Source organism: Carex rostrata, chromosome 10, assembly GCF_964058835.1.
Source record: "Carex rostrata chromosome 10, lpCarRost1.2, whole genome shotgun sequence".
Lineage (NCBI taxonomy): Eukaryota > Viridiplantae > Streptophyta > Magnoliopsida > Poales > Cyperaceae > Carex > Carex rostrata.
The window spans coordinates 4,758,909-4,830,997 of NC_135927.1; the positions used below are offsets into that span (position 1 = coordinate 4,758,909).

The following is a 72,089-nucleotide window of genomic DNA, read 5'->3' on the forward strand; positions in this document are numbered from 1 at the left end:
CACAACATAATATTAGATAATATACAAAATATTTTTAACAAATAATTTTAACTATCATTATAAAATATATATAAGTCTAAATATTTGTGATAGTCAAACATATTTTTGAATTAATTTAATTGAAGTCAAATTTTCAAATCAATAAACGAAATATCCATCCTCCTAAATATTTAAAAAGAACTAAAACAAATTGTACGGAATTATTAGAGAAAGAACTAAAAAAATTAGGAAAGCACAAACTGAAGGTATAATGGAATGGAAAATAAAACAATGAACTGAATGTGAAGTATCAAGTTTTTTTTTTCACTGTCATTTCTGGTAATGTATAGAGTTTTTGGGTAGCAATATGAGCTGTTGATTAATGATCCTTTTATGAGTAGAACTAGGGTGTTCTTAAGCTCACCAAAGTGTTTGGTGAGCTTAACTCCAAAATTCATCAAATCGGTTTCAAATGACGAATTCGAATGGTTCGAACGCCTATCTTACGTGTGATGTGTCAATATGTGAAATTTTTAAATATTTGAATTAGTTTAGTATAAAATCAATCGGTCAAAATTAGAAGGTCAATAAATTAATTTTAGTGCATTCGTTTTTTGAACATTTTTTGACCGCTTGACTTTATACTAAACTAATTCGAATGTTTAAAATTTTCACATGTAGGCTCATCACCCGTAAGGTAGGCGGGTTAATTCCAACCGTTCAGATTCGTCATTTGAAACCGATTTGATGAGTTTTGGAGTTGAGCTCGCCAAACACTTTGGTGAGCTTAAGAACACCCTAGTTCTACTCTCCTTTTATAACTTAAATTTTTAACTTTGATTAATTAAGTACAAACTTAAAATTTTGGATAATTAAAATCATATTCTAAACTAAAATATAATATATACTTGAAAATTCAATATATGAAGAGTTGAGAACTTATTTATCATTTCACAAAACACAAGTCTCTTGTGTCTATTACAAATTGAGATTGAATTGAGTGAAAATCTTTATTGATTACTTTCTCATATCTTTACAATATAGGTTTATATGAGAACAAAAGAATGACAAATAAACGTAATTATATTTCCATTGTTGGAGAACTAATTAAGCAATATATACAAGGATTTCTAGTCTTGTCAGAGCGTGGGGAATTTAGCATTTATTTTCTTTTTATTTGTCTTCCTAAGAGATGAATCCATATCCTTTTTTACGGGATGGCTTACTTTTGGTGAAGTGGAGTCGGAACCAAATCTTCTGCCTCCATGTGGGCAAAAAATTCTTGTCTCTAAATTCACTGACATGTGAGTTTGGGATGGATTTTAAGGCAAAACTATATACAATATTTAAATATCAAAACTCACCCGAGACTCACGCATCAGTTACTTTAGAGGCAGAAATTTTCTGTCCACAGGGGAGCAAGTGATCCGGTTCCAGTGGAGTCATTATGAGTATATTTCAAATAATTGTTCGAGTAGTATAGGTCCGTTTCTAGGTCTTTCTCAAGCTAAATAGATTATACTCAGTCTTACACAATTTTCCTACTTTGCCTATGATCTCTATTTAAGATTTTTAAGTTGAATAGTACATAGTCCAAGAGAGAGAATAAGTTGAATAGTACATGGTCCAAGAGAATCTTCGTTTATGGATGCTGCAATTACTATGAAAAGACAGAGGCCAAGAGATTTTAGAAAGCAAAGGCCAAGGACTTGACTTGAGAGTTGATTTGTACGAGTCTTGTTATAATTTTCAGTATAAAATAATTTTCATTGTAGTTGCTGGTAGTGTGTAGAGTTTTTGGGTAGCAATATGAGGAGTTTATTAATGATCCTTTTATAACCTAAATTTTTAACTTTGATTAATTAAGTACAAACTTAAAATTTTGGATAATTAAAATCATATTAATAGCTAAACTAAAATATAATATATACTTGAAAATTCAATATACGAACTGTTGAGAACTTATTTATCATTTCACAAAACACAAGTCTTTTGTGTCTATTACAAATTGTGATTGAATTGAGTAAAAATCTTTATTGATTACTTTCTCATATCTTTTGCAATATACATGACAAAGAATATACATACTAAATAGCCGTAGTTAAAAAAACCATTGACACCTAACAATTTTTTTTTTTTTTTTTTATTGAAAGGCCCGGCAGAAGACCTAACAAATATTAAATAAGTTTTTACTTCAATGACCACAAAATGTACTTATTTATCATTTCACAAAACACAAGTTTCTTGTGCGTATTACAAATAGTGATTGGATTTAGTGAAAATCTTTATTGATTTTTATGGATATGAAAAATTGAAGAGTAACGAAATTATCTTGGAAATAAAATGATTAGAGAGATGTCATATCACATGCCAAGGAGAGCATCTTTAAAAAAGTAACTGTATTATGGTAAGAAATTGTCTTAATTTGGTCTAGTGACAAAAACACATGACTCCTACGTGAGAGGTAATGGGTTTGAAACTCACAAAATAGAGAAATCCTCTGTATTAATATATAGGGTTTGAAATGTACTGGGGGACTTGATCTCCAACTCATATTTCAAAAGTAACTGTATTATGGTAATTGGTAAACAAAGAATATTATGAGCAAATTAGGTTCACACTTTCTTATCGTAAATTTTGATATTTTGAATACATATTCATATATATGTTGAGAGAAGATGCTAATAACAATCATATCTGACCAAAGCATCTCTCTCTCTCTCTCGCTAATGGAGATGGAAATTAAGCTCATGTCAATTCGCACGTGTTGCTCTCATCGTCTGAAATGGGGAATCAGGAACGGTTGTAATAAATTCCAGCAAATAAATTATCAATTAGTTGGACAATGACTTGTTGCATTTTCCGGTTTGTAGTCATGAATGTTGTAATTGCTTCCAATAAATGGATGGCAACTTGACAAGGAATTGTACAGACAGATATTTGCTTCCAATAAATGAAAGATTTCTTACCATTATTGTCTATCAGTTTCAATTATTTAATTCAATGGCTGTGGAATATTTTTATTGTATTTTGTCAAGTATATTTAATTAGAATCAAACAGCGCCATACAGCTAGCGGTAATCAAAATCAACTTCAATTATCTTTTTCCAGTTTCAAAGTAAAAAAATTCAAAATAAAAGAACGATGGTATGATTGGATATTTTTATTCGGGGGACTTTCATATATATCCCTCAAAAGCATCAAAATTACGTATTCCCCTCTAAAATTCATCATAAAATATATAATATATACCATCTAAGTTTAAACTGACAAATTTACCTATTTTATTGGTTTTTATATTAAAACTGATTTTCAATTTAAAAAGTATCCGTTTTACCCTTCATTACAAAAAAAAATGTAGTTTGTTAAAAAAAGTCTTCTAATTGATCAATTTTCAAGGAAAAATAGATGATTTTCTACTTCTAACGCATAAACAATGACATTAGATATACACGTGTAAACATCAAAAGTATAGAATTGAACCATTTGTCTTCGGAAACCGACCAATTAAGACTTACATTTTCCTTCAACATGCTACATATTTTTTTAAATAATGGATAAATTGGGTGCTTTACACATTCAAAATTGAGTTTTACTAGAAAATGCAATAAAATGACTAAATTTGTAAATTTTTTTAAATTTAGAAGGATAAATGATATTATGAATTTAGATAGAACAATAAATAGTTTTGAATTTTTTAAGGGGTATATACCTGAAATTGCCCTTTTATGTGAAAAAGTCCATCGACAACACAACCACACAAAATTAGTGGTAGATAGGCCTGCTAAAGGATCCGGGCCGGCTCATGGGCTTTGAGCTGGGCTCTTGAATGAGCCGAATTGAGTTGAGCTCAATTTGAGTTGAGTCCAAACTCAGCTCGAACTCATAATTGAAGAGCGTTTCCCTAACCGAGTCGATCTGATCCGAGCCGGGCCGCCCATTGGGTCTTTCTTCTCTTCTCTGTTGAGCTCGCCGATCTCCTCCCTGTCGAGTTTGCCGATCTCGCCACATCTTCTCCCTGTCGCGGCGTCACACGCACCGTCTCCCACCGCTTCGTTCCCAAGTTTCTAGCCTCCTCATCGTCTCCCTCTCGCGCACAGGCCTCGCTCTCTCTCACAACTGGTATCTCACTAAGTTGCGCTCGATTTTCTTATTTTAGTTTTTTCTACTTGATTTGAATGCAACCCATTAAGCACAGTGGCCTATATTCGTGATTTATTCCTACTTGAGTTGATTTGAAGCAACCCATTAAACACAGTGGTCTATATTCGTGATTTATTCGTAATTTGAATGCAACCCATCAAGTAGGTATTCCTACTGGTATTCCTACTTGAGTTGAAACTTGAAACTTTAACAGTAAATGATGACCAGAACCATAGTTATATATGAGGAAAGCAAAACTCATATTTTCTGGCTTGCTTATACTCTATTTAATTTGCACTATAGTGTCCATCTTCTTATTCAAGAATGAGCAAAGAAAAGATAGTAATTCCTGGCACAAAGAAGAAAGGAGCCGATCATTGCATTCTAGCCGCACTAATGCAATGCAGGTAACATACAACAACAAACCTTTACACTTTTATTCAATTTTCAGAGGACTTCTTTATCAAGTATATTGAAGTTTGTGTTTCTATTTGGAATAGCTGAAAGTTTAGGATTCCGAGGACATCAAGACAGCTGCTGATTCAGCAAAATAGATTCTTTCTTGCTTGCATTTAGATTGAGAGTTAATCTCAATCCGTAAACTGAAGGGAATTTTTACAGTAATGGAGAGGATCATTGTCCCTATTCCTATAACCACATGATTGGATTATGACGGACAGAGGTTTTGAAAATATGCATTTGAGATTTTGTGTGGCATAACTTAAATAATGAGGATGCAATGGGTCAATAAACAAAGCCATTAAGCGAGTCATATATATAACCAAATTTTATTTAGAAAATAAAATTTTAAATATTTCATAATTCATAATATTATTATAATGAAAGCAGGATAGGACATTCGACCCTCCTAATTAAATAATAAGAAACAAAAATTCAATGTTATTTTTGAGATAAAGTGTTAAATATTTTCACAATTCATTATTTTCAATGTCTAAATAAATATTTATTTTCACAATTCATTATTATAATTTGAATTAGGACATGGTAATTCACCTATTATATAATTACTAAATTAGGACATGGTAATTCACCTATTACATAATTACTAAATTAGGACATGGTAAATTAGACAAAGCATCAATTGCAAAATGAATTAAATTTATTTTTTCAAATAGACATAGCATCAGTTTGCTTTCCAGTAGCTCGCCTATATAAACACATTATCTTTGCCTAGCATAGTCATCTGCATTAGCTAATAACATCCCCTTACACTAGTGCACATTATTTCCAAAGAGAGAGAGAAATGGCTCAGGCGGTTATTGTGAATATTGTGGTCGGCAAGCTTGCTAATATCATCGCGAAAGAAATTCAATTCTTGGGTAGCGTTGGGGAGAAAGTCAAAAGGGCGCAACGTGAGCTAACCCGAATCCAGTCTTGCCTGAAAGATGCGGATTCAAAAGGAAAACTAGATGAGAGGGTGCACAACTGGCTCAATGAGCTCCGCGATGTGGCATATCGCATCGAGGACACAATCGACACGTTCTTTCTCGAAGTTGATTATAACCAAAATCATAGCTTTTTGCAGAAACTCAAGAAGCAGCCGAACATGCTTCTTATCCACGAACTTGGCACGAAGCTCGATAGCATCCAAAATGAACTCGAAGAGATCTCGAACAGCAGGGAGAACTATGGAATCATAGCCCTGCAAGACATACCGGTGGGAGAGGCAGTCATCTTGCCTTCTCGGAGAGCTACTTATTCTGAAGTAGACGAAACTGAAGTCGTAGGCCTGCATGCCGACAGGGACAACATTCTGAAGTTGCTGCGCTGTGAGGAAACTCCAAGGCGGGCCGTCATAACCATTGTGGGTACCGGCGGTCTAGGAAAGACTACCCTAGCACATATGATATACAAAAGGCAAGTGAGATATTTCTTTTTCAACTATGTTATGATGAGATAAATAATTGCAAGACTAGCTAGGTTGCAATGTCATTATTATTAACAGTGTTTCCAAAATTCCCAATTTAAATAATAATCATAATAATCATAATAATAACAACAACAATAATATCATTTTATCAGTATTTATTAGCGGCTAACTTATTTGTTAATCATAATTATCAATATGTTTCGCTATTGACATTCATATATTTAAGTGGTTCGGAAAAACTTAATTAGATAGTTATTAATTTCTAAGAAATAATTGCTCATATCTTAGAATACATAGTTGCCGTGATGACTATTGTTAAAAATTGTGCTAGAAATCAATCTAATAGTATATTTCTGTTTGTTTGTATATCCAGTGCGATGGCAGAGTTCGAGTATCATATGATGCTGTCAGTTTCTCAACAGTTCAGTCTAACTGAACTCCTGAAAAGGATGCTACGTCAAATCATAGATTCTGTACCGAAGGAGCTAGATGTGGAATATTTAATGAGGGAGCTCAAGAAAAAATTAAGTAGCAGAAGATATCTAATTATTCTTGATGATGTATGGCAGGTTGATGTATGGAATCATCTGAAGAATGCATTGCCAGATGACAAGAATGGAAGTCGTGTTCTGATTACCAGCCGGTCTATCAATGTTGCAATATCAGCAGACCCCAATATGGAATACAAACTAAACTTGTTAGATGATCAGAAAAGCCTAGATCTCCTCCTCAAAAAAGCCCTCCCTAATCAAAAACCTAGCGAAGAACTCCTGAAGCTTGCTAATGAACTATCAAAGAAATGTAAGGGGTTACCTCTAGCTTTGGTAGTAGTAGGTGGTATACTTTTAACTAAAGATCGAAACTATCATGCGTGGGGGAGAGTGTTGCGAACAATGGATTGGCACTCAGAGGGTAGAGATTGCATGGACGTCCTCGCCATGAGCTACGAAGATATGCCTTATTATCTCAAGGCGTGCTTCCTTTATCTTGCTTTATTTCCTGAGGACTGTCAGATCTCTGCAAGGCGTCTGATAAGAATGTGGGTAGCAGAGGGGTTCATACCACAAGAAAGAACGAAAACGATAGAGGAAACAGCCGAGGATTACCTCTACGAACTTTTTCAAAGGTTATATGTTTTATTTTTTCTTTTATCCTTTCACTTTTTTCAGCCTTCTATACAATATTATTACAATTTTTTTAATGGCAAATTAAATATCATAGAACACATTTCATGTATACATGATATATACTCAGAGAACACTTTTTGTAATTAATTTAGGGCTATCATAGAAATAAACATCTAGAATCATTTAATATACACATTTTTATTTTTAAAAATTCAAATTTAAGTTTTAATATATTATTTTATTTTATGATTATTTTTCACGAAGACTCTAGAAGTTTATTCTCCGATAGTCCTAAATTAATTTTTATTACAAAGAAGTCCAATTACATATATATTATTTTATTTTATGGTTATTTTTCACTAAAGACTCTAGAAGTTTATTCACCGATAGTCCTAAATTATTTGTTATTACAAAGAAGTCCAATAACATATATATTATTTTATTTTATTTTGTGATTATTTTTGACCGCAGACCCTGAAATTTATTTGTCAATATCTCTAAATTTACTTTTATTACAAAGAAGTCTAATAATATATATATTATTTTATTTTATTTAGTGATTTTTTTTTATCCTGATGAAGGTTATATATTTATTTTTTATTTTATCCTTTGATTTATTTCAGCCTTCCTTTACAATATTATTGCAAAAAATTTTGTCACAAATAAATTTCCTCATAGGACACAATTCAGGTACACATGATATATACTCCAATTTTGTTCTCATAATAGAGTAGAAGAAGTAGAAAAATACCATATTAAATTTATATAAAAGTGAAATGAAATACCTGACTAACAAAATAAGCTACAACGCCTTTAATTAATACTCATTACTACAAAATAATCATGTATACCTGACGAACAAAATAATCAATACTCTTTACTACAAAATCGATATGTGCTGCATGCAATATGATATAGTTTCCTTCATCTATTATTATTTATTACAAGTATCATATATACCACCCCTTCATGTTTTATGATTTCATCTCTAATAAATAGCTTCTTCCTGGTAAACCTTCTACCAAGCGTGCTCTCATTTTTTTTTTTTTTTTTACAGAGTGCCAGCAAAAGCTTTTTCTATATTAGATATCTTTCACTTCCGTTGCAAAAGAAACAATCGATACGGTTTGATACTAAAACACGATTCCAAGGATAAAATCAAAATTTGATATTTCGGAGACTAGGGGTGTGCAAAAGTATTATTTTGTGTAAGGAATAAGAATTTCAAAATTAAAAATCAATTTTTTTAATATTATTAATTCCAACACTTGTTAACCGAAATTTTTAAAAAATACCATTTCTCCAAAAAAAAAAAAAAACACTAAAAAAACCATGATTTCTCTACAATTATAAATCTACCACGGTCGCATCTAAGAGATGCGGACTCAATTACTAGAGACCGCATCTAGGGGATGCGTCCCTATTTTTTTTTTCAAAGTCTGAGAGATTCTCAAAGGATACTAATTCAAATTTAAGTTATAATATATTATTTTATTTTATGGCTATTTTTCACCGAAGACCTTAGAAGTTTATTCGCTGATAGCCCTAAATTAATTCTTCTTACAAAGAAGTCCAATTACATATATATTATTTTATTTTATGGTTATTTTTCACAGAAGACCCTAGAAGTTTATTCGCCGATAGCCCTGAAATTATTTTTTATTACAAAGAAGTCCAATAACATATATATTATTTTATTTTATTTTGGGATTATTTTTCATCGAAGACCCTGAAGTTTATTTGCTGATATCTCTAAATTTATTTTTATTACAAATAAGTCCAATAACATATATATTATTTTATTTTATTTAGTGATTATTTTTCACCGAAAATCTTAGAAGTTTAATCACCGATAGCCCTAAATTAAACTTTTTAGGGTTATCGATGAATAAAATTTTAGGGTGTTCAGTGAAAAATAATTATAAACAAAATAATATATATGTTATTGGACTACTTTGTAATAAAAATTAATTTAGGACTATCGGAGAATAAACTTTTAGGGTTATCGGTGAAAATAATAAAAAATATATAAAATAATATATATTATTGGATTTTTTGTAATAAAAATAAGTTTACAGATATTAGCGAATAAACTTCTAGAGTTTTCGGTGAAAAATAACCATAAAATAAAATAATATATTATAACTTAAATTTGAATTCGTATCCTCTGAGAATCTCTCATACTTAGAAAAAAACAAAAAAAAATATAGGGTCGTATCTAATGGATGTGGACTGGGGCTGCATCCCATAGATGCGGTCCCCAGTAATTGGGTCCACATCCCATAGATGCGGCCATGGTAGATTTATAATTGTATAGAAACCATGGTTATTTGGGTTTTTTTTTTTTTTTTTGAGAAAATGGTACATTGAAAAATTTCAGAGTTTTTAACCAACATATATATATATTCATTCAAATATTTCTCTTCAAATTTAAAGTTCTTATTTATAGTATCATACAGATTGCATTTATTGTTTATTTTAATTTCAGTCATCCTAATGATCAACATATATAACTTAATTTTAACATTCAATGTAGGAAGTAATTAACTAATCTATTATTATTACAATATTTTTTGTATTCCTGACTTGCTTATGAACCAAAATTATTTCAGGAGTATGATTCAAGTATCAAGCCGACACGTGAATGGTTCGATCAAGCGCTGTCATGTGCATGATCTTCTCCGTGACTTAGCAATGCACGAAGCCAGGGAAGAAAACTTTGTTATGGGTTTCTCAAAAGAATCAGATTCCAAAAAGCCGAACAGAGAAATCCGACGTGCTTCGTTTCATTCCTTGAAATCCCATAATGATAATTCCCATCTGCGCAATAACCTTTTGCACTTAGAATATTCCCGTTGTTTATTATTGGCTGGGGGACATGGCTGGAGCCAAATACCTAATTTCCGTAAGTTTAGGCTACTGAAAGTTCTAGTACTTGACGGAGTCATTAACCATGATGTTGACCTGGTCAGGGGATTAGAAAACTTGGTTCACCTTAAATACTTGGGGTTAAGAAGATGCCAAATTCCCATCTCGAAATGTTCCTTTCATCGTATGAAGGTTCTTGAAACCCTGGATATGCAAGGAATCGGAACTGGTGTTGAAGTACCGAATGGTTTATGGTCAATTGATACATTGAGGCATGTGATGTGTTCTAAGCCTTTCGAGCTACCAAAAACAACAGCTGGGCTCAAAAATATCCAGACCTTGCAATGGGTGTATTTTAATAAGAAGATGCCCCTTTTAAGCAACCTTTGTAAATTAGGTATTGTTATTGTAGATGATTGTACTGATCCGATTGGATTCACCAGTAATCTATTTGTCACGCTACCTTCTCTGGTCTCCCTAAGTATTGATTCAGGGTTACGTCATGATAATTTCACTCTTCTCAGAATGGAGGTTGTTTACCCAAAAGCACTCCCAAATTATCAAGATTTACAATCTCTCTACTTAAATGGAGTTTGGTCAGCGAATGTCCCCTTAGATGCTAGATTGTTTCCACCACACCTCCTTAAATTGACACTTGAAATATCCGGCTTTTACCAAAATCCAATGCCAGAGCTTGGAAAGTTGAAGAGCTTGAAGAAACTTTGCTTAGGAGAGAAGGTGGTAAATTGGATGGTTTACAGATCTGGTCGAATATTCTGTCCAGCAGGATTCCCTGTCCTACAATACTTGAAATTGGGATATCATTCTATGAAGAGTTTAACGGTGGCAGAGGGGGCCATGCCAAATCTTAAATACGTCAATGTAAATGACCGCAGCATTAAGTTTCATCTGCCCCCTGAACTACAGCACGTGAGCATTACATATAAATATAATTATTAGATATAGGGTGCACTGTAGGTTGCTTTTCTTATGAAATTTCTAGTTGTACACATGGTTGATGTTACATAATTGGCCTCCTACTAAATTTGCTTTTTTGTTTTCTGTAATTTTATTCTTTTGACAGATGAATTATATGAAAATTTGATTGTTGTTTTTCTACTTACGGGTTGATCTTCATCCTACAATTTTTGTATAGTTTTAAATTGTACCGATCACTTTATGTTCTCATGCCGGGAATATAAAAGAAACCGAGCACAAGATTGTTCAATTGCGAATAATTTATTCCACTTGTGGGCCGGGAATGGAATAAAGCAGCTAAAGTTAATTTGGAAAAGAATGACGGATCAAGAAATTAAAAAAGAACAAGGGTTAGTTTGAATAAAAATATTAAAAGGTTAATGTTTGTCAAGTGACACAAAATCGGTTTTACAAAATAGTTAATATTTTAGGAATGAAATTTGTTCTTCTAAAGATTTTTGGTACCATAAAAGAAATTACGTACTGAGATTGAGAATTAGATCTTGAGAAATTAAGATTAATTTAACTTTTCGTGCAAATATTAATTATTAGTTAACTACAAAGAACTTTTCCTGAATCAACTGCTTCACTATGATAATTTTTAATTTTTTATACTTTGAATTATTACATTATAAAGTCAAAGGCATAGTACGTAGTTATAAAATTTTATATATGCATGAATAATTCTTTCATAATTAGAAGTAATACATACATATATACAATACCATTTAATTATACTTTTTGAAATTTCATGCTATCAATTTGAACTGCTGTAATGATGCTAATTTTTAATGTCATTGGAACAAAATAATCAAGAAAATATTGTTTATGAGGTCAAATGTAACTCACAATCTAATAATTTAATTATGTTAGAAAGATTCACATTTCTTTCATTGAACAATCGTTTCATTTAATTTTAAAATTAGTTTCCTCCATTGCTCTATAAAACAATTAACTAAAAACAACTATCATAAATTTCTTTTATGAATTTTGAGACAGGAAAACCTTTAAGTGACGTCATTCAACTAATTTTTTACTTTTATAATTATAAATCAAATAAATTTTATGATCCATCATTGTTAGTTTAGCCTGCTTAATTGTTTATCATAAGAAAATTACCTTATTTTTGCTTGGCAATCAAAAAGTGTTGAACATGCCAAACTCACCTCAAGTTCCTGTTTCCCAATAAAAATAATCATATTACTTTTTTTTTAAGATGAAGGAATACTGACATAATTATCAAAACACAATAAATATTTATTATTGTGTAATGCACAAATTCCATAAACATTCAATGCCATAAATGCTTACAAGGTGTACCATGATATTTTATGATTTCTATAAAAGTCTAGTACTTCTGGTGCCCAGGTTTTATTATATGTTGTGCCAATTTGTACTGTAACATTAATTATTGTATATTGTAATAATAACTAAGGTATATTTTTTTTGTTAACATAACTGGTATGACATATGAGTACGGGTAAAAAAAAAAAAAAATAGTTTTTGAATAAGGGTACAAGTAAAAACTATTTCGTATTCATTACCCTATATAATGATTAATAAATATTAGATGATATACGATATTTTTATTTGTTCTCATATAATTGTATCGTGTTAATCATTATGATTCAATTGATTTATAAAATATTTTATATCATTTTATTTAATTGAAAATTCATATTTTTAAAATAGTGAAATAAAAAATAATAATTCTTAAATTTTATGAAATTACGTACATCTGTGTTTAATATATTTGATTATTTCTTATATTTTTATAAATTATCAATTTATTTTATAATTACACATTATTCGTTTATTTATTTGTTATCTTAGTGAGTACGGGTAAGATATGAACAAGGATATTTTATACAAATAGTAAAATATTTCCAAAAAAATATAAAATTTGGTCTCCAAACACATATTAATATGGAAAACAAGATAAACGATTTGGATCAGTCATTTGGACTTTGAATCCGGTGATTTATGATCCAATGCACCATAGCCCATCTCTCTCTCTCTCTCTATATATATATATATATATACATATTAATATAAAAATACTTCCACGCGATCCATACTATACGCATACTGTTTGAAAAGTTTATTTTCATACAAGATAGGTCTTTAAAACCTACCGAAAGTCATTTAAGAGCATCTATCATTTTACTATTTGCAGTATTATTTGCAAAATGCAGATTTAACACTGATTTTATATAAAAATAAATTTACACATACCTAAGATGAATCGAACTAATTGAGATTTTTGTTTGCAAATTTTATTTAATACATCAGACACTAAATCAGTGAGGAATGAGGACAATAGATCACCATGTCTAAATCATCTTTTACATTAAAATTATTCTCTACCTCTTTCCAATATTTTATGAATTAATCCATTCGAATACAGGTTTTTTATTCTTATATTTTATTAATATTTTATGAATACACATTTTAGTGCCCTACACAAAACAACAACTAGAAATGTGGCTATTTTATAACGAAGAACATAGAGATGATCATCAGATGTTTTTCACGTTCTTCTTCAAAAGTTTGTCAATCACCTGTTTCTATTATGTATGATTTTAGATTAATTTTTATATATGTTATTAATATGTTTGAAGTTCATTCATACAGTATCGTCTGAGCAAAAACCCGTACAAGAAAAGAGATCTGCATGAAATCTGTAATAAATGGTGTAAGTACTTCTTAAGAAAATGTTTTGCCTTAGCTAATTATGAAACAAACAAATGGTGCAAGTACATCTGCATATTTCACACTGAGTCTAAGGCTCTTTCAGCGCAATAAAGATAAAGCCTTGAAACAAACCCAATAAAGATGGAAAATAGATTTCAAGAAAATGAGTTTTTTTTTTTTCTGGGCTAACGACAAATTTTTTTCTCTTTTTTTTTTTACCCCACAATACTGATATGCTGGTTACTATTTTTTCTATTGAAAGAAAAAACAATCCAAGTGAGATTTAAAATTACTATCAGTATCCATTAACTATTAATGCCCTCCTGAAAGAAAATTGTTTCTCATCACGGAGTGTTTTATTTACAATTCTGAAAGAAACAAATTTTTCATATAAATTGTCTTACTTTGAAAAAATAAATTATTTCTTCAATTGTATTATTTTTTTTAAATCTTCACAGAAGAAGTGAAGTCGTGAGGAGAGATCGAAAATCTTGACTGTTTGACAAGAACAAATGTCCTATCTAGCCGACCAGCTTCTTTCAGCCATCAGTGATAGATCTGGACTCACTTCGAGCAGTCAGTCAGTCAGTCAGGAGTCTAATTCAACCTAGTGGTGGATGCTACAGGGAACAATGAGGCGCCGTCCAATCGGCTCATTCCATGGTCTTTACGGTAATTAATAGAAAGCGATAGGGGTGATTAATGAGCGAGCATGAGCGAGTTAGGGTATGCTCATGCTCGCTCATTAAGTAAATGAGCGAGTTGTTAATGAGCGAGTTTAAATGAGCGGATAAATGAGCGAGTTGTAAATGAGCGAGCTTTTAATGAGCGAGTTATGAGCGGCTCACGAGTTATGACTTATGACTCATAACAAAATTATATAGTGTGTCCACGCATAACAAAATTTGTTAAAAGTCATCATAACAAAATCCAACAAATTGTCATAATTCATTTAAATGAGCGAGTTATTATGACTATTACTTGTTTTGGGCTTTAGGCGGAGGTTTTGGTTCTGCCGATTGACTAAAAAAAAATGAATATGAAACTATGAATATTAGTATATTATACACGATTAAATGTTACATTGTGCTCACTATATTACACAGGATCAAATATGAAACTATGCTTACTATCTATCAATCTTAATGAGGCAAGGTTGATGTTACACAGAATTACATATGATTAAATGTGGCAAGGATTAGATGTGGCAAATGCTTAATGAGCGAGTTATGAGCGAGTTGGGTCATGCTCATGCTCGCTCATTAAGTAAATGAGCGAGTTGTTAATGAGCGAGTTTAAATGAGCGGATAAATGAGCGAGTTTAGGCGAGCTTTTAATGAGCGAGTTATGAGCGATTTACTCACCCCTAGAAAGCGACATCTTTAAATATTAAGGAAAAAGACCAACGACTAGGTAAATTGGGGAAAATTGGGTCTGGTCTATGACAACAACAATATCGTTTGTTTGTGTGGGAGGTCAGATTTATTAGATAGAAAATTTGGGAAGTCATATTAGATAAAAAAGAATTTATTGTGAATATTTAATAGTTGAAAACAACGGTTTTCAAACCAGCTTAATAAATAGTAAAAAATTCCAAAAAATGTAAAATTTGGTCTTCAAGCAAATTTTAATATAAATTGAACATCTAACAGTTTGGATTTGTTGTTTGAACATCAAATACTAAAATATGACCCTGTAAGCACCTCGGTCGAAGTGCTACCGGTAGCAATTTAGCCATACTATATATATATATATATATATATATATATACATATATATATAGGCTGTGGCTAATTTGCTGCCGGCAGCATTTCTGCCGGCGGTGCTGCCACTGTTTTTTCTATTTTTTGATGTTCAAACGACAAATGTAAACCGTTAGATGTTTAATCTATATTATAATCTACTTGGAGACCAAATTTTACATTTTTTGGAATTTTTTTACTATATATTAAGCTGGTTTGAAAACCGCTGATTTCAATGCTGCAGAAATTTACTGAAATCAGCGGTTTTCAAACCAGCTTAATATATAGTAAAAAAATTCCAAAAAATGTAAAATTTGGTCTCCAAGTAGATTATAATATAGATTAAACATCTAACGGTTTGGATTTGTTGTTTGGACATCACACGGCTAAATATAGCCCCGGCAGCACCTCTGCCGAAATGCTGCCAGCAGCAATTTAGACAGACCCTATATATATAAATAGATACAACAAGCATTTTCTATATATATTTAGCCATCACTCATTAAGTTACAACAAGTTACAACAAGCATTTTCTACATTTTCAAAGTCCAAATCGTCGATCCAAACCGTTATATGTGATCTCTACAATAAAACGTGCCTGGAGACCAAATTTTACATTTTTTAGAATTTTTTTACTGATTATTAAGATGGGTACAAAATTCAATGATTTGAATTTGACTAGTTTTTTTACTCATCTTAATAAATAGTAAAAAAATTTCAAAAAATGTAAAATTTGGTCTCTAGGCACATTTTATTGTAGAGATCACATCTAACGGTTTAGATCGACGATTTCAACTTTGAAAATATAGAAAATGCTTGTTGTAACTTGTTTTAACTCAAAAATTATTGTAACTTGATCCCTCCTCTATATATATATACATAAATATAGAAAATATAGAAAATTGTTTCTCATCACCACTACTAGAATTCACTCTTTTTTCATGCTCCCGAAAATGGCTATTTTCAACGGATTACCCTTGAAAAAAGCCCAAAAATCGCTATTTTCAAGCGCTACCCTTGAAAATACTACCGTTGATAATACCCTCCTTGCAAATAGTCAGTATTTCCAAGAGGACCGTTGGAAATACTCTTTTGTAACTTTTTTCAAGAGACTACCCTTGAAAAAAGGGCCGTTGGAAATACTTTCAAACTTGGCCACTGTCTACATTATTTTCAAGGGGAGCATCGTGGGGCCCACCAGATTATTTTCAAGGGGAGCATTGTGGAGCCCACCAGATTATTTTCAAGGGGAGCATTGTGGAGCCCACCAGATTATTTTCAAGGGGAGGGAACATGGGTCCCACTTGAACATTTCCAAGGGTGACACCCCTGGGACCCACTACAGTATTTTCAAGGGTAGTTTACGGGGGACCCACCCCAGCATATCCATGACCAGCAAATGTGGGCCCCACCTGGTCAGAAATTGGCGCTTTTATTTGAGTGGGTCCGTGCATTTTTTCCAGGATATACCCTTGGAATTACTAGACTCCTATTTTTGGTACCAGAACGCTTTCATTAGACAATCCTCCCGGTACCAACCCAGTATTCCTTTACAATACCCAATTCCCATTCAAACTGAGAACACATCTTACAAATCGATAGAAAACACATTGAGAAAAGAGATTGCAAAGCATTTAATAAGCATAATCATTAACATAGCATAATCAACACATTGTATCAAAATAAGGTGGAAAACCCTTTACAACACAGTATTGTGTGCTTGAACATTGCTAATATAAACAAAATATACACACTATGACCAAAATATTCACAAAAATTCACATAATACGCTACCCAAAATATACCCACTATACCATGAGTTAACAAAAATTCACATAATAAGTTACGCAAGACCCATTCACTTGCTGATATGCTAACTTGTAAATTCACAAAAATCTAAACCTTCTGACACACTATAAGGCATGGTTCAGTTTGAAGGTAAATTGGCCCACCATTCGTCACCCCTTGCAATTTCTCCATTTCCAAGTGGAGCTTGATTCAATAGTGCTTGAAACGAGTCTCTCTGATTTGGTTGCATTGGAAAAGAAAGACCCTATGTATTACCAATTACCACATATATAGAGACAGCATGTTATATTTATGAGGGATTTTGCATGTACACCCTCAAAATAATTAATTTTGCAATTTAAGCATTGGGATCATTAATTGTACCTGAAAAGTAGGCAAACTCCTAGTTACACCTTGCTCAGTTCCAGAAATGTTCGGTTGAGCCTAAGTTTAACAATGCACAATGCATAATGTTATTGTACCTTTATTACCAATGCTTTACTAGAAAACCACAACAGTGTCAGAATACGCCATATGATAATTGCAGAAATACCAAATGAGTTCATAGGTTAATGGTGGTACCCGAGTAGTAGGCAAATTCCCAATGACACCTTGCTCAATTCCAGAACTGTTAACTTGAGCCTATGTTTCACAATTCGAAAGGTTTAATGTTAGTATACATCCACAACAGTAGCAAATAAGCCTTACACAGCTTGCAACACTAATACATGAGTTGTAAATAATGCATATGATAGTTGCATAAATACAAAAATGAGTCCATAGGTTAATAGTGGTACCTGAATAGGAGGCAAATTGCCAAGTACACCTAGCTCATTTCCAGAACTGTTAGCTTGAGCCTAAGTTTCACAATTCGAAAGGTTTAATGTTAGTATACATCCACAACAAGGTTTATGTGTATTTGATTTTATTTTGAAGTAGAATTATGGAACTATAAGTTGTGTATCTGATTCAAATCTTATATAGACTTAGAGGTTTATGTAGTGTATTATGAAATATTCAATTTTAGCCCTAATTTATGACCCATAATGCACTAATCAAATGTAGTTCACATACCTGCAAAGTAGGTTTTGGTACACCACACATTGAGAATAATTGGCTGAAGTACCAGTCATAAGTTGCCATTTTTCTTTCCTTCTCAGCCTCCGCCTCATTTTGACGACGTTCACTCTGAGCTAAGAGCAATCCTACTTCTGCGCGAGAGAACATTGACTGCTCCCCATTTAGCACACCAGAAATAGAAGATGTGTGGTGCTGTTTGGCTCGGGTGGTTGCTGGTTGCACCTTGTTTTGAAGCATGCTTCCAAATCCTTGGACCCTACCATGTTTTGATCCACCAACAGCTGAGAGAAACATGGTGTTCTCGTCCATGTCAGAATTGGCCTGATCAGCCATCATGTCCCTCACCTTTTGCTATGAGTTGTTCCAAATTTGAAATAAGAGGGGGAAAAAAAATTAAATCATTACTCAATCAGCCCTGTGCTATAAATACTGTACATGTTGTACTTATACTGAAAATGACAGAGGCTAAAGTTTGCAAGGCTTAAAAAACAACATAAAGTGTTGAAGCTTGTCAGTACCAGTGGAGGTGCTGTGGCACTTAGTGGTTTGAATTTTTCAATAAATTGTATGTATGTAATAGGTAGAGTTGTAAGTAGATATATCTTTTTTACAGTTGGTAGCTACTACCCAGTCTTTCAAATAAAAAAATTGAATGCATTGCAATGTATGTAATGCAACTTACATAAACTGCCTGTGAATCTGTGTTGGTAAAATGTAAGGAATTGACATCCAAAGCAGGAATCTCCGTGCAACTCTCATCGGTAATTGACTCCATTGGCCCGTTACCATCAGTAAATTCGGTGTTGGCCTCCGCAGCCTTCATGGCAGCTTCGATTTGGGCCACAATCGGTGATTTGCCATTCACTTTAGAACAATGAAGATGGGCATAAAGTTGTACTTTTGACGGTTCTTTTCCTTTGCGCAATTTTGTCTCCACATGAAAAAATAATAAACAAGCAATAGTAAAGGTCACAACAGTTATCCAAAATCGAACTCACAAAAAAACAAAATAACTTAAAAGGCACAGAAAAGCAAAATAACTTATTATGTGAATTTTTGTTAACTCGTAGCACAGTGGGTATATTTTGGGTAACTCACCCATGTTCAAGTACCAGCCCAGTGTGATACTAGTTAAAAAAAACTCACATAATAAGTTGGTTTCCCATAATATATTAGAATGTTAGCAAGTCTTTCAAGTTCACACAACAACAGTCACAGACTCATAATATATGTTGAAATATCTAATGGCATTTTTTTTTCATGGTTCTATAGTCAAACATGAACAAATCCAATATATACAGTACATGCAAGATTTAACAAATCTTATTACAAGACCAATAGAAGGAATCACATATATTAGATATAATAAGAGTTAACTAAATCTATTTTCAGCACTACACATATTAAAACATATCAAAAAGAAACCCAAACCTTTAATTTCTACATAATCCAATCCATTTTAAAAAATCAGCAGCTGAACAGTACCAAAATTATCCAACTCAGGTTGGTATGCAATCAGATCTAAATATAAACAACCCAATTTGATCTTATGAACATCAGAGTAATCTGATTTCCTGTGCAATTTATTAAATGACCTTATTTCTGATTATACTAGAAAATATTCGCTAATTGCATAAGAGTTAACTAAATATTTTTTCAGCACTACACATATTAAAACATATCAAAAAGAAACCCAAACCTTTAATTTCTACATAATCCAATCCATTTTAAAAAATCAGCAGCTGAACAGTACCAAAATTACATAATAGTTTGTAGAGTTTACCAGCATTTGATGGTGCTGGTGTGCGCTTGCTGACCCACCGTGGTGTGCCGTGATATTACGTTGCTTGCGGTTTTCCTGGTTTTGTGTACTAATTTGTTTCCAATCTTCTGTGAAAAACAAATCACACAAACCATGCCAGTTGGGGTGGTCAAGGCACCAATGCGGAACCGTGGCCTTCCATAATTGTATGTTTGTACCATATCTTAATGTCCATGTAACCCTCGCCGTGTGAAGCTCCTCGGTAACCCTTTTGGTTGCTATGGCCTCCAAAACATCTCTACAATGATCGGGGTCTTCCCCTTCCTTGTACCTGAATTTTTTCTGCAAAAACACATATGCACTGCCTTAATAGTGATCATTGACCCTAAAATCGTGAAAAGTGCAACTGAACTTGAATGTCTTTCATACCGTTCAATTAAGTCACTGTGCATATTAACCCTAAATATTCAATTAACTTTTCATGACTTATCCAATCAATTTGTTTTGGGACGTCAAAGGCTAGGATTATAATCCATGATATACTGTAATTTAAAAAAAGGGTACCAAAAAGAGAAACTCGATATTATCCTTTGTCTTATCATCATAGGCATGGAAGCTTCTCAATGGTCCTGGCATATTCTGCAGAGCAAGCCTATTGATAACAACATGCATTAAAATGTTGCACTCAACCGATATGTAGGAAATATTTTGTACTCAGTTCTGTAGAAAATCTACATATTTTTGTACTCAAAAGGTATGAACCAGATAGGAAATTTTTTCAAAAGACATACAGTTCTGTAGTAGATTATACTGTGCCAAAAGCTTAAAATTTATAAATACACCATGAATAGTTTTAGATGAAAGGACAGGTTACCTAGTGATTGCTGTCTTAATTTGATTTGGATTGTCGTCGCATGTGAACTCGCGAGGCCCAACAGGCCAGATTATCGGGCGGTCTTCTAGTTTATCCGTTGATTTTCTCATAATTGAAGGACCTCGTCCCTTCTTCTTTGGGGGTTCCGGTGGTGCAATTTCACGGTCTGGACTAGCATTTGAACAGTCAAGGGCATCAGGTATGGCCTGTGAACTGCCCTTTCTCTTTGAAAATTTTCTGGAAGTTGCCCTTTTTAGACCAGTTTTTTTGGGGGGCATATTTGCTGTGTTAAAAACCAACATTAATGAGTTATATAAGGATATAAGTAAGCACTGGCTAAGATAATATATAAGCACAGAAATTGCCAATAATAATGCATTTTTCCAATGGGAGGTGCTATTTTAATGTTTACATAGAGCAGAAATGTTGGTCATCTTTTTGTATACATACATTCACATACTCGATTCTAATGTTTGACTTATGAATGAAATGAAATCTAAGGACATATGAGTTGCAGCAAAATATATATATATAATCTAATTGTTTATTTTTTTTTTTTGGAAATCAAATATCCTTAGGTTTCATTTCATATATAATATCACCAACGAGTCAACCTTCCTAGCTGTACGTAATTATTTATAGAGACAACCCAACACTTTACTGCTGACCCTAACTACTGACAAAATTATCTGGGATGCTTCCTCAATCACTCATTTCAAGAGGAAAAAAAAAAGAGACAAACAAATCAAAATAAGGAAAATGATATAACAGTTTCATGGAAGCTCATTAATAATAATTAGCCTAATTAGTTGCATCAATCATAGCCTAGGTTTTGAAATTTACAAACCCATAAGAAGCAGGTCAAATCCTTGGTATAAGCCTCACAAAATGGGAGAGGCAAAAATATGCAAAACCCTAGACTCAAATTAGGTTTCCTTCTCAAGTAAAGACTCGATAAATGAAAATTGGAGGGACATTACCAATTTAGTTCGAATTTGATGAAGTTTTGAAGGACTTCTTCCAATTTTCTCTCAAGCCGTCGCTGAGAAGTGCTACCGGATATACACAGCGGGGGTGAGATTTTTGTGCAACATGATTTATTGGGAGAGAGCGGTGTATTATAGGAGGGCGAAATTTTGGTGAAAAATGAGAGGGAAATTCTGGCGGCCATTGATCGTACTCCGGAGAGGGAAATTTTACTTTTTTTCGGAAGAGATTGGGGGGAAATGAAAATTGGGGCTAAGTTTCAGCTTTTGCGTCTTCTCTACATTGATCGTAGAATACACAGGGAGCTATTATGCGTATCGGATGCCTCATGGTGATCTGAGTCGTTGGGTCTCCGCAGTAATCCGCATTGATAACTTTAATATTCACGCGGATGACAGTTCAACGGTACAAGATCTTTAATGTTACATCCGGAGCTAGGATACAACTTAATAAGAGTGCATCTGGAGTTGAACTGCGAAATGTTTAGGGTTAATATAACAGATCAGCTTCTTCTTCGTGCAGTCTTATATCTGCATATAAACAGTGGACATTGTTTAGGATGAGCACTGCTTGTATTGAAAACTATTGTGTTAATTACTAGGTGACATAATTGACAGAGCAGTTTGTTCTTTGTTCAGTTTACTAAATACTCTGGAAGCTCTTGTGTTGTTATAGGATGAGAACTGTTCCCAGTTAAATAGGTGCTGTTAATAAAGCCCTTAATCTGTTTACAATATAGAATTGTGATATTAATTGATTAGGATGGTGAATTAAATTGTTTACAATATAGAATCTGTTTACAATACATAATTCTATAAATAATTTAGTATTTTATAAAATTGTTTATTTTAACTTATTAGAATGAGCATATGCTATTTATTACAAATAGTAAATTAATTAGTAATATTGTTTAGTGAATTAATTTAGACCATTATTGTATTATAATATTTTTTTAAGTGATATTAGATCTAATTAACGCAATTATGATTGAAATACATGCATGTTTATGAATTATTAAATGATTTAAGCAAAAAATTATATATCAAGACATGGTTGTTGCACAAATAGGATGTGTGCTTCTGTGTTGTACATAGCACATGAACTCTCGAAGTGTGACATAATGAAGACTGACAAGTTTACGAAGTCCGATGGTCGATCGGAACCGTTAAATGTGAAGCATACCATATTACAATTGTTGTATTGAAATTTCATGTCATATGGCGTTTATTTACTCATCGATCAAGCTCATGCAATATACATTCATCGTATGGTCACAATTTCTTCGCGTTGGATCGATGCTTCGACATATGACAACGAATTTTTTTTTTGTTGGTTACGTTCAATGTTTGACCTTGATCATGTAACAATTATTTTGAGATGATTTCATTACGGATCGACCGTCGATCGAGTACGTGAAAATGAACGGTCTGCAATTATTTGCTCAATCTTTAAAAAAAAATAACTTTCAATTTAAATGAAATTGACTATTTCAGACATTATCTGGTCACATTGTATGTAAAAATTTATAAAATGTATATTTGGAAATTTATTTCTATTAGTTGCTGTACAAAATTAATTTGAATTAATCAATCTCTGATGTGAACCGTCTAATATGAGATGAAGAGCTTGGATTATCAATGGAAGCGTCCATTAGATTGTGAGAGGGCTGGAGGAGAATTTCTCTGAGGTACCATTATATTTCTGTTTACATCGTAGCATCTTAAAATATGTTAATAATCGTGCCAATTATGATCTTATGGCCCTGATTTCACATGGCATATTGCGTTACCCCAGTCGATACAAAATATTTGGTAGGTGGACAGTAAATGCGATACAAGGGAGTGCTCTCTGTAAGCATTGGCACTTAGAAAATTTTTTGGAAAAAAACGCCCTTTCAAACGTTCTCCGCAGAGAATTCGTATCCTCTGAGATATCTCAAACTTTGCGTGACTTTATGGAAAATCCCAACCGTTTAAATACGTTATGCACGAATCTCAAAGCACACATAATTCTGATCCTGCATCACTCCCCGGACACGTCGGTCACGTAAAATTTGAGATATCTCAGAGGATACGCACTTCGCAGCAGAGGCACCCCTCCTTTTAACTCCGCGGCGATCAGTTCGAACCCCATTTCCCTAGCCTCTTCTTACACACTAAGGCGGCTCAATCGATCGCCAAACCCTCTCAACGAAAACAGTAAAAACCCTAGCCTCCTAGCCACACTGCGACGGCCTAATCGATCGGCAAGCCGCTGATATCGGACAAACTACGAAGCAAATCGACGGCGCGGAGGACTCCGGTACGAAGCAAACCGACGGCGCGGAGGAGTCCGGTACGAAGCAAACCGACGGTGCGGAGGACTCCGGTACGTGGATCACTTTTAGGTCACTATTTTATGTTGGTTTCGCTGTTAATTTTGTCACCTTCAACTGAATTAAGACCAATAATCAGGGTCTACCCAATAGGTCTTTAAATCGGGGATGCTGTATATTGATCGTGTATTAGATGAGAAGACACGGTTTAGATGAGAAGATTGGATGAGGCTACTCGGTTTAGCTGAGTCTACACAAATCAATGTGTGAGTAAATTAGACCATAGCGGTATGTGAGTAAATCAGATGAGAAGACACGGTTTAAAGGAGTATACACAAATTAGACCATAGCAGTATGTGAGTAAAATCATCTTAGGCAAAATCAATGTGTTTAGATGAGAAGACACGGTTTAAAAGCATCTTAGGAATAATCAATATGTTTTGAAAGCATCTTTGTTTTAGTTTTTTATAATTATTGCTGAAATGGTGTTAATTGGTACAGAAAACATGGCCAAGGACGATGATGCCTCCAAGTACAGGGTCGTAACTCGCCGTACATCTGCGAGACTCAATCGTGACTATAAGGCAACGATGGAGACTGAGGAATCCGAGGTTCCGGTTGTAACTCAGTCAGTAGAGCCACAAACGATGGAGACTGAGGAATCTGATCCCCCGATTGTACCAGCCTTAGTTGTGAAAGCGCCAAGTCCTAGGAGATCTCCGAGGTTCAATCCACCCGAGAAGGACAATACATCCGCAAAAGCGACAAGTCCAAAGATATTTTTTGGACCAAATCCATCCTGGGCAAAGGGTAAACCGGGATTGAAGAAGAAAATCAACCCCACAAAACCACATGCAGGTACTGCCCTTTTTGTCAAACTGTGTTTTTCTTTTATCACTGTGCTATGAAATTATTTGGTTGGATTGAACTCAAGGGTCCCAATTACTGTGTGTACTGTGAACAATACATACAAATAATCATGGGTGCATTTGTTGAGATTTAGTTGAGAGAAAATTACATGGTTAGCACATTTGTGCATTTAGAAAATTACATGGTTAGTAAATTAGTGCATTTGTTCATATGCTACACTATATATTTTAGAGAAATTTGGACATATACCCATCATAACTTCATCAATTTGATATTTCCCCATCAAAACCTTAAAATTAGTTATTTCCCCATCTAAATTCATCAATATTATTAATATACCCATTCGTCAATTAATCCATTAAAAATACTAATTATTATTAGTAAAAATAAATAAAATTACAATTCTACCCTCCATTTCATCTCCTTCAACTCAGGGAATAAAGATATGCTTCTCTAGTTAATTTTGCATCTGTTCTTTCATCTTCTTCATTTCGCTAATAAGTTCTCATTCTCCTCTCATAAGATTTTTATTCTTTTATGGGTCTCATCTATTGCCTCTTCTATAGAAAGTTTAGTGATTTCGTTTTTTTTTTTTTTTTTAACTGGACTTCTTGTAAAGAGAAAGTCAACTTCTCCATGTCCATCTTCACCTCCTCTTCACACTCTTTCCATTTTTGTTTCACCTTCTTCAGTTCCACATTTCTATAAAATTAAGAATAGAGGAAATGTGGAGAAGGTGAAACAGAGATAGAGTGTGAAGATGGACATGGAGAAGTCGAGTTTCTATTTACAAGAAGTCCAGAAACCAAAAATGAAATTACTAAACTTTTGAGGGAATGAAAGCTTTTATCTGAGGAGAATGACAAATTTGTGGGAGAAATGAAGAAGACGAAAAAAACCACAAAATCATTTTTTGAATCTGTAAACTGAAGAATAGATATATAATCAACTAGAGAGAAGAAGCATATTTTTTATTTTCTGAGTTGGAGGAGATGAAAAGGAGGGCAGAATTGTAATTTTATATAATTTTATTAATAAATATCAGTGTTTGTACTGGATTAATCAACAAATGGGTATATTAATAATATAAATGAATTTAGATGGGGAAATAACTAATTTTAAGATTTTGATGGGGAAATATCTAATTGATGAAGTTATGATGGGTATATATCCATATGTTTAATTGTAAGGATGTTATCAGGAATTTAGAAAATAACAATAATCAAAATAACTGTGTGTTTAATTATTGTTAATTTTCGCAGAAAACAAGGGAGGTGCAGATGAATCAGAATCAGAACCTGCTCAGGCAACGGGTCCGGCCCGACCAGATGTATCAGTGCCTCCTCAGTCAACGGGTCCGACCCAACCGGAGGCATCAGTGTCGGCTTCGTCAGAGGAATCAGAGCTGGCTCTGTCAGAGGCATCAGAGCCGGCTCAATCAGATGAATACTTCTCCTTGACATCAGTCCCGGCTCCCTCACCGTCTCGGTCGCTGTCTTCGTCTGACACCAACCAAGCTGAGCAGTCCACTTATAGGCCACCTGTGGAACCTATGGATAGTACACAGAAACCATGGGATCGGTGGCCGCCTGAGGGCCAGAAGGAGGCTGCGAACCAGTATTCAGATCCCTCAGAAGATGAATCTGACGATGGTCAGTCGAGCGGGTCAAAGATATTATTGGATGATGATGGTGGTAGGAGGATGCACAACCATCTGCCCCTCAGGTGTTATCCCGAAGCTATTGCAGCATGCGGGAAAGATCTTGAAGAGTCTACAGCTAAAGAGACAACTGGCAAGCGAAAAAGAAAGAGAAAGACGGACAAATCTGGTCCGAGGAATGGGCGGGGTCTTGCGAAGCCTCGTGATCCAGCCCGTCTGGAAGACAGACCAGAGCTCATAGTGGTTGGTGACTGTGAGTTCACAACTAAGCCCCTCTGCACAAAAGTCATAACAACGATTCGGATCCTGACTTTGGAGAACCTACCAGGACCTTGCAGGTCATACCGGTGGTTTCCAAGTAAAACGAGGTTGAATATCCTACAACAGTTCCTACAGAGGTATCGATGGGGTGAAGGTGAAAGAATTCTGCGTTGTCTCGATGTTTTTGAGAATATAGCGGCGGTCGCTTACGCTTCCCATTTGGCAGAGGACAGAGCTTCGTACACGAAGAAACACGGGGAAGATAAGGCGAAATGGAAAGATTTCCCTCCTAAATGGTGCAAAAATGTAGAAGCCTGGAAGGGGTTGTGTGACATTTGGTCCACTGCCAAATTTGCAAGTCAATCGTTGACCAACAGTGACAACAAAAAGAAGCAAAAACATCCGATCCACCACGTGACTGGTTCTAGGAGTATGTATCGACACAAGCAAGCCATGGTATTGATTTACTACATTAACTTGAATTAAATTACAAATGTATTTATTTTATTAACATCATCTACATTTTTGTCCAATCTGCAGTGCAAAGAGAAGGGGGGTGCACCAGTGGAGTTGAAGGAGGTTTTCGATTTAACTCACATGATAAAAACACCGGAAGGGCCAAAGAAATACGTGAACGCTAGCGCTGAAAAGGCAGCGGTGAGTGCCTCTTAATCCACCTGGAGATAACGTGCACTCTGGTTTCTTTCTTCCTTTTAAGGGTGTTTTAAGGGTTCTCAATTTCATATACCTTTCATATATGAGTTAGAGGATAAATAGTGAAAACAATATATATACATTGTTTTAATGATTTGATGTATATGAGAGGTCTAACATTGAAGAAAGCAAATTTGCAAATCAACTGTTGTGTTTGTTAGTCCAAAGATTTTCAATCACTGACAGTTATTTCTAACAAATACAGAAAACCTATTCTGCCCTTAAGGAGAAGTATTCGGGGAGGCTTTCTGATGAGGAAATATGGGAGCTAGCTGTGAACGGAGAGGACAAGCGAGGGAGGTTATTTGGATTTGGCAACAAATCAAGGACAAGCAAAGCCACCCGCGTCTTGGAGACATTGGAGGCAGACATGTCTACTCCAACCAAGAGCACTGCCACTTCTGCCAGTGATGCAGATAAAAAATTCTCAAAGGAGGAGGTGACAGAATTATTAGAAGCTGAACGTGCCAAATTTGCTGCTGAACGTGCCAAGATTGTTGCTGACATAGTTGCCCAAGATGAGCGGCACAGATGTGAAATGCGTGATGTTCAAAGATACAATGAGTACACGCAGGACTGTTTTAACAAGCTCTTCAAGGCTCACGGCAGTCGACCTCCACGTCCACCTCCAATGTACAAGGTAAGCAACTAAACAACATAAAATAATTTATGCGTATGATACTTATATGAATAATTTCCAACCCCGAGTCTTTGTTTGCTCTTTGATTGGGCAGGGTCCGTCAAAAAAAGGCAACGGTGGTGAGGGCAACAGCGGTGGACAGACGGATGATGGGGCATCGAAGAGCTTTTGAAGGGGCAGAGCACACCAATCGACGCATGGTGTTGGATTATATATGTGATGATTGTAATAATCGTAGGACTGAACAGTATTTTGAAATGTTATTGTAATGATGTTTTAAAATGTTTCGGTTGAAACTGGTAATTGTAGGATGTGTATGAACTGTTTAATACTGGTAAGGCAAACATGCAACTGTGATGTGTAGGATGTGTATGAACTGTGATGTGTAGCAGTCGACTTGTTAATGCTTTAACTCAGGTTCGTTAGCTAAAGGATGTGCAGGATGTGATCTTGTTAATGTTTTAAAATGCTATGGTTGAAACTGATAATTGTAGGATGTGTATGATGTGTTTAATTTATGCATGTTGTGCTTTGTCAATGTAGTGTACTTTGATTTCTAAGGATATGTACATGTGTACAAAGTATGCATGCTGTGCTTTGTGCATTGAAGGCATAGGGCTTTGGGTAGTGGATTAATCATGGAAATTGTTGGTGTGTAATAAATCAAAATTTATGCGTACAATGGGTACGCAAACAACAATATATATTTTATCCAACAATTATATGGCCCTATTTCCGTTGGAATACCGAGGGAAATAAGTGCAACTATCTATCAGAACCTTCTCGCCTATCTATTGCAACTATCTGCTGTCCATTCTCTCTTTGTGTGAAAACCTTGTCGCCGTTCTCAGCTTGCGATTGAAAACCCATCGCCTCTAACCCTATTTAGGTCGCCGTTCTGTGAGACCTGATAAACCCCATCGCCATTTCTCTCTTCAGGAGAACTTTCGATCACCCTGTCCCACCATCTTACCTTCTGTTGTGGTCTCATCCTCTTTGGTTACTGCATTTAGGTAGGTAACACTCACTCTATCTCCACTCTCAATAATATCAAGAGAAAAAAAGAGGAAATAAGGAAACAAATCTGTTTTTCTAGGACTAGAAAATAACCATTTGTGACTTTTTCCACTGTGACAGTAACTTGAATTTTTCCACTGTGACAGTAAGTTACAATCCATGCACCAGTGAGCCATTTTAATGAATCAAACAACATAAAGTACTCATTTTAGAATACCATAACAGTATCAATGGTGAAACTACTCACTGTTTTGTGAAGAATGAAAACTTCAACCCAAGTAAAATATATACCCACTGTCATGTGAATCAAACGCCAAGCCTTCATGTCACTCTCTATGTTATTGTACAGTTATTTAATGAACTTGAATTAATTTGTCAAGGTTACATCGAATGGCCACTGATAGGGGATGGATGTACAATGGCCGATCAAATACGGGAGGAACTCTTCAACCCGAATTCATGGCAGGTGTTGACGAATTCATCGCTTCTGCTTTGACCCATCCTTCTGTTGTGAGTGTTGATGCAAGTGGAAATAAATGTATCCCGTGTCCATGTGAAAGATGTGACAATCTATACAACAAGGATATAGAAACCGTTCAACTGCATCTTTATCAACATGGCTTTTGCAGTGTATATGCTGTTTGGTACAAACACGGGGAGCCACATCCGAATTCAGCTAACAACCAACCTCAAAGTCCACCACCATCGAATAATGCCGCTGATCGAATGAGTGACATGGTGAGGGATGCCGCTGGTCAAGAATTCAATTGGAATGAGGAGGAACCGGCTGGAGCGGCTAAGCAATTCTTCGACATGATGGCAGCATCAAAGAAACCACTATGGAAGTTTAACGCAACGGGTGAAATGAAATGCGAAAAACACACCGTATTGTCGGTTGTGTCACGTACCATGGCTGTCAAGTCTAAACACCAAATGAGCCAAAAGGCATTTAATGATGTGTTAGAAGTTATGAAGGAAACGCTTCCGCCGGGTGAAGAAATGCCCGAAAATTGGTACCAAGCGAGGCGTTTGGCTGATGGATTGGGCATGGAGGCTCAAAAAATAGATGTATGTCCCAACTTTTGCATGCTATATTACAGTGAGGATAACAAGAAGAAGACACGGTGTGATGTATGTCTTGAACCAAGGTATAAGCCTCCCGGACCTAATAAAAAGGCTATGCCCGTTGCACAAAAGCAAGTTCGCTATCTACCTATCACACCACGAATGCAAAGGATGTACATGACTGCATCATCTGCGAAGAATATGAGATGGCACAAGGAAGGTGTGCGTCATAAAGCACCGATGATGGAGCACCCGGCGGATGCCGAGGCTTGGAAGCATTTTGCTGAAAAACATCCCACCTTCGCAGATGAGGTTAGAAATGTTTGGTTGGGGCTCACAACGGATGGATTCATGCCGTTCAACTCGAGTGCAGCTCCATATTCGTGTTGGCCGGTATTTGTTTTTCCGTATAACCTACCACCTGGGATGATAATGAAAGAGGAGAGCATGTTTCTCGCGCTACTCATTCCGGGACCAAAGCATCCAGGCCGGGATATTGATATATGTCTCGAACCTTTAATCGACGAATTGAACCGTTTGTGGTTAACTGGAGCACATACATGGGATGGGTATAAAAAAGAGAATTTTCAAATGCATGCACAACTACTTTGGACGGTGAGTGATTACCCGGCTTATGAGATGCTATGTGGTTGGGGTACAAAAGGCCGGTTGGGGTGTTTTTATTGCATGGAGAAGACAAAAGCTTTTCAACTTCAGTATGGTGGAAAAGCAACTTGGTTCGATGGTACAAGGTGCATGTTACCTCGGGATCACCCATTCCGTCGAGATAAGAAGAATTTCATAAAAGGTAGAGTCGAGAATGATCCGCCACCACCGAGATTGACAGGAGAGCAGCTGCTCGACATAGTGAGTTTGATCCCGCCTATTAAATGGGGTAAAGATGCACCATTATTTCAGATTGAGGGTTATGGTGTTACCCACCATTGGCAAAAGAAGAGTATCTTTTGGAGTTTACCCTATTGGAAAGACAATTTGTTGCAACACAATTTGGATATGATGCATTTGGAGAAGAATTTCACTGAAAACTTGCTATACACGCTTTTAAGCATAGGTGGCAGAACAAAGGATAATGAAAAAGCAAGGAAAGATTTGGCTATATATTGTGATCGTCCCACCCAGCACCTAATCCCGGTGGATGGCCACCCGGGAAAGATGCATAAACCAAAGGCCCCCTTCGCACTCTCTCCATCTGATAAGGTGATTGTTTTAAAATGGCTCAAGGATGTAGTAAGATTTCCAGATGGCTACGCATCCAATTGGTCAAGGTTGGTTAATCTAAACACTAACACCTTTGTTGGACTTAAAAGTCATGATCTACACGTGTTCATGGAGCGCCTCCTCCCCGTCGCATTTCGAGACTTTGTCCCGGATGCTGTATGGGATGTTTTATGTGAGATTTCAGCCTTCTTTCGAGAGATTTGTGCGAAGGAAATTGATCCAAACCGTCTTGCAACATTAGAAGATGATTTCATTGTCACAATGTGCAAGGCCGAAAAAATTTTCCCACCGGGTTTCTTCAATTCCATGGAGCATCTTGCGTTGCATGTAGCATACGAGGCTAGAATGGGTGGGCCAGTATTGGCCCGTTGGATGTTTGCATGTGAAAGGTTCGTGTGGTTTGTAATTTCTTCTTATTTTACATAAATGAACACTAAACTTACCTATAGCTTCTATTTCTAAACCATAATAGTTTATCAAGGCGCTAACACTAAACAATTGTTGCATTTACAGGCGTAACAAAGAACAACGGATGAGAGTCACAAACAAGGCACGGGTTGAGGGCTCGATCGTAGAGGCTACAATTGCCAAAGAAATTGGTACATTTTCCAAAGACTACTTTGCAGTAAATTCTAACATTGGCCAAGGAGTTGAAACAAGTAGACGTTTGGCGGGACAACTTTCGATATTCGATACTCCGACCCGTTGCATTGGCAGGAAAAGACGAAGGCCTCTCTCTGAAACAGATTTTGATGCGGCACACGCTTATGTCATCCTCAATTGTCCGGAGATCTGTGAGAAGTACATGGGGTACAATCTTATAGATTTGTTTTTGATGATTTGAAAATTCTATTCTAAAACATATCAAAATCTAATATATTGACATATTATAATACGCAGAGAGTTTGATACATGCATGCTTAACACCGGAGTAGCCACAAGCTCGGTAGATCTCCCAAAAATTCGTCAAGAGGGCTTTGCAACTTGGTTACGTAAAAAGGTAATAAATTCTCGTGAGGAAGGCGATTACTACATACGAATGGCGGGAATGAAGCCGAGCAAAGAAGCTTACTTCTATGAAGGTTGTGAAGTCAACGGGTATCGATTTCACACACAAAAGTATGGGCAAACCATGTCAACTAAAAGTAGCGGGGTTTGCATTAAAGGAGAGTGGGATGCAAACAACACACAAATCGATTACTATGGAATTCTCCAAGATGTCATTGAGCTACAATATGATGCCCACACGGTAATTCTCTTTAGGTGTGATTGGTTTGACATAATAAACGGTGTCAAGGTGGACCGCAAACATGGTATTGTTGAGGTTAAGCATACTTCTCGTCTTACAAATTACGAGCCGTTTGTGTTAGCGGCTCAAGCAACACAAGTATACTACCTACCTTATCCATCGCAAAAGGCCGAAAGACGCCAATGGTGGGTGGCAATGAAAACAAGCCCCAAGTCAAGGTTTCGTTCCGAAGGAGATGATACAAACATTGAATTTTACCAGGAGGAAAGACCGGATAATCCAATTGAACCAACAATTGGGGAAGACATTGATTGGGATGGTATGATCATTCGAGAAAACGAGTTGGAGCTAGTGATAGATACGACGACCCTTCCGTCGGCAACATCAAATGAACCGCCGAGTTTGGCGAGGGACGAAAACAACATAGATGAGGATGAGAATGATGATGACATGGAGCAAAATGACGACATAGAGCACGATGATGGCATGGAGCAAGATGATGAAGTTGACCTAAACTCCGATGATCCCGATGAAGACTACTAATTGGTAAATCAACACACATATGTTTTATATTTTTCATTTCACATTACTTTACACTTTATTAATCCGGTGTGCTTCATTTTCATCGAAGCCTTTTCTAACCTTGTTCTCTTATTTTTTGTTTGTAACAGGTACATGTTGTCATTTGTCAAAGGGAGATATCATGTTTGTCAAAAAAAATTGTATCTAAATTATATATGTTTGCACTAACAAAGACCTAATTAACATTTATGTTTTCAATCAAATGTTTCCTTCTATACAACTCAATTAAATAATGCTTGCTATTGTAATTTAATTTGGATAAACAATCAAAGGGGCATCTCAAATAAACAGAAACTTTTCTGTCTCCAGGAACTAAATTTTTCCAACGATGCTCTCATGGAAAACAAAATATGATATTATTATTCTGTTATTTAGTAATATTTTTATATAATTTAGCATTATTAATTGAAATTGTGGGTATTTATTGTACTAGTCTTATTGTTGTCATTTTTTTGTTTTCATTATTCAAAGGGGCATCTCAAATAAACAAAAACGTTTCTGTCTTCAGGAGCTAAATTTTTTCAACGGTAGCCTCATGGAAATATTATGTCTAACTATAAAATAATATAAACTGAATCAATAAAACATTTCCAAGGGTGTGCTCCAGCATTTTCATGGGCCTCAGCATAAAATAATATAAACTGAATCAACAAAGTATTTTCAAGGGTATTGTGCTCTAGCATTTCCATGAGCCTCACTATAAAATAATATAAACAAACTTACCAAAACATTTTCAAGGGTAGTCCCTTGAAAATAATATGGGCTCTCAATAAAATATAATATTCGTTCTGTTTAGTGGGTCATGGGTCATGCAAAAGTATTTCCAAGGGTGGATAGCAAACATTTTCAAGGGTTGGCATCAGGGATTTCCATGCGCTACTATTTTCAAGGGACTACCCTTGAAAATGGTTAGATGTGTCAGCAAACCCGATTTTATTTCCAAGGGCCCTTCCTACCCTTGAAAATACAGATGCTACCCTTGAAAAAAGCGAAAATTCTAGTAGTGCACGGAGTGTTTTATTTACAGTTCTGAAAGAAACAAATTTTTCATATAAATTGTCTTACTTTGAAAAAATAAATTATTTCTTCAATTGTATTATTTTTTTTAAATCTTCACAGAAGAAGTGAAGTCGTGAGGAGAGATCGAAAATCTTGACTGTTTGACAAGAACTGCATAAGAACTTCATTCTTTCCATACACACCAAAGCTGGCAGAATCAACACTGCACAAGAACTGTTTGACAAAATGCCCCAGAGAGACAAGGTCTCGTGGACCACCATGATTGTCGGGTTCAAACGATTGGGTCGGTTCAGAGAAATTATTGATTCGTTTCTGCCTTTCTGGGAATGGTAAGGGCTGGTATTGTCCCAACCTGGTTCACTTTTACCAATGTTCTCTCTTCATGTGCTACTCTGGAGGCAGCTTGTATCAGTCAGAAGGTCCATTCCTATGTGGTTAAACAAGGATTCAGTAACTGTGTAAGGTTGGTATGGCACAAAAAATCGTAGACAGGTGCATGACATGTGACGTAAATTTAATTTCACTTACCGCTCTTTTAGAGGGCTATGTTAAAATTGGCAATGTGACTGCAGCTAGAAATATTTTTGACATGATGAAATATCATGATGTGGTAGCATGGATGGCCATGATTGTTGGGTACGATCAAAACAGGTTTAATTCTGAGGCAATGGATCCTTTCCGGATAATGCTAAAAGAAGGCACAAAACCTAATTGTTGTACTCTATCATCTATTTTAAGTGTTTGTGCAACCCTATCAGCAATGGAGAAAGGGAAGCAAATCCATTGTTGGGTTCTAATGTGGCTTTATCAATGTATGCTTGATGTGGTAACGTTACATCGGCAAGACAGGTATTTGGCAAAATTTGATTAAGGAACCAAACTGTTACTTGGACCTCTATGGTGGTTGCATTGGCACAACATGGCATGGCAAAAGATGTCCTCTAACTGTTTGATGAAATGATCAAGCTAGGAAAGCAACCCGATCACATTACGTGTGTAGGTATGTACTCATTTAGGTTTGGTACAGAATGGGAAGAGGTATTTTGAACAAATACAAAATGAGCACAAGATTGTACCGACCATGTGCCATTACACATGTATGATAGATTAATTGTCTCGTGCCGGGAAGTTTCAAGAAACCGAGGACTTCATTGAAAAATTCCAGTCGAACCAGATTAAATTGCTTGGGGTTCTCTTTTAGGTGCTTGTAGGGCCCACAAAAGTGCTGACATGGCTAAAATTAAAGGCGGCGGAAGCCGGAAAGGCTGCAAGCCATTGATCCGTTGAGTAGTGATGCTTATATATTCCACCTTAGCGAATAAGTATTCCACTTTTGGGGAATGGAATAAAGAAGCTAAAGTTTGGCAAAGAATGAGGAATCAAGGAATTAAAAAGGAATTGAAGAGAAACAAGGTGTTAGTTTATTTATAAAATCAAAACTTGAAGTAGATGATATTTTGCATCCTCAAATGATACAAAATTAGTTTTACATGAAATCGATTGTTCCTGAGATTCAGTGCAACTAAGTCGTTTTTCAATTTTCAAAGTTCAAAACATCGATTCGGTTCAAGTTATCTCTATATTAAAATGTGCTTAGAGGCCAAATTTTATATTTTTTTGAATTTTTTTAATATTTATTAAGCCACATTGAAAATCGTTGATTCGATGGTGGCTTCTAGTTTTAATATTTTCTTAAGCCACCACTGAATCAGCGATTTTCAAAATAGCTTAATAAATAGTAAAAAAATTCAGAAAAAAATGTAAAATTTAGTCTCCAAGCACATTTTAATATAGAAATCAACTTGAACGGTTCGGATCAACGTTTATGACACACCAAGAAATCATTTTACTGTCTTCACAACCTACCAAAAGTTATTTAAAAGCATCTATCATTTTACTATCGGCTTTCAAAAACAGTAGGGTATCATTTGCAAAATGCAGATATAACACTGATTTTATATATATAAAAAAAAAGTCACATGATATACTAAATGAATCGAGCTAATTGAGATTTTTTTGAAAATTTTTTAGTCAATTAATACATCGGCACTACTACCAGAACTGTTAGTTCTATCGGGGAAAAAAGCTGAGCACTAGCAGTATTTCCACCGATAGATACCAACACCATAGAACACTAGTTTCCCTCACTACCGATAGAATTAGAGGGGTAGTTATCATAACGGTGGTTACCTCTTATCCTACAGAAGAAACTGTAATCAAATTAAAATAAAAAAATAATTCAAATGCATCAAGAGACCCAAAGTTGATCAGAACATATTTGAAAACTTGATCAAATGCATTCAGAATAGGTCCCGAGACAAATAATCGGTTTGTCTAACCAAGAGAGATGCAATGAAAGGCAAGGACACATTACCAAACCTCGGCTCGTAAAGTCGGTAATTTCAGTTAGCATATATTTTCTTTCAAATTTACTAATTATGTCATGAAATGAAGTTTTAATTCTGCAATTGGATTTAGTGTAATAAAAAGGAGAATCTTTTAGAAATACCTTCTCTATGATATCAAACTGCGCATTACAATTCATCCACGTGCGGAGCGCGTGCTGTCCTTTGTTGTATCGGATGCTGACAACTGGTCGGAGGCAGTGACTGCACTGGTGCTGAAAATTATAATGGGCTTATACTGGGCCTATGTCAGTAGTTAGTTTCAAATGAACTTGGAAAATAATTGGGCTTCTTCAATTTGGGTTTTTTATAAAGGAAATGGTCAGCTTTAAACGACCTCATTCTGACTTAATTAGCTTCTTCAATTTCACCTCATTCTGACTCTATCGTTTCCTAATGAAATTTTGCCAAAAAAACAGATTATCAATTTTTCAAGAACTATTGTTTTTGTTGCGTAAAAGAAAAGAAGAAAAAATAGAAAATAGAAAACAGAAATGAAATGTTTCTTTAATTCATCTAATGACGAATGCCAAGTACAAATTTTAGCTTATATATCCCCTCAACTAACCAAGCAATCTATATATTCAACTGCAATTAAAAAAAAAAAACTTGATACATCACCTTCAGTTGGTGCTTTCCTACTTTTTTTTTCTAGTTCTTTCTCTAATAATTCCGTACAATTGTTAGACCCTTATTGGGCCTCATTAATTCCCAGATTGATACATCTGCAGCCTTCAAAGATTCTAAAAGTACCAAAACTAATCACGTGGAATGGAACGCTCTTCCTTTGCAAATTGAATATTGATTCAATTAATTAATTAGCACGTAATCTGATGGAACAAAAATATTTCTCTCGTAAAGAAACTATATAGTATTGCTTAATTAAATTTATCATATCATGCAAACAAGTACTCTTGTTATTTTCCATATTAAATCATCTCAGAACCGAATCTCCTGCCTTTCTGTGGGCAGGGAATTCTTATCCCTAAAATCACTGACACGTGGATCCGAGATGTATTTTGAGGCAAAACTATATCGGATATTAAATGTCAAAATCCACCCTGGACTCACATGTTAGTAACTTTAGAAGCAGTAATTTCCAGCCTACAAGGGAGCTGGTGACCCTGTTCCAGTGGAGTCATTATAGGTACCTTGCAAATAATTGTTCGAGTAGTAGTATAAAATGTACTCAGTCTTTAAATTACGCAATTTTCCTACTTTGCCTGTGATCTCTATTTAGGATTTTTAAACAATAACATATTTTTGACAACACGTACTGGATATATTGCCTGAATGTATCTATATGTACTCACTAGTCATTTTGAACTCATGTATTCAAACATTATATAATACTGAATTTTGGAAATAATGAAGCAACTGTCTAACAGGCTTTCTTAATGCATGCTTCAGTATCTTACATTTAAATTATTATTTTTGGTATATAGAAAAAAAAGAAGAACTTTTTAGACATTTACACATGTACATGAGTTTAGAATAACTTGTGAACTTGTTTTGAAATTAAACATATAGCTGTTAAACATTTTAAAATAAAAATAATAAAAAATTTCAAACCAGCTATAAATTAGAACTAAAAAAAAATAAAAACATTAAATATTCGTCTGAATAATGTTTTGACTGATGTGCTCATCAATGCATATAAACCCTTGCTAAAAAATAAAGCCTTGGACTAAATTCCAGATAAACTTGTACAGAGCAGGACAATACAACGGTAAATATTTTAACATAAGAGCTTTGGCTTCAGCAGTGCTCTTTTGATGATATAGTCCATTGTGCTGCATGAAGTCAAAACTGCTATGTTAAATCTTTAATTACCCAACAAAGTGAAAGAATAAAAACAAATTGATTATTTATGTGATTTAAACTGAACTGAACCAAAGCATACTTTAGCGTAGTATATTTTGACAATAACATAAACTCATCTTTGCTCGTAATTTTAAATTCATTTCCTCTATTCACTTAGCATACCAACTAAGTTCTACATTAGCCATACTTAATTTTTTTTTTCATCCTTTTTTGTTCTCTATTTTTTTTTTCTCATTTATAACATACTACACTTGATAAAGAATTAATCTTTATTATTTTTTTCAACTTATTTTAAGTTATACATTTCACCAAAACTTGTGACAAGTGATGTTTCTCTTAAAAAACTCTAATGTAAAATAAAATTCAATTAATCAAGTCATAGCATGTGTAAATTAAATATTCCTTGCTTCCTTCTATTCATGGCGTGTGGATATGTGTTTTGAGTACCTGTGAAAGGTTGATACTTTGATTAAGGTGTTGAAAACATTAGTACACGAAAGGTTGATATATATTCTTTTTTTAGGTTGTTGTTGATGTCTTGCTTGCAACTTTTTTTTTGTTTTAATATTTCCCTTTCTCCTTAATCACTCTTTTCATATTCCCCTCTCAACCTTTACACCCAAGACAGACTTCACCACCTATACTCCCCCAAAAAAAAAAAAAAAAAAAAAAACAATGGGTATAAATGTTGAAAGGGTAATATAAAAAGAAAAAGAAAAGTACGATTGGACACACAATTTGAGTTCTTCATAGAGAAAATGCTCAGCTGTAAATGACTTCATTCTGACTTAATTAACTTATTGGAAGCTGGTGTGAATTTCGGCATGAATGCTCCGCTTAATTAGCACTGCAGTACTTTTCTTTTCTTATTTATGAATGTATTTCCAAAAGTATAATTGGTAAAATCTGAATAGGCCTTATTGCCAGTGGCGGAACCAGAAATGATCGATAGGGAGGGCCTAACTAGTTTCTCAGGATATCAGTTTTAGTTTCATGTTACAAGAATTTATGTTTACAATTTTTCAAATGACCATTATTCCTACATCAAAAGGTCAGAAACACTTTTCAAATAACTATACATATCTGCCAATTATTCCGAGATTTTTAGACAATGAATCATTAGAACAAAACATCTAAATTCTCACAAATATTTGATATTAAAGGGGGGGCCGTTTTTTTTTATTTATTAAAAGGCCTCTGTAAATTTTCTGAGCCAAGGGGGGGGCCAAGGCCCAAGCTGGCCCAGGCCTTGGTTCCGCCCCTGCTTATTGCTTCAATTAAATACGTAATCCGACGGAATAAAAGTATTTCTCTCATAAAGAAACTATAGAGTATTGTTTAATTAACTTTATCATATCATGCAAACAAGTACTATTGTTATTTTCCTTATTAAATCATTTCTTACATTCAAAAATTTAGCATTTCTTTTCTTTTGATCTGTCTTCCTAAAAGATGAGTCGGAACCAAATCTCAGTGTCCCCATGTGGGATGGCTTACTTTCGGTGAAGTCGAGTTGGAACCAAATCTACTACCCCATGTGGACATAAAATTTCTGTCTCCAAAGTTACTGACATGTGGATTCTGGATGGATTTTGAGACAAAAATATATCTAATATTTAAATGTCAGAACTCATCTCAGACCCACGTGTCAGTGACTTTGCCTATAATCTCTATTTAAGATTTTAAACAATAACATATATATTTTTGTTTAAATCTTTTTGACAACACTGGATATATTGTCTGAATATATGTATATGTGTTCACTTAGTCATTTTTAACGCATGTATTCAAACATTATATAACACCGAAAATAATCAAACAACTGTCTACCAGGCTCTCTTAATGCATGTCTTCAGTATCTTAAGTCTTTAGACAACACAAGGGTAAAGATTTTAACATAAGAGCTTTGGCTTCAGTAGCGCTAGCTGTCTTGATTTTATAGTCCATGTGCTGCATGAAGTTAAAATTGCTCCGTTAAAATCTTTACCAAACAAAATGAAAGAATAAAAACAAATTGATTATTTATGTGATTTAAGCTGAACTGAAACAAAGCATACTTAAGTGTAGCATATTTTGAGAATAACATAAATTCATCTTTCCTTGTTATTATTAAATTCATTTCCTCCATTCACTTGGCATACCATCTGAATTCTACATTAGCCATATTTCATTTATTTTCATCCTTTTTTGTTCTCTGTTTTTTTTTTCCTCATTTATTACATACTACACTTGATGAAGACTTCATCTTTATAATTTTCTTCAACTTATTTTAAGCTATACATTTCAGGAAAGCTTGTGACCAATGATGTTTCTCTTAAAAAACTCTAATGTGAATTAAAATTCAGTTAATCAAGTCATGGCATGTGGAATTAAACATGCATTGCTTCCTTCTATTCATGGCGTGTGAATGTGTGTTTTGGGTATCTGTGAAACATTAGTGCACAAAAGATTGATATTCTTTTTTTAGGTTGTTGTTAATGCCTTGCTTCCAACTTTTTTTTTGTTTTCATATTTCTCTTCCTCCTTAATCACTCTTTTCATATTCCCCTCTCAACCTTTATACCCAAAACAGACTTCTCCACCACTTATACTCCAAAAAAAAAAAAATAATAATAAAGATAAAATAAGACATTGAGTATAAAGGATGAAAGGGGAATATAAAAAGAAAAGTATGGTTGGGCACACGAAAGAGATATCAATATGGAACCACCTAAGAAAAGAATAATATACTATTACACAAGTAATAGTATCTTTGCCTTTAGGATAGTAATCTGCTATAGCTAACAATTAATATCCTCTTAATCGCAGCTGCTGATGTGTACTCAAATAAAATAGGAAATCATTAACTAAAACAAATTATATTTTAGCTGATTAAGAAAAAAATTAAGTGAAATTGTAAAATTGAAAAGTTTAAATTAGGTTCGAATTTTTACAGTGATTTTTTTTTTACAAGTAGATTTCTCCATTCATTCATGATCCATTTTTTTATTAAAAAAAAAAAGGAAAAACATTTCACTATGAGGAAAACACCAAAAAGCACTTCTCTCAAAATATCGGTTGATTTAGTAAAGCTCAGCAGGTCATGTTTTACTTTTTGGCATCCCATAATGTCGCATTTATAATCTTTCTAATTAGTACCGTACTTGAATAAGTGATGCCATAATTTCCTGATCAAATTTGAATTTAGTTAAAATTTGAAAAAAGTTCTTAAATATTTGATGTGAATAATTTGTATCAAACAGATGAATTCACCTATTATATAATTAATAAATTATAACATGGTAAATTAGACATATATAGCATCAATCGAAAAATGAATTAAATTTATTTTTGCAATTAGACATAGCATCAGTTTGCTTTCCAGTAGCTCGCATATATATATATATATATAACCATGCACATTATCTTTGCCTAGCATAGTCATTTGCATTAGCTAATAACATCCCCTTACACTAGTGCACATCATTTCCAAAAAGAGAGAGAAATGGCTGAGGCGATTATTGTGAATATCGTGGTCGATAAGCTTGCTAATATCATTGCGAAAGAAATTCAGTTCTTGGGTGGCGTTGGGGAGAAAGTCAAAAAGGCACAACGTGAGCTAACCCGAATCCAGTCGTGCCTGAAAGATGCGGATTCAAAACGAAAACTAGATGAGAGGGTGCAGAACTGGCTCAATGAGCTCCGCAATGTGGCATATCGCATTGAGGACGCAATCGACATGTTCTTTATCAAAGTTGAATGTAACAAAAATAATACCTGTTTGCAGAAACTCAAGAATAAGCCCCGGGAGGTGTATTTCCTCCACAAACTGGGCACCAAGCTCGATAGCATTCAAAATGAACTCGAAGAGATCTCGAAGAGCAGGCTGAACTATGGAATCACAGCCCTGCAAGACATAGCGGTGGGAGACCCAGTTATCTTGCCTGTTCGGAGAACTACTTATTCTGAAGTTGACGAAACTGAAGTCGTAGGCCTGGATGCTGACAGGGACAAAATTCTGAAGTTGCTGCACCCTGAGGAAACACCAAGGCGGGCCGTCATAACCATCGTGGGTACCGGTGGTATAGGAAAGACTACCCTAGCACATATTATATACAAAAGGCAAGTGAGATATTTCTTTTTCAACTATGTTATAATGAGATAAATAATTGCAAGACTAGCTAGGTTGCAATGTCATTATTATTAACAGTGTTTCCTAAATTCCCAATTTAAATAATAAAATAATACTAATATTAGTAATAATAATAATAACAACAACAACAATAATATCATTTTATCAGTATTTATTAACGGTTAACTTATTTGTGAATCATAATTATCAATATGTTTCGCTATTGACATTAATATATTTAAGTGGTTCGGAAAAATTTAATTAGATAGTTATTAATTTCTAAGAAATAATTGCTCAGATCTTGGAATACATAGTTGCCGTGAGGACTATTAATTGTTAAAAATTGTGCTAGAGATAAATCTAATACTATATTTCTGTTTGTTTGTATATCCAGTGCGAAGGCAAAGTTCGAGTATCATATAATGCTGTCAGTTTCTCAGCAGTTCAATCTAACTGAACTCTTGAAAAAGATGCTACGCCAACTCATAGATGATGTACCGAATGAGCTAGATGTGGAAGGTTTAATGAGCGAGCTCAAGAAAAAATTAAGTAGCAGAAGATATCTAATTATTCTTGATGATGTATGGCAGGTTGATGTGTGGAATCACCTGAAAAATGCATTGCCAGATGACAAGAATGGAAGTCGCGTTCTAATTACCAGCCGGTCTATCGATGTTGCCAAATCAGCAGACCCTATTATGGCACCATGCGAACTAAACTTGTTAGATGATCAGAAAAGCATAGATCTCCTCCTCAAAAAGGCCCTCCCTAATCAAGAACCTAGCGAAGAATTGGCTAGCGATCTCCTGAAGCTTGCCAATGAACTATCAAAGAAATGTGAGGGGTTACCTCTAGCTTTGGTGGTGCTAGGTGGTATTCTTTCAACTAAAGATCGAAACTATCATGCGTGGGAGAGAGTGTTCCGAACAATGGATTGGCACTCAAAGGGCAAAGAATGCATGGACGTCCTCGCCATGAGCTATGAAGATATGCCTTATTATCTCAAGGCATGCTTCCTTTATCTTGCTTTATTTCCTGAGGACTATCAGATCTCTGCAAGACGTCTGATAAGAATGTGGGTAGCAGAGGGGTTCATACCACAAGAAGAGAGGATAACGATGGAGGAAATAGCTGAGGATTACCTCTACGAACTTTTTCAAAGGTTATAATATGTTTTATTTTTTTCTTTTATCCTTTAGATTTTTTCAGTCTTCTATACAATATTATTACAATTTTTTTTAGGACAAATTAACTATCATAGAACACATTTCAGGTATTCATGATATATACTTCATTTTTTTTTTTTATAATAGAGTAGAAGAAGTAGAGATCTACCATATAATAGTATATAAAATTGAAATGAAATACCTAACGAACAAAATAAGCTACAACGCCTAATACTCTTTACTACAAAATCGATATTTTTGTAATAAGATTTAGTTTCCTTCATCTATTATTATATAATACACCCCTTTATATTATGATTTCTTATCTAATAAATAGCTTCTTCCTGAAAAACCTTCTACCAAGTGTGCTCTAATTTTTTTTTTTTTAAATAGTGCCAGCAAAAGCTTTTTCTAAATTACACATCTTTCACTTCCGTTGCAAAAGAAACAATAGATATGGTTTGGTACTAAAACACGATTCTAATGATAAAATAAAAATTTGATATTTTAGAGACTAGGGGGTGCAAAAGTATTATTTTGTATATAAGGAATCAGAATTTGAAAAGTAAAAATCATTTTTTTAATATTATTAATTCCAACACTTTTAACCGAACTTTTTTAAAAATATCATTTCTCCAAAAAAAATAAAAATAAACCAAGAAACCATAATTTGTGTACAATTATAAATCAACCACGACCGCATTTAAAGGATATGGATCCAATTACTGGGTACCGCATCCACTAGATATGGCCATATTTTTTTCCAAAGTCTGATATTCTCAGAGGATACGAATTCAAATTTAAGTTATAATATATTATTTTATTTTATAGTTATTTTTCACTGAAGACCCTAGAAGTTTTTTTACTGACAGCCCTAAATTAATTTTTATTACAAAGAAGTCCAATTACATATATATTATTTTATGGTTATTTTTTAGCAGAGACCCTCAAAAAATATTCGCTGATAGCCTAAATTATTTGTTATTAGAAAGAAGTCTAATAACATATATATTATTTAATTTAATTTTGTGACTATTTTTCACCAAAGAACTTGGAGTTTATTTGCCGATATCTCTAAATTTATTTTTATTACAAAGAAGTTCAACAACAGATATATTACTTTATTTTATTTAGTGATTATTTTTTCACCGAAAATCCTAGAAGTTTAATCGCTGATAGCTCTAAATTAAACTTCTAGGGTTATCGACGAATAATCTTCTAGATTTTTTGGTGAAAAATAATCATAAAATAAAATAATATATACGTTATTGGACTACTCTGTAATAAAAATTAATTTAGGACTATCGGCAAATAAACTTTTAGGGTCTTTGGTGAAAAATAATAAAAAATAAAATAAAATAATATACATGTTATTGGACATTTCGTAATAAAAATAAATTTAGGGATATAGATAAATAAACTTCTAGGGTCTTCGGTAAAAAATAATGATAAAATAAAATAATATGTTATAACTTAAATTTGAATTCGTATCAACTCTGAGAATCTCTCAGACTTTGTAAAAAAAAATAGAGCCGCATCTAGCAGATGTGGACCCTACTCTAGGGTTTACGATTTAGGGTTTATAATGCGGTCGTAATGGATTTATAATTGTACACTTAGGGTTCACGGTAAGTGTACAATTATACTTTGATTACAATATTTTATCTATTCCTGACTTGTTTATAAGCCATAACTATTTCAGGAGTATGATTCAAGTATCAAGCCGACACGTGAATGGTTCAATCAAGTGCTTCCAAGTGCATGATGTTCTCCGCGACTTAGCAATGCACAAAGCCAGGGAAGAAAACTTTTTTATGGTTTTCTCAAAAGAATCAAATTCCAGAAAGCCCAACAAAGAAATTCGACGGGCTTCGTTTCATTCCTTGAAAGACAGTGATGATCCCCACCTGCGCAATAACCTTTTGTACTTACAATATGCCCGTTCTTTATTATTGTTTGGGGAATATGGCTGGAGCCAAATACCCAATTTCCGTAAGTTTAGAATACTGAAAGTTCTAGTACTTGAGGGAGTCACTAACCATGATGTTGACCTTGTCAAGGGATTAGAGAAGTTGGTTCACCTAAAATACTTGGGGTTAAGAGGATGTACTATTCCCATCTCGAAATGTTCCTTTCATCGTATGAAGGTTCTTGAAACCCTGGATATGCGAGGAATGATAAATGATGTTGAACTACCGAATGGTTTATGGTCAATTGATACATTGAGGCATGTGATGTGTTATAAGCCTTTCGAGCTACCAGAAACAACAGCTAAGCTAAAAAATATCCAGACCATGCAATGGGTGTATTTTAATAAGAAGATGCCCCTTTTCAGCAACCTGTGTAAATTAGGTATTTATATTCCATCATGGGGTGATCCAATTCTCAACCTCACCACTAATCTACTTGCAACGCTACCTTCTCTAGTCTCCCTAAGTATCGATTCATGGTATCTCACAATGGAGGTTGTTTACCCAAAAACACTCCCAAATTATCAACTTTTACAATCTCTCTACTTGGAAGGAAAATGGCCAAAGAATGTCACCTTAAATGCTAGCTTGTTTCCACCACACCTCCTCAAATTGACACTTGTGGGATCCAGATTTGAACAAAATCCAATGCGGGAGCTTGAAAAGTTGAAGAGCTTAAAGAAACTTTGCTTAGAACATGAGGTGCTAAGCGACGAGCTGTACAACTCTGGTGAAATATTCTGTCCAGCAGGATTCCCTGTCCTACAAAACTTGAAATTGGGAGTTTTGTCTGTGAAGAGTTTAACAGTGGCAGAGGGAGCCATGCCAAAACTTAAATACATCAATTTATTTAAACGCAGCATTAAGTGTCACCTGCCTCTTGAACTACAGCACGTGAGCATTACATTTGAACATAATTTTTAGATATAGGGTGCACTGTAGGTTGCTTTTCTTATTAAATTTTTAGTTTTACACATTGTAGATGTTACATAATTGGCCTCCTACTAAATTTGCTTTTTTGTTTTCTGTAATTTTATTCTTTTGACAGATGAACTATATGAAAATTTGATTGTTGTTTTTCTACTTACGGTTTGATCTTCATCCTGCAATTTTTGAATAGTTTTAATTTCCATTCCTTGGTTATTTATTATTGTTTGGAAGCGACATCTGCTCCCTAATTCTTCTCTCATGCCCAGATACTATTCGAGGAAATGCCTGACAGAGATATCGTCTCCTGGAACTTCATTCTTTCCATGCACACCAAGGCTGGCAGAATCAACACAGCACAATAACTGTTTGACAAAATGCCCCAGAGAGACTCCGTCTCGTGGGCCACCATGATTGTCAGGTTCAACCGACTGGGTTTGTTCAGAGAGGCTGTTAATACCTTGTTCCAACTCAGTTCAATTTTTCCAATGTTCTTTCTTTCATGTGCTACTATTGGGGCAGGTCGTATCGGTCAATAGCTCCATTCCTTTGTGGTTAAATTAGGACTCAATAACTGTGTACTGGTCACCAATTCGTTGCTTAATTTTTATTGAAAAAGTGGTGATGGTCAAACTGCTGAAATTATGTTCGATAAATTTCTTCTAAAAGTTGTTTATAGCTGGAAATTATCTTTGCTGTCCGGATTTTGAAACTGCGATCACCGATACGAAGAGCATTGTCCTTGCTTCTAGATCAAAGACTGATTTTTTAATATAAAGAAATTTAATAAATTTTATTGAATTAATTATCTCTTGTAATCTCGTACGAATCCTTGCTATTTTACATTATATTTATGTCTTCATTTGTTTATTTAATATTAGCTTTTTTTTTCATACTCAATGCCTCCGTTGTATCTGGTTCATATTTAGAGGGGATTGATGAAAACTACAAGAATAAGGTGATGATAAAAAAATTACTTATATGTTGTTAGTAAGACCACGGAAATAGTTATTCCTTGACACCATCAACTTCAAATTTTGAATTACTTCAGAAGATATGAATTTGAATCTTTTAGGATACCATACACAATAAATGAAGAGAAAAGCATCTGAACAGATCGAGGTGGATTCAGAATTTCAATCAGAGATGAGCACAAAATACTGAGAAGAGTAGAGATCAGAGGCACAAAAAACAATAGAATTTGATCACTTATCAAAGAAGAATCAGGGAAGAGAAAGAGTCAAGGTCAGAAAGAAAGAGGAGAATAGTTGGGGCAGAGGACCAACTTGGGCAAAATGAGGGGGGCGATGCAAATTGTCTTTTTTCTCTCCTCTGGTGAGCGGTGACGCCAAACACATCGTCTTTTTTTTTTCTTTTTGATGACGCAAATCATTTTTTTTTCCTCCTAGTGAAATAAAATTCAGAATCCAGAAGTTGCCTATATCTGAATCTCTTTGGATCTGCCATTGCATCTGATCAAACGCACAATAGCAATGTTCTTCACTATGCTCAACCTTCAAATAGGTTTTGGCAGGTAGCAACATGAATTTCTGAGCTAAACTGGAGATATCTTAAAATTAAATTTCAAGTACATTTTTGAGGGAAAGAGATATCCAATCTGATTAATGGGACAGTATACTTTGCTTTTAACATAAAAGGGGTGTGACTGGATTTGTCGTTGTTGTTTGTTAAAAATGTGGCCCATTAAAGAGCTGCTTCAAGAATAGCAGTCAAAAATTTGATTTTAACAGTATTATGTAAGGTCCAACAATTTCAGATTTTAAACTGTACTAGAAAATTAATATGAAGAGCTGCTTCGTTAGTATAGCACTAGGAATTTAAACTTTAAGGTCATATTTGATCCTTACATAAATTTATAAAGAATTAATTTTTTTTTTACTTTTTTTTATTATATCTTGTTTGATAATTTATGTATTTTTAATAAAAGTGGGTATACTCAATGAAAATGGTATCAAGAGCTCTCGTTTAACAGTTTAATTAATTATAAATTGCCTCGTGACTCCATAAATTAATCAGATTTGAAAAATTGGTGTTAATTATTTATCTGGCGTTTTATATGTTATTATTAGTCAGTGAGATCCAAATTTAAATTAAAACCAATTACATTTTTAGGCACTACATTTTACGTAAATAAAAACCAATTAATCTTTTATAATATGCAAAATTTACATGAATGAATTCACTTAGTAACAGTCTCTACTAATCTCTGGAGGTAACAACGCATATAGATGATATTTTGTATGTAACCTTGTATATGATTTGATTTATATGGAAAATAATTGGGATGACCAATTTGCACACCTCCTATTTTATATGTAACCTTGTATTTTTGTGTCTCAAGAAACATATGTGAAGGGGATGTTGAAGAAATTTAAATAGAAGATTGTAATCTCATTAGTCTGATTGAGAGAGGTACGAAAAATTTATCCGATATGATAAAGGCAAGACAGTTGATGCAACATTATATAGAGAATGCATGGTGCCAAGGCGGGTGACAGGAAGTAGCATCCTGGCCAGTCCTCGATTACACAACAACAAAGCAAGCAAGCAAAAATTCTATCCGGATTTAGAAAGAAAAATTGATCCGAGAGGAGTTCTTTAGAGAAACCAAACAACAAAGTGGTATGTAAGACTGTAACACCCTAGATTGGTTTCGAGAGAGTTCTTTAGAGAAAGAGGAGGGGGCTGAAACCCTAATAGAGAGAGAGAGAGAGAGTGTGTGAAGGGAGAAGATAGATCGACAACTATAAAGAGGAAAAAGAGAGAGATAGGAGAGAAAGTTATACGATTAGACGTGAGAGTGGTGGGAATTAACAATAGGGCAGTGATCGAAGACACAAAAAAAGAGAAAACCTTAAGGACTATTCATACATGGTTCCATAACAAATACCGTGCATATATAATATACAATAATCAAACACGGTTCCTAGAAGAAACTGTGTATAATGTATAGGGGGGGAGTCGAAGAGGCGTTTACATGGTATAGTCAAAGAGCCGTGAAAAACAAAAAACCTTATAACACACAGATCGTACCGAATAACCGTGTTTGCTAGCTATGTGCATTTCATTTTTTTTTTATCAAATTTATTTTTTTCTGAAAAAAATATCTCCATTTGTAATTAATACACACCAAATCAAGATCTCGTAAATATACAAAAGATTACAACATTTTTCAATTTGTAATTATGTTCAATATCAATACACACTTAATCAACAATATATATATATAGCTAGTGATCATCTAATGGCTCTTCTAGTAATCAACAAGATAAATTAAGCTGAGCCAAAATATGAACCTTTCACTGATAATTGGGTAATAGGGCCCAAGAAATTTATTTTTTCTAGGCCATTTATACAGCTTGGCTCAGTAAATGTTGATCATGAATGCTTGACTACTAAAGGTTTAGCATGAATGCTTGAGTCGATTTTGAGCTTTGAATCCTGAAGGATGAACAACATGTGTGCGTGCCTTATTAATATCTGCAAAACAACAAGCTTTTTAATTATATACATTTCCGATATAACAATCTTTTTTTTTAAGATATTAATCTCCCAATTTTATATATTTGCAAGGCATTGTCAATCGGAAATTAATTAGCTTAGTCACTACACTAGAAGTTGGTGTTCGGTAGCAATCTGAAGTAACTAAAATTATACAAGTGCTTCTTAATCTTTTTACCAACATTATAATTATTATTAAACGGTGCAAATTAGAAATGGAATAAAATTGGTGTATAGAATTGGCCCAACTAAATTATAAGTTTAAGGGGGTGACTTGTGGGATAAACAGCTCCCAGCATGTTGAGCATGAGAAGAACATCTAAAAAGATGTGTGCCAGCTTATCATCAGAACATGTCTTCAATTCATTACTGAAACTTCATAGCATATTTCGAGGCGTACTTCATTTGTTAATCAATTCCGTTGATGTAGACTGAGTTCAGATAGCACATCTGCACCTAGCTGGTCATGTCTACTAAACAAGAATAAAATATAATTAACAAACTAATTAGTGTTGGACTGGCAGTTGTTTGGTGTGCCAATTCGTGTGGTATGTGTAGCAGCTGGAAAATGATGGAACCGCATTAATGAGTTTGGCTAATATAACATTGGTTTTACATGACACTTGTTGAATAACTTGGATAGTAGAAGAGAGTAGTATATAAACTAATTTCTATTACTTAATGAAGAGTACATACAATGCTTGATGTATTCCTCACCCTCATCACTACTCCCGGCATATATACATGAACTCTATTTATACATATTGTTGTCGGTGTTTGATTTTTCTAAAGAATTCTTGATATAAGATCACTATATAACTACAATATAATATATTATGCTTGATGTATTCCTAAAACGATTTTTTAGGTTTCTTCAAACTTGCGAATTGTATGTCTGCAATTTAAAAATAGTATTCAAAATATAAAGTTTTGTGTAGATAAGAAAAACAATATATAATATTGCAAACAATTGCCTGTACGTAATTTGACAGATTATATATTTGAATATACAATTGACGAAAGCACGAAATTTATTTAAAAACAAACCTTAATTGATCCAATTGGCCGTCTCTTATTAAAATCAAACTATATTAATGTCATGCATGTCATGTTAATTTGTCCAATCGTGAAGATCTCCAATAGTTGACATTCTGTTTAATATGTATTCTCATGCTCATCTTACCGCTTAATCATATTATTTAAAAAAAGACTAATTAAGTGGAAAAAAAGGTCGAGAACTTGCCTGTGTTAGATATACTGAAGAGACAAATCCTTTAATTGCATGATAGCTCAAGAAATGTTTCTATTAGTTCGGATAAAATATATTTACAAAATTTTGTTTTAAAGACGACAATTTATAAAAATTTGTTTCTTTTTTACATATAGACGGGATTTATACCTGCGCTTCAAGTAGCCTGTTATCTATTTAAATATATAAAATTTGTCAGCGTTTCAGAACATGTAGAGTCGCACAGGTTAGCCATAGCGAACCATAAGTGCCAACTGCCAACTGTCTACTACTCATTTGTCTTTAATTCATTAGTCAGACTTAATGGCACATTTCGAGGTCTACTCTACAAGATCTCTTCATTTGTTTAATTCAATATTGATTTAGTCGAGTTCAGATCGCATCTCTAGCTGTATCCAGCTCTTCATGTGTATTAAACAACAATATAGAAATAATTAACTAAAACAGTTGTTGGATGGGGAAATAATATTTGACTTAGCACATTTAGATTCCATAAATGCAGATCTCAATTTGTACGAGCCATTAATTAGTTGTTTTCTTTGATTTTGTATATTGGTTACTTTCATTTTTATCAAACTAATGGTTGGATTTCTGATGTAAAAAAATAATCTCTATTATGACGGAGGACATCACAACAAGACTTAAAACAAAATTGCATACCAATATTCTAAAATTAAAATCAGACAAAGAGGTAGATATCAGCTTCAGTCAATAAAAAAGCCAAAGTTGTTGCATTGCGCCAAAGCAGATCTCTCAATTTGATTAAGCGATTAGTTTATTTGAAGATTAACTGAAAGACTAAATATGTAGAATATCATCATGGACAACAAATAAAAAACAAAAGCAATAAATGATGTCAAGATGTTTTATCAAATTTATATAATTTAGATAATCATGCCAATTATACATAATTGCTCTTCAGTCAATTACTTTTTGTTCTAAAACATGCAGATTTGAAATCAAGCCAGGAAATCCTTTCTTTCACTCATAGGAAAGCTGATGTAACTTAATTCAAAAAAGAAAGGTAAAAATACTTTATTAACTCCTTCTATGTATTTTTACACAGCCTGTCCCAAGCCAGAAAAAAGGTTAGTGTCTATGTGGCTGATTCCTGTTGAGTTTTATTTCTAGCCTACCTCCAACTTGTTTGGGAATAAAGACTTTTAAGATGAAGATGATAAAGTCATATATTGCATACTTAAGAAATAGAAAAAGACATAACAAAGAAGAAATTTTAAAATATATCCCTAACAAACAAAATCTTTAAAAAAATTTGAAACAAAGTAGAAATTTGAATGAAAAAAAAATGTTGTCGAAGATCACAGTGTGGATTTGATGTGAATAATTTGGATCAAACAGATGAATTCATCTATTATAAAATATATATTATTGTTATATTATTGACGATAGCTGAGTTGATCTGTCTCCTCTAACAATTATATAATTAATATAGTAGGACATGCATGGTAAATATTTCAAGCTGACCTTTTATAAAATAATAATAAAGCCAAACGAAGTTTAGAGCTTGTCTCATATAGAATTGATATTCCACCAAGCGGGCATTTTAAAAATTAATTAAATTTATTTTTGCAATTAGACATAGAATTAGTTTGCTTTTGAGTAGGTCGCCTATATAATCACATTATCTTTGCCTAGCATAGTCATCTGCATTAGCTTATAATATCCCTTTACACTAGTGCACATTATTTCCAAAGAGAGAGAGAGAGAGAGAGAGAGAGAGAAATGGCTGAGGGGATTATTGTGAATATCGTGGTCGGCAAGCTTGCTAATATCATCGAGAAAGAAATTCAGTTCTTGGGTGGGGTTGGGGAGAAACTCAAAAAGGCGCAGCGTGAGCTAACTCGAATCCAGTCCTGCCTGAAAGACGCGGATTCAAAACGAAAAGGAGATGAGAGGGTGCAGAACTGGCTCAATGAGCTCCGCGACGTGGCATATCGCATCGAGGATGCAATTGACATATTCTTTATCAAAGTTGAATGTAACCAAAATCATACTTTTTTTCAGAATTTCAAGAAGCTGTTGAACAAGCCCCGGGAGGTGTATTTCCTCCACAAACTTGGAACTAAGCTCAATAGCATCCAAAATGAACTCGAAGAGATCTCGAAGAGCAGGCTGAACTATGGAATCATAGCCCTGCAAGACATACCGGTGGGAGAGGCAGTCATCTTGCCTTTTCGAAGAGTTACTTATTCTGAAGTAGACGAAACGGAAGTCATAGGCCTGCATGCTGACAGGGACAACATTCTGAAGTTGCTGCGCCCTGAGGAAATACCAAGGCGGGCCGTCATAACCATCGTGGGTACCGGTGGTATAGGAAAGACTACCCTAGCACATATGATATACAAAAGGCAAGTGAGATATTTCTTTTTCAACTATGTTATAATGAGATAAATAATTGCAAGACAAGCTAGGTTGCAATGTCATTATTATTAACAGTGTTTCCTAAATTCCCAATTTAAATAATAATCATAATAATAACAACAACAATAATATCATTTTATCAGTATTTATTAGCGGTTAACTTATTTGTTAATCATAATTATCAATATGGTTCGCTATTGACATTCATATATTTAAGTGGTTCGGAAAAATTTAATTAGATAGTCATTAATTTCTAAGAAATTATTTCTCAGATCTTAGAATACATAGTTGCCGTGATGACTATTGTTAAAAATTGTGCTAGAAATCAATCTAATAGTTTATTTATGTTTGTTTGTATATGCAGTGCGAGGGCAGAGTTCGAGTATCATATAATGCTGTCAGTTTCTCAACAGTTCAGTCTAATTGAACTCTTGAGAAGGATGCTATGTCAGCTCATAGGGTCTGTACCGAAGGAGCAAGATGTGGAAGATTTAATGAGCGAGCTCAAGAGAAACATAAGTGGCAGAAGATATCTAATTATTCTTGATGATGTATGGCAGGTTGATGTGTGGAATCAACTAAAAGATGCCTTGCCTGATGTAAAAAATGGGAGTCGCGTTCTAATTACCAGCAGATCTATCGACGTTGCAATATCTGCAAACCCTAATATGGCACCTTACGAACTCAACTTGTTAGATGATAAGCAAAGCCTAGATCTCCTCCTCAAAAAGGTTCACTCTAATCAAGAACCTATCGAAGAATTGCCTAGCGATCTCCTGAAGCTCGCCGATGAACTATCAAAAAAATGTAAGGGGTTACCTCTAGCTTTGATAGTAGTAGGTGGTATACTTATAACTAAAGTCCGAAACTATCATGCATGGGAGAGAGTGTTGCGTACAATGGATTGGCACTCAGAGGGCATAGAATGCATGAAAGTCCTCGCCATGAGCTACGATGATATGCCTTATTATCTCAAGGCATGCTTCCTTTATCTTGCATCTTTTCCTGAGGACTATCAAATCTCTGCAAGATGTCTGATAAGAATGTGGGTAGCAGAGGGATTCATACCACAAGAAGGGAGGAAAACGATGGAGGACATAGCTGAGGATTACCTCTACGAACTTTTTCAAAGGTTATATGTTTTATTTTTTATTTATCCTTTAATTTATTTCAGCCTTCCTATACAATATTTTTGCAAATTTTTTTGTCACAAATAAATTTTCTCATAAGACAAAATTCAGGTATACATGATATATACTCCAATTTTGTTCTCATAATAGAGTAGAAGTAGAGAAATACCATATTAAAGTATATATAAATGAAATGAAATGCCGGACGAACAAAATAAGCTACAACGCCTTTAATACTCTTTACCACAAAATAATCATGTAGACCTGACTAACAGAATAATCAATACTCTTTACTACAAAATTTGATATATGTTTTGCAATAAAATATAGTTTCGTTCATCTAGTATTATTTATTACAAGTATCATATATACACCCCTTTATATTTTATGATTTCTTCTCTAATAAATAGCTTCTTTCTCGAAAACCTTGTATCAAGTGTGCTCTAATTATTATTTTTTAAAATAGTGCTAGCAAAAGCTTTTTCTAAATTCGATATCTTTCACTTCCATTGCAAAAGAAATAATAAATACGGTTTGATACTAAAACACGATTCTAAGGATAAAATCAAAATTTGATATTTCAGAGACTAGAGGGTGCAAAAGTATTATTTTGTGTAAGGAATCATAATTTCAAAAGTAAAAATCAATTATTTTTAATATTATTAATTCTAACACTTGTTAACCGAAATTTTTAAAAATACTATTTCTCCAGAAAAAAAAAATTAAAAAATCACGATTTCTGTACAATTATAAATCTACAACGGCCGCATCTGAGGGATTCTCAAAGGATAAGAATTCAAATTTAAGTTATAATATATTATTTTATTTTATATCTATTTTTCACCGAAGACATTAAAAGTTTATTCGCCGATAATTCTAAATTAATTCTTATTACAAAGAAGTCCAATTACATATATGTTATTTTATTTTATGGTTATTTTTCACGGAATACCCTCGAAGTTTATTTTTCGATAGCTCTTAAATTATTTTTTATTACAAAAAAGTTCAATAACATATATTTTATTTTATTTTATGTTATTTTTGGGATTATTTTTCACCGAACAGAAGTTTATTTTCCAATAGCCCTTAAATTATCTTTTATTACAAAGAAGTTCAATAACATATATATTATTTTATTTTATTTTTGGAATTATAAATTATTTTTTATTATAAAGAAGTTCAATAACATATATATTATTTTATTTTATCTTTGAATTATTTTTCACCGAACAAAAGTTTATTTTTCAATAGTCTTGTAATTTTTTATTACAAAAAAGTTCAATAACATATATATTATCTTATTTTATTAAGTTCAATAATTATTTTATTTTTGAGATTATTTTTATTTTATATTATTTTTCATCGAAAACATTGAAATTTGTTGTTGACATTGAATGAAGAGATTACGTGGGCGGTTTGAATTCCGAACCGGTAATAACCGGTTGCAACAGATTCCTTCGTTTCATTCATTTATTTAAGAAAGCGGGATATTATATAATGGGCTTGATTTATTTTTGATTACCGCAGTGGGACTAAGTTTGGGCACAGGAGTCCGGAACTTTTCTTCTTTTTTTCCTTGGATTCTAGCGCACCGAAATTCTTCTTTCTTTATTTTTTTCATATGAGAAGAAGCGCCAGCCAGTCAAGGTTCAAATGATTACTGAACAATCAATCTTTTCTTTTTGACTGGACCCATCCCATTGAAGAGCTTGTTTCTATATCGAGAACTTTATTTGTAGAACCATAGTAGATGAAGTCAACATTCATCATCCGATTAATGTTGATCAAATATATAAACGGCTTTCTTTTCCATTTTTCTTTTTTATTTATGTTTTGTTTTATTATTCTTATTTTTTAAATTAATATTTGTATATTAAAGTTCATATGAATTAATTATTTGACAATTATTCATTTCATATATCTATTCGAATTCGTATCTGTGGACTATCCGTATCTGTTTAAGGTGAATTTGATTTTGAATTTTGTTATCCGTTTACTATTCGTATCCGCTCATTAAAAAACGGATGTGGATATGGTATCAGCATTATCCGCTCTGTTTTCACCCCTATTAATCGCCGATAGCCTTAAATTAAATTTTTTAGGGTTATCGGCGAATAAACTTCTAGGGTGTTCGGTGAAAAATAATTATAAAATAAAATATTATATATATTATTGGACTACTTTGTAATCAAAATTAATTTAGGGTTATCAGAGAATAAAATTTTAAGGTTATCGGGGAAAAATCATCAAAAAATAAAATAAAATAAAATAATATATATTATTGGATTTTTTGTAATAAAAATAAATTTACAGATATCAGCGAATAAATTTCTAGAGTTTTAATTCGGTGAAAGATAACCATAGAATAAAATAATATATTATAAATTAAATTTAAATTGGTATCCTCTGAGAATCTCTTAGACTTTGAAAAAAAAAATATATATATAGGGCCCTATATAGCGCATGCGATCCTTATTCTGGGGCCGCATCCCCTAGATACGGTCCCCAGTAATTGAGTCCACATCCCATAGATGCGACCATAATAGATTTATAATTGTATAGAAACCTTGATTTTTTTTTTTAGTTTATTTTTGTTTTGAGAAAATGGTACATTTAAATTTTTTTGAGTTTTTAACCAACATATGTACATTCAAATATTTCTCTACAAATTTAAAGTTCTTATTTATAGTAGTACATACATATTGCATTAATTGTTTATTTTAATTTCAGTCATCCAAATGATCAACATATATAACTTAATTTTGAATGTAGAAAGTAATTAACTAATTTTAACATTCAATGTAGAAAGTAATTAACTAATCTATTATGATAACAATATTTTATGTATTCCTGACGTGTTTATAAACCAAAATTATTTCAGGAGTATGATTCAAGTATCAAGCCGACACGTGAACGGTTCGATCAAGCGCTTCCATGTGCATGATCTTCTCCGCGACTTAGCAATGCACAAAGCCAGAGAAGAAAACTTCGTTATGGTTTTCTCAGAAGAATCAGATTGCAAAAAGCCGAACAAAGAAATCCGACGTGCTTCGTTTCATTCCTTGGAAGACGGTGATAATTCCCACCTCCGCAATAACCTTTTGTACTTAGAATATGCCCGTTCTTTATTATTGTTTGGGGAATATGGCTGGAGCCCAATACCCGCCAATAATTTCCGTGAGTTTAGGCTACTGAAAGTTCTAGTACTTGAGGAAGTCGAGAACGATGATGTTGACCTGGTCAGGGGATTAGAAAAGTTGGTTCACCTAAAATACTTGGGGTTAAGAGGATGTGATATTCCCATCTCGAAATGTTCCTTTCATCGTATGAAGGCACTTGAAACCCTTGATATGCGACGAATAGTAAATGATGTTAAATTACCGAATGGTTTATGGTCAATTGATACATTGAGGCATGTGATGTGTACTACAGGTTTAGAGCTACCAAAAACAACAGCTGAGCTAAAAAATATCCAGACCATGCAATGGGTGTATTTTAATAAGAAGATGCCCCTTTTAAGCAACCTGTGTAAATTAGGTCTTGTTATTGAAAAAGGTGGTGATCCGATTGCATTCACTAGTAATCTATTTGCAATGCTACCTTCTCTAGTCTCCCTAAGTATCAATTCAAGGCAAAGTCTGACAATGGAGGTTGTTTACCCAAAAGCACTCCCAAATTATCAACATTTACAATCTCTCTACTTAAATGGGGAATGGCCAGAGAATGTCACCTTAGATGCTAGCTTGTTTCCACCACACCTCCTCAAATTGACACTTGCATGCTCCTTTTTGGAACAAAATCCAATGCCGGAGCTTGGAAAGTTGAAGAGCTTAAAGAAACTTTTCTTACATTGTGGCGTGCTTAGCATCGAGCTGGACAACTCTGGTCCAATATTCTGTCCAGCAGGATTCCCTGTCCTACAATACTTGAAATTGGGAGTTTTGTCTGTGAAGAGTTTAACGGTGGCAGAGGGGGCCATGCCAAATCTTAAATACCTCAATGTATATAGACGCAGCATTGAGTTTCACTTGCCTCCAGAACTACAGCACGTGAGCATTACATATATATTAGATTCTTAGATATAGGGTGCACTGTAGGTTGCTTTTCTTAGGAAATTGTTAGTTGTACACATGGTAGATGTTACGTAATTGGCCTCCTTCGAATAAATTTGCTTTTTTGTTTTTTGTAATTTTATTCTTTTGACAGATGAATTATATGAAAATTTGATTGTTGTTTTTCTACTTACGGGTTGATCTTCATCCTGCAATTTTTGTATTGTTTTAAATTGTACCGATCACTTTATTTTCTCATGCCGAGAATATAAAAGAAACCGAGCACAAGATTGTTCAATTGCGAATAATTTACACAGGTTAATTTCGAATGGAATAAAGCAGGTAAAGTTAATTTGGAAAAGAATAACGGATCAAGAAATTAAAAAAGAACAAGGGGTTAGTTTGAACAAAAATATTAAAAGGTTAACGTTTGTCAAGTGACACAAAATCGGTTTTACAAAATAGTTAATATTTTAGGAATGAAATTTGTTCTTGTAAAGATTTTTGGTACCATAAAAGAAATTACTTACTGAGATTGAGAATTAGATCTTGAGAGATTAAGATTAATTTAATTTTTCGTGCAAATATTAATTATTAGTTAACTACAAAGAACTTTTCCTGAATCAACTGCTTCACTATGATAATTTTTAATTTTTTATACTTTGAATTATTACATTATAAAGTCAAAGGCATAGTAGTTATAAAATTTTATATATGCATGAATAATTCTTTCATAATTAGAAGTAATACATATATATATACAATACCATTTAATTATACTTTTTGAAATTTCATGCTATCAATTTGAACTGCTGTAATGATGCTAATTTTTAATGTCATTGGAACAAAATAATCAAGAAAATATTGTTTATGAGGTCAAATGTAACTCACAATCTAATAATTTAATTATGTTAGAAAGATTCACATTTCTTTCATTGAACAATCGTTTCATTTAATTTTAAAATTAGTTTCCTCCATTGCTCTATAAAACAATTAACTAAAAACAACTATCATAAATTTCTTTTATGAATTTTGAGACAGGAAAACCTTTAAGTTACATCATTCAACTAATTTTTTACTTTTATAATTATAAATCAAATAAATTTTATGATCCATCATTGTAATTAGTTTAGCCTGCTTAATTGTTTATCATAAGAAAATTACCTTATTTTTGCTTGGCAATCAAAAAGTGTTGAACATGCCAAACTTACCTCAAGGAATACTAACATAATTATCAAAACACAATAAATATTTATTATTGTGTAATGCACAAATTCAATAAACCTTCAGTGCCATAAATGCTTACAAGGTGTACCATAATATTTTATGATTTCTATAAAAGTCTAGTACTTCTGGTGCCTAGGTTTAATTATATGTTGTGCTAATTTGTACTGTAACATTAATTATTGCATATTGATAAGCATAAATTATATACACAATTGATCTAGATTTTATCATAAAACAACCTCAAATATCTTGTATTTTTTAATATAAAGTGATTAAAATACACCTGGAATCAAGTTACTGCGGTTATTTGGCTTTTCATTGCAGGAAATGATGAAAAATGGTGAAAATACCCCTCAGTGCAGATCAACCACACGCACTGCGGATCAGTGCAGCCGCCCGGAGTACTTAGCCGCATTTCCAACATCCAAGCGCTGCGCACGAATTTTTCCCGAGCCTAGTGCGGATGAAGTTCCACCCGCAGTGCGGATGAGCCCAGCCGCACTCAATACTTGGCCGATTTCAGAAACTTCAGAAAAGCAGTATCCACCCTCAGTGCGGGTCATCCATCCGCAGTTCCACCCGCACTCAACTAATTCGCAGAAGTTAAATAAGAAAACTTAGACTCAGTGCGGGTGAGACCATACGCAGTGCGGATCAGCCATCCGCATTGGACCCGCAGAAAGCCAAATTTACACAGTTTCAACACGGTTTCTATTTTTGGCGCTTCATGGGAGTGTTTTACAGCTAAATATGGACAAGACAATCCTGGAAAATAATCCAAATATAGCACCCACTAACTCCACTTCCTAGCCTCTTAATTGGGCATAAAAGAGGAGGTTCATTCCCATCCAAGAATCATTCACAATCTCATTCTGTCTCTCCACACACACAATACTTAGCGATAAATTCTGAAGTAAGTAAAGCTTTCAAGCAAGGAGAAGAAGGGTTTCCTGAGCAAGATTCGGCAAGATAGAGGTTTTTGATTTGTTAAAGGGTGTAATACTTCTTTTATTTCATTTCTTCTTACTTTGCCAACTTTTTGTAATGGATCTCTCTAAGAGAGAGTAGTTCTCTCTCTAGGGGTTTAGGTCAATGCATGAACTTGTTTAATTCTATTTTATTCGGTTATTTGTTTTTATTATGATTGTTTTATAGGATTTGATTGTTAATTTCTGTGATTTAATCATTTGTGTTAATTACATAGTTAGTACTTGAATTGTAGTATCCCATTTTGGATTCGAAAGAACCAAAATTAACTATTATCAATAGGATAGTACCAAATTATGAATGCAAATACCCTAGGTTTAGATTAAGATTGTAACCAATTTAATCTAAGCCGGAACTATAGAAATTAAGGTTAGGAACTTGGTGAAGAACCTAACCGTGAAGCCAAACCCTAATTAGGACATCTCAATTCGAATCGGGTATTGGTATGATGGACTTAATTGCGAAGTACCAATATTTGAGGAAAGGAGAGACTACAAGAGCTCCATGGGTCTAGGTAGCTAGGGTGAGGGACCTAATCGAGAAGTCCGAATTACCTAGGCACGTTATTAATTTACGAAAGTAACCCTTAATAACTTATTAGGTTAGAAACATCGTCAAATCATAGATGAATTCAAACAAATACCGAATAGATAGAATTAGCAAGGAATTGTAGACCGAATACTCCTAGATCTTCTCATCTAGAAAGCAAACCAATCTTTCTTTCATTCATTTACTTTTATTGTTTAAAACTCTCTATTTGGGTATTGAACCCAAATTTAGGAATTGTTAGAACAACCCCCCCCCCCCAATTTACTTTTATTGCACTTTACTTTATTTTATTTTCTGAAATTTATTATTAAAGTTTAAACTAAGTTTTTATCATACTCCCTGTGGTTCGACACCTCAAATACTATTTTGATAGAATTGTGCACTTGCAATTTAAATCAAACGTTTGTTAAAGGTTTAAAAGGTACATCATCTTGTACTGAAACTTTGCACTATACCTTTTTGGTGCATCACATATTGTAATAATAACTAAGGTATATTTTTTTTTCTTAACATAACTGGTATGAGTATGGGTAAAAAAAAAAAATTAGTTTTTGAATAAGGGTACAAGTAAAAACTATTTCGTATTCATTATCCTATATAATGATTAATAAATATTAGATGATATACGTTATTTTTATTTGTTCTCATATAATTGTATCGTGTTAATTATTATGATTAGATTGATTTATAAAATATTTTATATCATTTTATTTAATTGAAAATTCATATTTTTAAAATAGTGAAATAAAAAATAATAATTCTTAAATTTTATGAAATTACGTACATCTGTGTTTAATATATTTGATTATTTCTTATAGTTTTATAAGTTATCAATTTATTTCATAATTACACAATATTCATTTATTTATTTGTTATCTTAGTGAGTACGGGTAAGATATGAACAAGGATATTCTTTTTATGTCTCTCTCGCCTCTCAACTTCCCTTGCTGGCTTGCTGCCCCAACACACAATCATATTCTTTTATGTCAATTTCTAATGCACATCACAATGCCAAAACATAGCTAGAAAGTAAGGCTGCATGCCTTTGTTTGTTCTCTCAGTCTCTCATTAACTGTGAAGGATAAAAACCACATAGGCAGAGAAGAGAAAAGAAAACCAAAACCTATACAAAATATAACCCATTGACAGGTTTAATAATGGTGGCACCGAGGTTAAGTGGTATAATCACACATGGGTTATTAGCCATGTTTCTTCTCTGCCCTTGGTGCTGCTCTGCTTCTGGCCTAGAAACTTCAAATGGTATCAACATAGAAGGTGATTTTCTCTTTTGATATTCAAATTTAACTGATCATATATGGGCCTTTACTTGGTCAATTTAATATGAAAATTAACTGTTGTGTATTTTTCACATGATGATTTCAGTTTCAGCTTGATCTAAATAGGCCTCAAATTGAACTTTTAACTCATGTCTTTATCGCTCTTTTATTCTCAAAACATGCAAAAAAAATGAACCCAACTAATCTTCCCATGTCGTGCATTTCTCTAGTGCAAACATTTTTTTATTGTAATTACAAACTTGCTGTTGATCCTTGTAGCTTTTCCTTGGTGACATGCTCTTCTGAAAATTTAGTTATATCTTTGTGAGTATTTCATCAAGTTTAGTTTCATTTAAACTTTGAAAAATTAAAGAAGTTTCTATGGATTTTTAAAGTTGGGTTTTATTTTATATACAGAGATGGTCCAAGCGAGAATTAATGGAAGAGATGTTGTTAACCATTCTCCACGATTGTTGCATGACGGTGAAATTTTATCTAAAGGATGTGTCAAAGAGAGATTATTGCGAGGAATGTAATCCATTTTCACCATATCCAAGAAATTTTTTGCTGTTTTAAAGATTATTGGCACCAGAAAAGAAAGTTACAAAGATTAATTGATTCAACTTCTTTTGCAAAGGTTAATGACTGTGTAATTACAATAACTCTCAAATTTCCTGGATTTGCTAACAATTTTGTTCTTTGATTACTCTTTTTTTAAGATAATAATATACTAAGATGCTCTGATATATAATTAACAGTGTTTTTAAAAAATCAACTCGATAATTTTTATCGCTTTATTATATTGCAGGGTAAATTCAAAGAAAAATTGTTACAGAATTATAGATACTTGAATACTTGATATTGCTGAGAAGTTATATATATATTCCAATTTAAACAAATTTACATATGCAGATGTTTTAAAAATGAAGATAAATAAAATCATAAAATTCTATTTTCTTGCATATGAATTGATTTTTAAAGTTTTCGCTAATTAAGAAATCCATAATTTTTTAATTTTTTATGCATGCGAGATTCAAAATTAATTAATAATTAATTCTCTAAAAATTGTCATTAGAATTGAAGCAATGTCCAAGCTGCAACTAAACAAAATGTATTTTATGAATTATTATAATAATGTCACAACATTTATTTGAAAAATCAAATAGTTTCATTAAAGAATAAATGTTGATTTGATAATCTATTTTTTTCTCATAATTAGATTAGATGAGTGGCTCATCTTCAATTAGTTTCCTCCAATATTTTATGTTAAGTTATAAAACAATTAACAGAAAAACAACTATCATAGTTTTAGTTTCCTCCAATATTTTGAGCTTCGAATCCTGAAGGATGAACATCGTGTGTGCGTGCCTTATTAATATCTGCAAAACAACAAGCTTTTTAATTATATACATTGCCAATATAGCAAACTTTTTTAAGATATAGATAGAATTAAATCTCCCAATTTTATATATTTGCAATACACTGTCAGTCGGAAATTACCTTAGTCACTGCACTAGAAGTTGGTGTTCAGTAGCAATCTGAAGTAATTAAAATGATACAAGTGCTTCTTAATTTGAAGTAACCAACATTATAATTATTATTAAATGGTGCATAGAATTTAAAGGGGTGACTTGGTGGGATAAACAGCTCCCAGCATGTTGAGCATGAAATGAACATCGAAAAAGATGTGTGCCATAGCGAACCATAAGTGCCAACTGCCAACTGTCTACTACTCATTTGTCTTTAATTCATTAGTCAGACTTAATGGCACATTTCGAGGTCTACTCTACAAGATCTCTTCATTTGTTTAATTCAATATTGATTTAGTCGAGTTCAGATCGCATCTCTAGCTGTATCCAGCTGTTCATGTGTATTAAACAAGAATATAGAAATAATTAACTAAAACAGTTGTTGGATGGGGAAATAATATTTGACTTAGCACATTTAGATTCCATAAATGCAGATCTCAATTTGTACGAGCCATTAATTAGTTGTTTTCTTTGATTTTGTATATTGGTTATTTTCATTTTTATCAAACTAATGGTTGGATTTCTGATGTAAAAAAATAATTTCTATTATGACGGAGGACATCACAACAAGACTTAAAACAAAATTGCATACCAATATTCTAAAATTAAAATCAGACAAAGAGGTAGATATAAGCTTCAGTCAATAAAAAAGCCAAAGTAGTTGCATTGCGCCAAAGCAGATCTCTCAATTTGATTAAGCGATTAGTTTATTTGAAGATTAACTGAAAGACTAAATATGTAGAATATCATCATGCACAACAAATAAAAATCAAAAGCAATAAATGATGTCAAGATGTTTTATCAAATTTATATAATTTAGATAATCATGCCAATTATACATAATTGCTCTTCAGTCAATTACTTTTTGTTCTAAAACATTCAGATTTGAAATCAAGCCAGGAAATTCTTTCTTTCACTCATAGGAAAGCTGATGTAACTTAATTCAAAAAAGAAAGGTAAAAATACTTTATTAACTCCGCCTGTGTATTTTTACACAGCCTGTCTCAAACTAGAAAAAAGGAGGAGAGTTAGTGATGGACTTCTGGGTACTAGGATGGGTGACCTTCTGGGTAATCTCTGTATGGCTAATTCCTGTTGAGTTTCATTTCTAGTCTACCTCCAACTTGTTTGGAAATAAAGACTTTTAAGATGAAGATGATAAAGTCATATATTGCATACTTAAGAAATAGAAATAGACATAACAAACAAGAAAGTTTAAAATATATCCCTAACAAACAAAATCTTTTAAAAAAAATTGAAACAAAGTTGAAATTTGAATGAAAAAACAATGTTCTCGAAGATCACAGTGTGGATTTGATGTGAATAATTTGGATCAAACAGATGAATTCATCTATTATAAAATATATATTATTGTTATATTATTGACGATAGCTGAGTTGATCTGTCTCCTCGAACAATTATATAATTAATATAGTAGCACATGCATGGTAAATATTTCAAGCTGACCTTTTATAAAATAATAATAAAGCCAAACGAAGTTTAGAGCTTGTCTCATATAGAATTGATATTCCACCAAGCGGTCATTTTAGAAATTAATTAAATTTATTTTTGCAATTAGACAGAGAATTAGTTTGCTTTCGAGTAGGTCGCCTATATAATCACATTATCTTTGCCTAGCATAGTCATCTGCATTAGCTAATAATATCCCTTTACACTAGTGCACATTATTTCCAAAGAGAGAGAGAGAGAGAGAAATGGCTGAGCGGATTATTGTGAATATCGTGGTCGGCAAGCTTGCTAATATCATCGAGAAAGAAATTCAGTTCTTGGGTGGGGTTGGGGAGAAACTCAAAAAGGCACAGCGTGAGCTAACCCGAATCCAGTCCTGCCTGAAAGACGCGGATTCAAAACGAAAAGGAGATGAGAGGGTGCAGAACTGGCTCAATGAGCTCCGCGATGTGGCATATCGCATCGAGGATGCAATCGACATATTCTTTATCAAAGTTGAATGTAACCAAAATCATACTTTTTTGCAGAATTTCAAGAAGCTGTTGAACAAGCCCCAGGAGGTGTATTTCCTCCACAAACTTGGCACTAAGCTCAATAGCATCCAAAGTGAACTTGAAGAGATCTGGAACAGCAGAGTGCACTATGGAATTGTAGCCCTGCAAGACATAGCGGTGGGAGAGGCAGTCATATTGCCTTTTCGGAGAGCTACTTATTCTGAAGTAGACGAAACGGAAGTCGTAGGCCTGCATGCTGACAGGGACAACATTCTGAAGTTGCTGCGCCCTAAGGAAACACCAAGGCGGTCCGTCATAACCATCGTGGGTACCGGCAGTTTAGGAAAGACTACCCTTGCACATATGATATACAAGAGGCAAGTGCAGATATTTCTTATTCAACTATGTTATAATGAGATAAATAATTGCAAGACTAGCAAGGTTGCAATGTCATTATTATTAACAGTGTTTCCTAAATTCCCAATTTAAATAATAATCATAATAATAACAACAACAATAATATCATTTTATCAGTATTTATTAGCGGTTAACTTATTTGTTAATCATAATTATCAATATGTTTCGCTATTGACATTTATATATTTTAGTGGTTCGGAAAAATTTAATTAGATAGTCATTAATTTCTAAGAAATAATTGCTCAGATCTTAGAATACATAGTTGCCGTGATGACTATTGTTAAAAATTGTGCTAGAAATCAATCTAATAGTTCATTTTTGTTTGTTCGTATATGCAGTGCAAGGGCAGAGTTCGAGTATCATATAATGCTGTCAGTTTCTCAACAATTCAGTCTAACTGAACTCTTGAGAAGGATGCTACGTCAACTCATAGGCTCTGTACCGAAGGAGCTAGATGTGGGAGAGTTAATGAGCGAGCTCAAGAAAAACATAAGTAGCAGAAGATATCTAATTATTCTTGATGATGTATGGCAGGTTGATGTGTGGAATCAACTAAAAGATGCCTTGCCTGATGTAAAAAATGGGAGTCGCGTTCTAATTACCAGCAGATTTATCGATGTTGCAATATCTGCAGACCCTAATATGGCACCATACCAACTAAACTTGTTAGATGATCAGAAAAGCCTAGATCTCCTCCTCAAAAAGGCCCTCCCTAATCAAGAACCCAGCGAAGAATTGCCTGGCGATCTCCTGAAGCTCGCCGACGAACTATCAAAAAAATGTAAGGGGTTACCTCTAGCTTTGATAGTAGTAGGTGGTATACTTATAACTAAAGGCCGAAACTATCATGCATGGGAGAGAGTGTTGCGTACAATGAATTGGCACTCAGAGGGCAAAGAATGCCTTATTATCTCAAGGCATGCTTCCTTTATCTTGCTTCTTTTCCTGAGGACTATCAGATCTCTGCAAGACGTTTGATAAGAATGTGGGTAGCAGAGGGATTCATACCACAAGAAGGGAGGAAAACGATGGAGGACATAGCTGAGGATTACCTCTACGAACTTTTTCAAAGGTTATATGTTTTATTTTTTTATTTATCCTTTAATTTATTTCAGCCTTCCTATACAATATTTTTGCAAATTTTTTTGTCACAAATAAATTTTCTCATAAGACAAAATTCAGGTATACATGATATATACTCCAATTTTGTTCTCATAATAGAGTAGAAGTAGAGAAATACCATATTAAAGTATATATAAATGAAATGAAATGCCTGACGAACAAAATAAGCTACAACGCCTTTAATACTCTTTACTACAAAATAATCATGTAGACCTGACTAACAGAATAATCAATACTCTTTACTACAAAATTTGATATATGTTTTGCAATAAAATATAGTTTCGTTCATTATATACACCCCTTTATATTTTATTACAAGTATCATATATACACCCCTTTATATTTTATGATTTCTTCTCTAATAAATAGCTTCTTCCTCGAAAACCTTGTACCAAGTGTGCTCTAATTATTATTTTTTAAAATAGTGCCAGCAAAAGCTTTTTCTAAATTCGATATCTTTCACTTCCGTTGCAAAAGAAATAATAAATACGGTTTGATACTAAAACACGATTCTAAGGATAAAATCAAAATTTGATATTTCAGAGACTAGAGGGTGCAAAAGTATTATTTTGTGTATGGAATCAGAATTTCAAAAGTAAAAATCAATTATTTTTAATATTATTAATTCTAACACTTGTTAACCGAAATTTTTAAAAATACTATTTCTCCAAAAAAAAAAAAACTAAAAAACCACGATTTATGTACAATTATAAATCTACCACGGCCGCATCTGAGGGATTCTCAAAGGATAAGAATTCAAATTTAAGTTATAATATATTATTTTATTTTATATCTATTTTTCACCGAAGACCTTAAAAGTTTATTCGCCGATAATCCTAAATTAATCCTTAGTACAAAGAAGTCTAATTACATATATGTTATTTTATTTTATGGTTATTTTTCACCGAAGACTCTCGAAATTTATTTTTCGATAGCCCTTAAATTATTTTTTATTATAAAGAAGTTCAATAACATATATATTAATTTATTTTATTTTTGGGATTATTTTTCACCGAATAGAAGTTTATTTTTCGATAGCCCTTAAATTATTTTTTTATTACAAAGAAGCTCAATAACATATATATTATTTTATTTTATTTTATTTTTGGAATTATAAATTATTTTTTATTATAAAGAAGTTCAATAACATATATATTATTTTATTTTATCTTTGAATTATTTTTCACCGAACAGAAATTTATTTTTCAATAGTCTTGTAATTTTTTATTACAAAGAAGTTCAATAACATATATATTATTTTATTTTATTTTTGAGATTATTTTTCATGGAAAACTTTGAAATTTATATATATTTTATTTTATTTTTTAGATTAATTTTCATGGAAAACTTTGAAATTTATATATATTTTATTTTATTTTTGAGATTAATTTTCATCGAAAACATTGAAATTGAAATTTGTTGTTGACATTCAATGAAGAGATCACGTGGGACTAATTTTGGGCAAAGGAGTCCGGAACTTTTCTTCTTTTTTTCTTTGGATTCTAGCGCCCCGAAATTCTTCTTTCTTTATTTTTTTCGCATGAGAAGAAGCGCCAGCCAGTCAATCCCTGGACCCGGTTCAAATGATTACTGAACAATCAATCTTTTCTTTTTGACTGGACCCATCCCATTGAAGAGCTTGTTTCTATATCGAGAACTTTATTTGTAGAACCATAGTAGATGAACTCAACATTCATCATTCGATTAATGTTGATCAAATATATAAACGGCTTTCTTTTCCATTTTTCTTTTTTATTTATGTTTTGTTTTATTCTTCTTATTTTTTTAATTAATATTTGTATATTAAAGTTCATATAAATTAATTATTCGACAATTATTCATTTCATATATCTATTCGAATTCGTATCCGTGGACTATCCGTATCTGTTTATGGTGAATTTGGTTTTGAATTTTGTTATCCGTTTACTATTCGTATCCGCTCATTAAAAGACGAATGTGGATATGGTATCAGCATTATCCGCTCCATTTTCACCCCTATTAATCGCCGATACCCCGAAATTAAACTTTTTAGGGTTATCGGCAAATAAACTTCTAGGGTGTTCGGTGAAAAATAATTATAAAATAAAATATTATATATATTATTGGACTACTTTGTAATCAAAATTAATTTAGGGTTATCGGAGAATAAAATTTTAAGGTTATCGGTGAAAAATCATCAAAAAAATAAAATAAAATAATATATATTATTGAATTTTTTGTAATAAAAATAAATTTACGGATATCAACGAATAAATTTTTAGAGTTTTCGGTGAAAGATAACCATAGAATAAAATAATATATTATAACTTAAATTTAAATTGGTATCCTCTGAGAATCTCTTAGACTTTGAAAAAAAAATATATATATAGGGCCCTATATAGCGGATGCTTATTCTAGGGCCGTATCCCCTAGATACAGTCCCCAGTAATTGAGTCCACATCTCATAGATGCGACCATAATAGATTTATAATTGTATAGAAACCTTTATTTTTTTAGTTTTTTTTTTTTTTGAGAAAATGGTACATTTAAAATTTTTTGAGTTTTTAACCAACATATGTACATTCAAATATTTCTCTTCAAATTTAATGTTCTTATTTATAGTAGTACATACATATTGCATTAATTGTTTATTTTAATTTCAGTCATCCAAATGATCAACATTTATAACTTAATTTTGAATGTAGAAAGTAATTGACTAATTTTAACATTCAATGTAGAAAGTAATTAACTAATCTATTATGATTACAATATTTTATGTATTCCTGACTTGTTTATAAACCAAAATTATTTCAGGAGTATGATTCAAGTATCAAGCCGACACGTGAATGGTTCGATCAAGTGCTTCCAAGTGCATGATCTTCTCCGCGACTTAGCAATGCACAAAGCCAGGGAAGAAAACTTCGTTATGGTTTTCTCAGAAGAATCAGATTCCAAAAAGCCGAACAAAGAAATCCGACGGGCTTCGTTTCATTCCTTGAAATACGGTGATGATAATTTCCACCTCCGCAATAACCTTTTGTACTTAGAATATGCCCGTTCTTTATTATTGTTTGGGGAATATGGCTGGAGCCCAATACCCGCCAATTTCCGTAAGTTTAGGCTACTGAAAGTTCTAGTACTTGAGGGAGTCGAGAACCATGATGTTGACCTGGTCAGGGGATTAGAAAAGTTGGTTCACCTAAAATACTTGGGGTTAAGAGGATGTCATATTCCCATCTCGAAATGTTCCTTTCATTGTATGAAGGCTCTTGAAACCCTGGATATGCGAGAAATATTAATATATGGTGATGGTGAAGTACCGGATGGTATATGGTCAATTGATACATTAAGGCATGTGAGATGTGATTCTGATAATCCTTTCAAGCTACCAAAAACAACAGCTGAGCTAAAAAATATCCAGACCTTGCAACGGGTGTATTTTAATAAGAAGATGCCCCTTTTAAGCAGCCTGTGTAAATTAGATCTTGTTATTGAAGAAGATGGTGATCCGATTGCATTCACCAGTAATCTATTTGCAACGCTACCTTCTCTGGTCTCCCTAAGTATCCATTCATGGTATGATAGTCTCACAATGGAGGTTGTTTACCCAAAAGCACTCCCAAATTATCAACATTTACAATCTCTCTACTTAGATGGAGAGTGGTCAGAGAATGTCACCTTAGATGCTAGCTTGTTTCCACCACACCTCCTCAAATTGACACTTGAATGGTCCAGATTTGGACAAAATCCAATGCC

At 33.5% G+C, this 72,089-nt stretch overlaps 5 protein-coding genes across 5 annotated transcripts; all 5 read left to right on the forward strand.

Annotated features, from left to right (window-relative positions):
* Positions 1-5,305: 5,305 nt before the first annotated feature.
* Positions 5,306-11,155, forward strand: LOC144561035 (putative disease resistance RPP13-like protein 3). The gene is made up of 3 exons (XM_078310254.1): positions 5,306-6,000; positions 6,387-7,139; positions 9,753-11,155. The coding sequence occupies exons 1-3, from the start codon at positions 5,387-5,389 to the stop codon at positions 10,966-10,968; spliced, it is 2,583 nt and encodes an 860-aa protein (XP_078166380.1). The 5' UTR covers positions 5,306-5,386; the 3' UTR covers positions 10,969-11,155.
* An 18,624-nt stretch (positions 11,156-29,779) lies between these two features.
* LOC144560908 (uncharacterized) lies at positions 29,780-33,485 on the forward strand. Its single transcript, XM_078310128.1, has 3 exons — positions 29,780-32,082; positions 32,207-32,503; positions 32,594-33,485. Exons 1-3 carry the CDS (start codon positions 29,780-29,782, stop codon positions 33,483-33,485), a joined length of 3,492 nt encoding a protein of 1,163 aa, XP_078166254.1.
* Positions 33,486-42,257: 8,772 nt separating this feature from the next.
* On the forward strand, positions 42,258-46,449 carry LOC144560909 (putative disease resistance RPP13-like protein 3; the record flags this gene model as incomplete). Its single annotated transcript, XM_078310129.1, has 3 exons — positions 42,258-42,874; positions 43,237-44,046; positions 45,753-46,449. Coding segments are annotated over exons 1-3 (2,124 nt in total), but the record flags the coding sequence as incomplete, so codon positions are not given.
* A 7,002-nt stretch (positions 46,450-53,451) lies between these two features.
* LOC144560798 (putative disease resistance RPP13-like protein 3) lies at positions 53,452-59,483 on the forward strand. Its single transcript, XM_078310043.1, has 3 exons — positions 53,452-54,087; positions 54,465-55,232; positions 58,112-59,483. Exons 1-3 carry the CDS (start codon positions 53,462-53,464, stop codon positions 59,307-59,309), a joined length of 2,592 nt encoding a protein of 863 aa, XP_078166169.1. The 5' UTR covers positions 53,452-53,461; the 3' UTR covers positions 59,310-59,483.
* A 6,997-nt stretch (positions 59,484-66,480) lies between these two features.
* On the forward strand, positions 66,481-71,810 carry LOC144560800 (putative disease resistance RPP13-like protein 3). Its single transcript, XM_078310044.1, has 5 exons — positions 66,481-67,303; positions 67,571-68,020; positions 68,068-68,304; positions 71,148-71,688; positions 71,802-71,810. The coding sequence occupies exons 1-5, from the start codon at positions 66,567-66,569 to the stop codon at positions 71,808-71,810; spliced, it is 1,974 nt and encodes a 657-aa protein (XP_078166170.1). The 5' UTR covers positions 66,481-66,566.
* Positions 71,811-72,089: the final 279 nt, after the last annotated feature.

Coding starts and splice junctions, on each gene's coding strand:
- LOC144561035 (XM_078310254.1), top strand. CDS start 5,387: ATGGCTCAGGCGGTTATTGTGAATATTGTGGTCGGCAAGCTTGCTAAT. Junction 6,001..6,386: donor GCACATATGATATACAAAAG/GCAAGTGAGATA, acceptor TTGTATATCCAG/TGCGATGGCAGAGTTCGAGT. Junction 7,140..9,752: donor CTCTACGAACTTTTTCAAAG/GTTATATGTTTT, acceptor AAATTATTTCAG/GAGTATGATTCAAGTATCAA.
- LOC144560908 (XM_078310128.1), top strand. CDS start 29,780: ATGGCCACTGATAGGGGATGGATGTACAATGGCCGATCAAATACGGGA. Junction 32,083..32,206: donor TGGATGTTTGCATGTGAAAG/GTTCGTGTGGTT, acceptor TTGCATTTACAG/GCGTAACAAAGAACAACGGA. Junction 32,504..32,593: donor ATCTGTGAGAAGTACATGGG/GTACAATCTTAT, acceptor TATAATACGCAG/AGAGTTTGATACATGCATGC.
- LOC144560798 (XM_078310043.1), top strand. CDS start 53,462: ATGGCTGAGGGGATTATTGTGAATATCGTGGTCGGCAAGCTTGCTAAT. Junction 54,088..54,464: donor GCACATATGATATACAAAAG/GCAAGTGAGATA, acceptor TTGTATATGCAG/TGCGAGGGCAGAGTTCGAGT. Junction 55,233..58,111: donor CTCTACGAACTTTTTCAAAG/GTTATATGTTTT, acceptor AAATTATTTCAG/GAGTATGATTCAAGTATCAA.
- LOC144560800 (XM_078310044.1), top strand. CDS start 66,567: ATGGCTGAGCGGATTATTGTGAATATCGTGGTCGGCAAGCTTGCTAAT. Junction 67,304..67,570: donor TTTCCTAAATTCCCAATTTA/AATAATAATCAT, acceptor TCGTATATGCAG/TGCAAGGGCAGAGTTCGAGT. Junction 68,021..68,067: donor CTATCAAAAAAATGTAAGGG/GTTACCTCTAGC, acceptor TTATAACTAAAG/GCCGAAACTATCATGCATGG.